General features: G+C 39.1%; 1 protein-coding gene across 3 annotated transcripts; it reads right to left on the bottom strand.

Annotated features, from left to right (window-relative positions):
• Positions 1–15,565: 15,565 nt before the first annotated feature.
• Positions 15,566–38,633, bottom strand: ZKSCAN2 (zinc finger with KRAB and SCAN domains 2). 3 transcript variants are annotated; one of them, XM_043994394.1, is made up of 8 exons: positions 38,537–38,633; positions 36,853–37,332; positions 36,169–36,355; positions 30,368–30,465; positions 29,871–29,997; positions 28,311–28,988; positions 23,138–23,626; positions 15,566–16,983 (listed from the first exon to the last, which is right to left on the bottom strand). In XM_043994394.1, the coding sequence occupies exons 2-8, from the start codon at positions 37,246–37,248 to the stop codon at positions 16,067–16,069; spliced, it is 2,892 nt and encodes a 963-aa protein (XP_043850329.1). In that variant the 5' UTR covers positions 37,249–37,332; positions 38,537–38,633; the 3' UTR covers positions 15,566–16,066. The 3 variants fall into 3 exon arrangements, with proteins under 3 accessions (XP_043850329.1, XP_043850243.1, XP_043850416.1); XM_043994308.1 differs by lacking the exon at positions 38,537–38,633 and adding an exon at positions 37,956–38,311; XM_043994481.1 differs by lacking the exons at positions 36,169–36,355; positions 36,853–37,332; positions 38,537–38,633 and adding an exon at positions 35,019–35,258.
• Positions 38,634–72,089: the final 33,456 nt, after the last annotated feature.

Below are 72,089 nucleotides of genomic sequence, written 5' to 3'. Positions count from 1 at the left end.
ATTTTTTAAATAAACTTTCCCCATGGGATTCTGTCTCTTATTTTATAACTCATTTATCTTTTTTTTTTTTTTTTGCAGGGCAATGGGGGTTAAGTGACTTGCCCAGGGTCACACAGCTAGTAAGTGTCAAGTGTCTGAGGCCGGATTTGAACTCAGGTACTCCTGAATCCAGGGCCGGTGCTTTATCCACTGCGCCACCTAGATGCCCCTATAACTCACTTATAATGAATTTTATAAATTATTTTTATAACCCATTTATAATAGAAGTCATTGGAAAATGATTTAATGGACAGAATTTACTTTGTAGTAAAACTTTCAGGAGCACAATGTTTCAGTGAAGTGAGATATAGTTATAATAGGATAAAGAAAGAGAGCTTGGAAAAGAAGAAGAGAGCATGATTATGCTCCCATGGATTTGGAGTCAGGAGATTTGACTTTGTGTTCCAGATGTACTACTTAATAATTGTAGTCTTGCCTAAGTCCCTTCACCTCCTTGGGTCTCAGTTTTCTTATAGTACAAATTATGAGAGTTTAGATCAGAGGTATCAAACTCATGTCCACAGCTGCATGTAGCTTCAGAGTGCAGCCCAAACCAGATTAAAATGTAATTAGGAAATGTCTAATAAAATAAATAAAAATAGAACATAAATAATGTTAGTTTGTGGTTTTTTAAGTCAACATGTGACTCACTGGGAACTGTTTCTATTTAAGTTTGACATCACTTGACGAGATGGTCACTAACATCTCTTCCAGCGCTAAATGCTGTGTTACAAGGATAAGATTATAAGATTTTTGAGAAAATGGGCCAAGAACAAGGTCATACAGTTAGGTGGTAGACTTCTGAGTCAGGTACTCTGACTACAAGTCCAGTGGCTCCTCCACCCCCCCCCCCCATTTTGGTGAACTTGAAAGTGGACATATGCAAAATAATGAATTTATGTAAAAATAATCCAAACTGTACTTAAAATAACATTTTTTCAACCTAATGGAAGAAACAAACAAAAAAATAAGTTAGACAAGCAGATCAGGCCTGTGTTTTCGAATGAATACATCATAATGAACCCCTCCCCCCAGTGTTGTCTGTTATATGATTTAATGTCTTTGTTAATCAAGATTATGGAAATTGTTTTTATTTTAAAATAACCAGGCCCCATGTTTGGTTTAGGAGAAAGGGAGCTGGTTGGTTCTAGAGCAAGGAGTTCTGGGTTCAATTACTATCTCTAACAGCTACTGGTTGTATGAGCCTGAGCAAGTCACTTCATCTTTCTGAGCCTCAGTTTCTTCATCTGTAAAATGGAGAGAATAACTTATTTCCTTTTATGCTGTGTTGTTGTGAAGAAAGTGCTTATCAACCTTAATATGCTATAGAAATGGGAGTTATTAGAGATTTGGAGTTGGAGTCAGAGCATCTTTGATGTAAGCTTAGTGCTAATAGTGGAGCCTTTGAACAAACCCCTTTCTTTCTCTGGGCCTCAGTTTCCTTATCTATAGAGTAAAGGAATTGGCCTAGAGACATCTTCCTATGCTCTCAAAAGTCCTCAGTGGGAAGACTGCTTGCTTTAGTTTGAGGATATGGTTTGACACTTCTAACTCCATGACCTGAGATGGTCACTTCCTCCCTCTGGGTGGTCATTTCCTTCCTCTGGGCCTCAGTTTCCTCATTTGTAAAATGAGGTAGTTGGACCTCATAGGTCCTGTCTAACACTAAATCTATGAACCTATAAATCCTATAATGATGGTATTTTAGAGCTGCTCAAGACGTATGCTGCTCTATTGCCACCTGGTGGAAACTGCCAATGTTACATGGTTTAATCCTCAGAAGGGAAATTCCTCTTTCCAAGGTACTGAAATCAAGGGTGCAGTGGAAGACTATGTAGTGACAAATCATGATTGATAATGGCAATAATAACTACTGTTGACACACATGAAGATATCTAAATTATGATGGCAAAGTCCTTTATTTATGTAATTTCATTTGATCCTCATGACAACCCTGTGCTGTATGCAGTACAAGTTGTTGTTTTGTCATTTCTCAGGGATGTCTGACTCTTTGTGACCCCATTTTGGGTTTTCTTGGCAAAAATCCTAGAGTGGTTTGCCATTTCCTTCTCCAGCTCACTTTACAGATAAGGAACTGAGGAAAACTGTGTGACTTGCCCAGGGTCACACAGCTAGTGAGTGCCTAAGGATGGATTTGGATACAGGATGATAAATCTTCCTGAGTCTAGGCCTGGCACTCTATCAACTGTGCTACCTAGCTGCTCCATGTAATACAAATTCATCTTTGTAATGACCTTACAACACAATGGAAATGGGAATTACTATTATTTTGGTAGATTTATGATCTCATCAGTACAGATTCCAACTTACAAAACCTTCCTATCCTATATAATCCTTATTTATGTCTTCCTATAGAAGAACTACCCCATGTTCTTAAGTGGAGATCTTCTTTTTGATTATTCTAACATTTCATGGATATCAGTACAGTCTCTATTCCTGCCAAATTTCATCCTTCATTCTCTCTGAATGAGTAGCCTACCTCCATTTTTGGTCATATAGAACTTGCAGTCATTATTGGCAATATGCTACTTGCTTTAAGCAACCATATGTCACTCGTTGCCCTTTGTGTCACCTGAAATTTTGATTCTCCATAAAGAATAAAAGGAGAGGCATAGTAATGTGTGGGGTGGGGTGGGAAGGTTATTATAAGCAGTTATTGTAGAAGGGGAATATTCACCATGTAGAAGTTGGAATTTAAGCCGAATCTTGAACAAAGTCAGAAATTGTCACAGCCACCACAACTTTCAGCAACTAATGCCCTGAGCAGTCAGCAGCCATCAACATCGAGACAAGACCATATACCAGCAAAAGGATTATGACTCCCTAAAGGCCCAGATGGTAGAATCTCAATTTCTCAACTGTGGGGAGGATCGAATGAAAATTGGAAACCAGAAATAAAGAGACCAACAAGAGGTTGATGTAATAGTTCAGATAAGAATGAAATGAATTAGATTCTGGAATCTAGAAATTCAGTGAGATGGATTGGACGTGAAAATAGGAAGTGGAAGATTTCCTGATGGCACAGGGGGATGGATGATGGGGAAATCTCTCCCTAATTTGGGGTTTGGTAGAATTTTATCATTGATTTTTTTTTCCAGGGCAATGGGGGTTAAGTGACTTGCCCAAGGTCACACAGCTAGTAAGTTTATATAAAGTGTCTGAAGCCGGATTTGAACTCAGGTACTCCTGAATCCAGGACTGGTGCTTTATCCACTGTGCCACCTAGCTGCCCCCTGTTTGGTAGAATTTTGCTCTCTTAGCAGGGCTACTTCCTTCTCATGGTGAATGTACATCATGTATAGCACAAAACAAGTGAGGAGCAAATGGGATCTCACAAAGGAGAATTCTTGGAGGTTTGGATGTTTGTCATTGGAAGGTGGGTGTGGACTTCCTGGATAGTAAAAGTGGAATACCGGTTCCAGGAGGAAGAGCATCAGTGCTCTGTGCCTTTTGGTTCATCCTCCCTCAGAGAGTTAGATTTCAGTAGAAGGAGATGTTAACTGGAGGGCTTCTTCCTCTCTCAGAAGAAATGGGAGGGGCAGCTAGGTGGCGCAGTGGATAGAGCACTGGCCCTGGATTCAGGAGGATCTGAGTTCAAATCCGGCCTCAGACACTTAACACTTAGTAGCTGTGTGACCTTGGGCAAGTTACTTAACCCCAATTGCCTCACCAAAAAGAAGAAACTGGGAGGGTGCATTATATACTGGGTTACATGTGACATTAAAAAGCTGTTTATTAAATAGTAAGTAAGCCAAAATATTCATACATATTAATGCTTGGAAACAAAATATAGTCTTTCTTTGCAGTGATAGTTATCTAAACCCTGTGACCTATAAACCCAGTAACATTTGCCCCATTCTTTTAGAGGTAGCATGGTGTGATAGGGAGCTGGACTAGGACTCAGGAAGAGCTGGTTTCAAATTCTGCCCCAGAAACTTGCTAGCTGGGCTAGTCATTTAAGTGTACTTCAGTTTTTTTTTTTAATAAAATGAGAGAATTTGGAGTCTATGACTTCTAAGATCCTCTCCAGATTAAAATCTATGCTTTTAACGAGTCATCTGAGCTTGCAAAAGGCCAAAGGATCATAGTTAAGAGCTAGACAGGACCTTGGAGATCACCTACTCTAACTCTTTCATTTCACAGAGGAGGGAAACTGTATCCCAGATGGGTAAATAACTTGTCCAAGGTTATGGAGGACCACCGGACAGCCTAAGAAGGAACAAAATGACTAAAGATAAATACAGCAGATTAAAGCTTTCAGGTGGGTCAGTATTGAGATCAGGATCTCCCTAAGTGAGATAGACCTAGCCTAAAATAAATAAATAGATAGATAAAACAAACGAATGAATGAATGAACGAATGAATGAACAAACCAACAAATAAATAATAGCTGAATAAATAAACAGATGAATGAATAAATAAATACATAAACAATAAATGAATGAATTAATGAATAAATAAGCAAGTAAATTATAATAATAACACCTCCAGGAGCATGGTCCAAACTAAATTGCATTCATAAAACACTTTTAATTTTTAATATAAAAATGTTAGAGTATTAGAAAATGGAGAAATGTACGAGAATTTTTTTTTGTAAATTATAATTAATCCCTAAATATATAATTAGAAATCCTGTAACAGGAAGTAGTATTGTCACTATTAGTCATCATCTTGTAAGAAAACTGATAATATTGCATATTTCTATATATTTTTCTATAGTATTTTTAGAAACTTGGAAAAAATAAATTCAAGGAGACAAATCGAAATTGATCACCTTGCTCAGGAAATTCATGGAACTTTTTAGTATCCAAAGAAGTGTTGGACAAAATGGAAAGTAAAATTTGAGCACAAATAAAACAATATTTGCCAGTTTCATTTTTAAGTGAAATGCAGGCATTAGTTTTAAAACTGGGTGAACTTCATATAAAAGGAATGATGTCAGGAATACTTATAAAAGCTACTTATTTGTATTGATATTGTCTCTAAAACCCTTATTCCTCTAAAATGAAACTTCTTATCCCAGTTAATGGAATTAACATTTTTATTGGGTTCCATTTAAACAATCATTTATTTAGTGCCTACTGTGTGCAGACCACTGTGCTAAGTATTAGGGTTGCAATAATGTATACATGAAACAATCTTTGCACTACTGACACATACCCAAAAGAGCGTAATTTTAAAAATACATGGTAAGTGTATTAAAGTAAAAATATTAGGTAAGGTCAAATAAAGAAAGATCATTTTTCTTTTAAGAACTAGGAAATTTTTCCCAGAGACTTTGATCTGAGTGGGCTTGAAAGGAGGATAGAGACAAATTCCAGTACAGGATGTTACCTGAGAGGTATAATTTGGAATTAAGAAGAAGAGAGACTTGTGGTAGAGAAAGGTACTAGAAGAACATTGTGCTAATTTTAGGTGAGGGGTGCTGAGGGTCTAACTAAAGTGGTGGTTGTATAATGGGTGAAAGAGAAGATATGGAAGTAGAATGGACAAAATTAATATTTGATTGGTAATTGGTAATTGATTTGGGTTGGAGGAGGCACGACTGGCATCCAGGTTGTCTGGTTACAAGTCCAGTGTGTTGCGTGGACCCCTTGTCATGAACTTTTTTTTAAAAATTTTTTTTAGTGAGGCAAATGGGGTTAAGTGACTTGCCCAGGGTCACACAACTAGTAAGTGTTAAGTGTCTGAGGCCGGATTTGAACTCAGGTACTCCTGATTCCAGGGCCGGTGCTCTATCCACTGTTGCCACCTAGCTGCCCCCTGTCATGAACTTTTGGGAGCCTCACGATCATGGAGCATTAATATCATGCAACTCCAGTAAAAAAATCCATTATAATATAACTTAGTTTCACCTAACATGAGGGACTAGATAATCCAAGTTCCCATCCAGCTCAAACATTCTATGATTCTAGGTTCATAAACAAATAATAAACAAATTCACAAGCTAAACAAGTAATTCAGTTAAATAAGTTTTTACCTTAAATGAAAACAAGCTTCAGTTAGAGATTTAGAGGGAAGAGGTTAGGGATGTTACCATGTGAGTGGGACCTTGTTTTTTCACCTTCTTTGTGAAGACTTCATGGAGGAGGTTGTATTTTAAGAGCAGGTTGAGGAGTATAAATAAGCTTTTACCAACAGCAGGGATTTGAGTTTTTTCTTAAAAAAAGAAAAGACTAGAGGGCACTCCCCTGACATTTTGTCACCTGCTTCTGTATCCTTTATCCTATACTTCTGGCATTCCTTCCCACTGTTGAAGTCAGTCAACAACTATTGTTGGTACAATGGAAAGAAGACTAAATTTGGAGGGTGGGGAGGGGTTTGCAGTGGATTAGAATCCTAGCTCTGCTACTTAGTTAAGTAACATTAAAGAACCTAACTTCCCAGGGCTTGAGTTTTCTTATCTGTGCAATGAAAAGTGGTGATGATAGGAGAGATGATTTTCAAGGTTGCTTCAAGCTCTCAATTTATGATTCTGTGAGCATGTTGAGTTAAAAGCTACTGTTTACAGAGATTTATAAGGATCATTGTGTGGTAGGAGGGATTATCAGTCTAATGGAAGCAAATAAATACATTCTTTGTGAATTCCATCATGGGATTGTCAATTTAGAGTTAGAAAAGATCTCAGTGACTATATAATCCCTCATTTTACAGATGAGGATATTGAGACCCAAAGGGATTAGTGGACTTGCCCAAGGTTACTCAGAAGAGTACACAGAAGCAGCTCTTTTTGTGGTGGTTAAGAACTGGAAATCAAAGGAATGCCCATCAATTGGAGAATGGCTAACAAAGCTGTGGTATATGATTGTGAAGGAATATCATTGTGCTATAAGAAACGACAAGCAGGATGGTTTCAGAAAAAACCTGTAATGACTTATATGAGCTGATGCAAAGTGAATTGAATACAACCAGGAGAATGTTATACACAGAGCAGCATTGTTCAGTGAAGAACTGTGAATGATTTATCTATTCTCACTAATTGAAAGATCCAAGACAATCCCCAAAGGATTAATGATGAAGCATACTATTTACTCCAGAGGAAGAACTGATATTGTTTGAATACAGACTAAAGCATGCCATTTTCACTTTCATTCTTTTTCTTTTATTCAAGTTTTCTTATATAGAATGACTAATATGGTAATGTTTTACATGATTGTACATCTATAATCTACATCTGATTACTTATGAGCTCAGGGAGGGGAAAATGGAAGGAGGAACAAAATTTAGAACTCAAAACTTTAAAAAACATTAAAATTGTTTTAACATGTAATTTGGGAAAATAAAGTATATTAAACATTTTTTAAAAGAATAGTGAGCTATGATTTGCAATCCTCTAGAACCATTGGGTTTTTGTGGCAAAAAGTGCAGTGCTCTGCACATAGTAGAGTTAAATGTCTGCCAGACTGAACTGGAACGATAGTGATAACAATGACAGTACTTGACATTTACAGAGTGCTTGCTTTAATACATTTTATTTGAGCCTCACAATGACTCTGTGGAGTACAGGGTTTATAATACAAGCATTGCTATCTCCGTTTTGCAAATGTGAAGACAGAAATTCAAAGAGGTTAAGAGACTTGTCTATTAGTAAGTATCAGTAATATTATTTGAATCCAGGTCTTGGCTCCAAGTCCAGTTCTCTATCCATGATATGAAAAGATGAGTAATGAACTTGGCTTGGAATCAAATGAGAAGATACTTGGCACCACTAGCACTTTCAATGGGTCACAACTCCATTTTATTCAAATAATCACATTAATCTGCGATTTTCTTGATTTGGATATTATCTCCAATAGTATGGATCACAATATATCCGTGCCTGTCCATCCCATATGAATCTTGTCCAAGTCCTCCCATAAACTTATCACAAAGGGGTCTATCCAGAATTCTGGAAGCCTGCCTTCCTCAAATTTTCCTGATATCATGAGGATGACTTCAGAGTATTCAGGCTATCTGTCTTTCCTTACCCTTGCCATATGACTAGTCCAGCTTTTCCTATTATATATTTCTCTGATGACATTTTATTTATTTTTAATTTTTTAAAATAATAAACATCTTTATTTAAAGTTTTGAGTCCAAAATTCTATCCCTCTCTCCCATCACCCCTCCCTGAGGCAGCAAGCAATCAAATATAGTTTATACATATGCAATTATGTAAAATACTACCATATTAGTCATTTGCATAATAAAAATCAAATAAAAGAAAAAAAGAAATAAAGTGAAAAATAGCATGCTTCAGTTTGTACTCAATCAATATCAGTTCTTTCTTTGGAGGTGGATAGTATGCTTCATCATTAGTCCATTGGGATTTTCTCGGATCACTGTATTGCTGAGAATAGCTAAGTCATTCACAGTTCTTCATCAAATAATATTGCTATCACTGCATAATGTTCTGGTTCTGCTCACTTCAATATACATGAGTTCATGTAAGTCTTTCCAGGCCTTTCTGAAGTAATCCTGCTTGTCATTTCTTATAGCACAATAATATTCCAACATCATCATATACCACAGCTTATTTAGCTATTTCCCAATTGATGGGCATTCCTTTGATTTTCAATTCTCAGCCACCACAAAAAAGGCCTTTTTCTCTTTTTTGGGATGTCTGATGACATTTAAAATTCCAGTTGTTTGAACTTCAGCTTGGAATCATTAGGGGAACATAAACATTTCCTAAAGGCAATTCAGTCCACTCTTCTAGAGGCCTAGGGTGAGTAGCATAGACCCCGACAAGAGTGAGTTCAGGACTATGGATGACTTCCAAAGTCTCACAATGTATCTTTTGGCTTAAGGCTCAAGCTCTGAGGACTGCTATCCTGTTCCCTTCTCAACTTTGGGAAGGAATGTAACAACATTTCAAGCTTTGATTATCTGAGATTTAGGTGAACTAGTGTGATAAAGGAAAGCAAAAGAGGCCTCAGGAAGAAAAGGCTGATAATGAAAAATGGTCAGAGAAGCAGCATGGCATGGCAAATAAAGAGTTGGCCTTGGATTCAATAAGAGCTGGGTTCAAATCCTGCCTTGGACACAATAGCTAGGTGACCTTGGAAAGTCACTTTACCTCTGCATGACCTAAGCAACTAAGACTAGGTTATAGACAGGTGGCCATCTGCATTGGGTGGAGGGAGTTTTCACACCAGGAATTTCCCACACCAATGAAGTCACAGACATGGATCAAAAAATTCTTAGAGCTACTACTAAGAAAAAAAAGAAAAAAAATGGAAATTTGGAGCAAGGGGGTCTGACCAAAAATATTATAGTAACATTAAGGTTTAATGTATATGTGTGCTAAGAGGGATCACCCTGCCTTTGTGTTGTGGTAGGAGGCTTAAGGGTTTGGGAGACAAACTTGAGGGTTGAAACAGGAAGGAGATTGATGGGATGCTGCTTGTTCCACAGGAAAGAAGTGATTTAAGAGAAACTAAAATTTCCCCTTGTTTTTGTTTGAATGATGGTGTTGCTTCAGTTGATGCTGCATCTGGGTAGACAGTTGTATGTATAGCCCCTGTGGAGTGACCAATGAGGTCATGAACTTACTACAGGGGTCTGGTCATCTTTCTTTGCTTCTATGGCTGTGGCATTCTAGGCCAATGTTTATCAAATTCAAATAAAAACAGTAGCCACTAATAAGTACATAAGGATCTCTCCAACTATATATTGACTTAGTTATAAAATGTAATGTTATCTTTTATTTTCTTTAATTTTGTTAAATATTTTCCTTTTTTTTTTTTTTGTGGGGCAATGAGGATTAAGTGACTTGCCCAGGGTCGCACAGCTAGTAAGTGTCAAATGTCTGAGGCTGGATTTGAACTCTGGTCCTCCTGAATCCAGGGCCGGTGCTTTATCCACTGTGCCACCTAGCTGCCCCCTCCCAATTGCTTTTCAGACTAGTTTGGGGTCATACTCAGTTTTAGATACTGGTAGTGATGGAGGGTCCTTGTTTTCCCTTTCCCTACCCTCCAAATGTTTTTGGAGGTAAATTAATCATAACATGAGTCTGAAATTTACTTAAAATTATATATTATCTTAGTTCTGCATCAACCAGTCCATTACTCTTTATTTTTTGGTGAGGCAATTGGGGTTAAGTGACTTGCCCAGGGTCACACAGCTAGTAAGTGTTAAGTGTCTGAGGTCACTCATCCGTCCATCCATCCATTCATTTATTTATCTATCTATTCATTTATTTGCTTATTTGTTTATTTATTTTTGTGGGGCAATGAGGGTTAAGTGACTTGCCCAGGGTCACACAGCTAGTAAGTGTCAAGTGTCTGAACTCAGGTCCTCCTGAATCCAGGGCCAGTGCTTTATCCACTGCGCCACCTAGTTGCCCCCTATGTTAAGCTATTTTTCTTTTTTTTTGGTGAGGCAATTGGGGTTAAGTGACTTGCCCAGGGTCACATAATTAGTAAGTGTCAAGTGTCTGAGGCCGAATTTGAACTCAGGTACTCCTGACTCCAGGGCCGGTGCTCTATCCACTGAGCCACCTAGCTGCCCCGTATGTTAAGCTATTTTAATGATATACTTGCCTTTATCCTTAAGTTCCTTGCCCTCTTGATTTTCTGCTGTTCTTGCCAAACTAATTCTCAATCCTGGGTTACTCCTATCATCTACTTTATTTTCTTACTCTTAAGACAACATAATAGTCTAGAAGAAGTTAGCAAAACCATGCTAGTCTATCCATGGTAAATTTATGCTACCTAATGTCAACTGGGCCATCACTGCTGCACAGTAATCTCTTTATTCATTACTGATGAGACTACCTATCACATTCTCCATAGCTGCTGTTATAAACATTCCATTTCCTCAATTTACCAAATTCTTCTTTCTCCACTTTGCTCTCCCATTGTTCTAAGCAAATGACTTCATCTGCTTTATTTAGAAAATTGAGGTCACTGGACATGAACATCTTTATGCCTCCTTTTCTATATTCCAATTTTTGTCTTCAATCCATTCCTTTTACCTTGTCTTAGATGATAAAATGGCCCTTTACCTTGGTCACAATAATTCTGCTCTCTCTCCCCTGGGACTTTATTCCACTGATAATACACATTTAATAATTAAAAAAATTTTTTAAAAATGATGACCTTAACATACTGTTGGTCAGGTATTGTGGTATATTGTCTATAATCCCTGCTATGGGGGAGGCTAAGGCTGGTAGATTTCTTGAATTCAGGAATTTTGAGATGCAGAGGTTTGATGTAAGTCTGATACCAATGTAGGGAATCCCCAAGAGCAGAGAGAGGGTCATTGGGCTGCTTGAAGGGTGAATTGGTTCAGGTTGGAAATGGAGCATGTTAAAGTTCTTATGTCAATCAGAAATGGGATTTGGGCCCATAAGTAGCCCCTTCACTTTCTTTTCTTTTCTTTTCTTTTGAGAGGCAATCAGGGTTAAGTGACTTCCCCAGGGTCATATAGCTAGAAAGTATCTGAGACTGGATTTGAACTCAGGTCCTCCTGACTCCAGGGCTCTATCCATTGCACCACCTAGATGCCCCAGCCCCTGCACTGTCATCCTGGGTGAGATAGGGAAAATCAATCTCAAAATAACAACAAAAACACCACCACCTCTACCACCACAAACATATTGTTGGATTTTGGATTTTGCTTTCTAATCCACATTGCTATTCCCCTCCAATTAATGGTGTGAATTCAACTCATTTATATTCATGGTTATGACTGTCAATTCAATCTTATATTCAGTCTTTCTATTGGCTTTTCTACCCTCTGATTATCAACATTATTAGGCATCTCCCACTTAAAAAAGTAATCTTTCTCTGATTTTGCTAATTCCTCAAGTTATAGTCACTGCCAAATTTAAAAAAGAGTAATATACACTCCTTTACCACCCACTCCATATTCCTTTACAATTTTTCTTTTGACTTTACTACCACTGAAACTCCTCTCTCAAAGTCAAGATCCAAATGTTAAATATATTCTCCTTTATTTCTCATGATGTTTGACATTATTACCAACCACTTCATTGTTGATATTTATTCTAACTTGGACTTCAGGGATGCTGTTCTCTTCTAATTATCTAACATCTCTTGCTAGTCCTTCCAATCTCCTTTGCTGATTCATTTTGTTCCTCCCATTGCTTAATTTTGGGCATTCCCCAAAACTCTGTCATTGGTTCATTATGGCTTTAATGATTAACAGCAGAGATGGTTCTCAAATCTAAATCACCAGCTTTGACATCTTCCCTCAACTTCATTAACTTTTCTTTTTAGTTAATGTGAGATATGTTAATTAATTAGTAACGATATAATTTTTCCTCTATAGAGTTTTAGCTACACTCCCCTTCCCCCAATTTTGTATGTTGCCTTATTACTTTTTTTATTCTTTTTATTTATTTTTAATAGAATTTTATTTTCCAAAATATATGTAAAAACAAAATATTAACATCAATTTTTGTGTTCCAACTTCTCTTCCCCCATCCATTCCCACCCCACCCCCCACAAGAACTCAAGCAATTCAAAATAAGTTATACATGAGTAGTCATGGATACTATCAGAAAAACCTGGAAAGGCCTTATTACTTTTTCACATTGTTGCCAATTGTTTCTATGATTTGTTCTTTGACACACAAGATGTCCTTATTTAGTCTCCATTTAGGTCTGTATCTTTTGTTTGTGTTCCCTATATTAATTACTATTTTTGATATGTTCTGGTCTTTAATGTTTAGTATTTCTACCTGTGTCTTAGTATGCATTCTATTTTTGTAAGAATTTCCTTACAAATTTAGATGTTATGCCACTTGGTGACTATGTTCAATTATATATTTCATTATATAAACACGTTTAAGCATAATGTTGCTTCTCCTTTTATCTTTGGCAGTATTCTGAATTTTTATAACAGCATTTTTACAACTTTTGTTTTTCTGAAATCACCTGAAACAGTCAATTTTGTTCTAGTCCCTTATTTTCATTTTGCATCTTTCCTTTTAGATAAGTCTTCACATGCAGAAAATTGTTACATTTTATCCATTCTTTCATTTTATTTGCATGTTTAATTCATTCATGTTTGATCCATTCACTGTCGGAGTAGTTGTCGTCAAGTAAATTTCCTAATTTTCCTAGTAACAGATCTATATATATCATCTTCCTGTTCCAGAACGTTTTGTAGAGCCACACTGCCCACTAAATAAAAGTGACACTGACTGCATTGTGATGGGATATGGAATAGAGGCTCTGGCTTTGGATTTTAGTTGTTACTTTATCACTTTGTGGCCTTGGATAAATCCCTTAACTTCATCTGTAAAATGAAAGGATTGGACTAGATGACCTCTCAGTTAACTTTTAGCTCAAAATCCTATGTTAGCACCTACTATAGCCCTTTGCACATAAGGTACTTGACATTATTTTTCTTTTACTTAGCATTTATATAATGCTTTAAGGCTTGCAAAGTGCTTAACAAATATCTCAGTTTATCTTCCCCACAACCCTGGGAGATAGGTGCTACTAAGATTATTCCTCATCAACATCCCCAGATGAGGAAACTGAGGCAGAGTTTGAGTGACTTTCTCCAGGGTTACACAGCTAGTAAAGGATCTGAGGCCACATTTGAACTCACATCTACCTGACTCCAGGTTAATAGCTCTAACCACTGTACAACATAGTTGCCTCTAGGTGTTGAATGAATGTTATTCCTCCATTTAAAAGCATCCAGTAGCTCTACATTGCTTACCAAATAACAATTCAAACTCCTGAACTTGACAAAGTTCCCTAGGATTTGGTCCCAACAAATATTCCCCCCTCTAACATGTTACTACTGCTCTCATTGTAGCCTGTATTCCAGTCAAACTGTACTACTCACTATTCCCGAAACCCATACTGAACTTTCCTACTTCCTTGCCTTTGCCCAGTGTTCTGTCTAGAATGTCCACCCACTCAATCTTCAGTTATTGAAATTCTATTCACCTTCCAAAGTCCAGCTTGTATTCTTTATGTGATCTTTCTAGATTGAAACACTATTCCACTTCTGAACTCACTCCATTTTTGTGGCACTTAGCAATCTTATGTTGTATTATAATTATTTATGCACAGAGTCAGACTCAGAAAGGCCCTTAAAGGCCATACAGTTTACCTGAAGATAGAGTGCTATTGGGGGACTACTACTGAATTTGTAGTTCTAAGTTCTGCATCTGTCATTGTCACTGGTCATGGGGCAGGCAGCCTCTCACAATGGTTTCATAATCAGAGAATCATTAAGTACAATCTTGTTAAGATGTAGGACTGCTGGACTTTACAATTTGCATAAGCACTGTAAGGCTCACCAGACCTTAACTACCCCACTACTATACTCCTGTGATGCCCAGATATGGCCATCTGCCCTGCCACTGCACCCTAAAGCCCACTGGATTTTCCCATTTGCTTTGCAGCCAAACCCTCCTATATATGTTGTCTTCATCAATTAGAATGTGAACTCTTTGAGAAGAGGGACTGTGTTGACTTGCCCTTAGTCACATAGTTAGCAATTGATGGAGTGTGGACTTGAACTGAGATTTCTAAGTCTAGGACTCTTCAAAGAAGTCCAAAAGGGAGCTTCCTCATTTATACCCAGGGCATGCTTTCACCACAATCAGGATCACCTCCAGTCCCAAATAAAATCACTCTTACCTGATTTTCTTGGCTGTAAATTCTACCACTCCCATTCAAATAATTTTTTCCCTAAAATTTTCCCAAAATCAGAGAATCTGGATTCCTAGATTCTATATTTTATCCATGGGGACTCAATGTTCTGACTCCTATAGTTTTCCTTCAACCCCTCTCCAGTGGATAGTACAGGGCTACCAATCAAATCCCTAGGGTGTTGATTTGATGTTCTCTTAGAGCCTTTTTAGCTCTGGCATCCTATGACGAGGTAGGAAGAAATCAGGAAATTTGGGTTTTAGTTCTGACAGGAAACTCCTGGATTGTAATCTGAGAACTCAGTTGTGTAGAGACTTGGAAATTTTTCAATGTTTCATAAGCAGGTTAATGTCTTAAGAAATATAATCTCACTCAACTATTCAGATATACTATTGTACAGGCATAGGCTAAAGGAAGGTGCCACTTAAGGTCTGTGGATATTAGCACTGAGGATTCAAGACCTTATTTTGGATCAAATGTTCACTAACAAACCAGCCATTATTTTGATGAGAAACATTAGAAGGTAGAACTGTTAGACACATGAAATTGTACTTTATTCTGATGATAATAAACATTAGAAACATGCATTATATTTAGTCCAAGATAGATATGAGAATTCAGAAGTTTTAAACAAGAGTAAAAACTTAAAAGAATAAGACCTACAAGAAGAGGTAAAAGGCCAGAGGAATTTAATTTTCAATTACATATTACACAAGGAAGGTGACTAGTCTCTTTAGTTCTACAAGGGGCAGGATTGGAACAATGACCTAAAAGTACAGTACAGGGGGTCTTAAACAAGAAGAAACAACTTCTTGATAGTGAAGAATGTCAAAACCTTTCAAAAGGCTGCTGAGGGAAGCTGTATGATCTCCAACTGAAAAACAGTTAATCATCTGTTTAAGATGGTTTAGATATAATTCTGGGGAGAGGTTCCTGAAAATCCTTTCAGACCCAGGATTCTGGTATACCAATTAGCCCAAGTTCTTTTGGGGATTGTAAGCAATACTTTCAGCATTTCCCATTTCCCTGAAGAAACATTTTCCAACTTGTATTGTTTGAATCAATAATCCAATAGAAATAGCCATAAGATACAGAACAGATTTACATCTTGAAGTCAGACCCCATGTTTTCACTATTTTTTTGAAGGAGAGATCAAGTCATATAGAAGAATCAGGAGAAGATTTATCAAGTTAGAAGCACAAATAGGAATTTGAGCCATGCCACCTGAACATCAACATTTCCTGGCTGTCTTAAGAGTTATTTTTTATAATAAATACAAAATTGGTTCCAGGACTGTGACTAACTATTTTACGAATGAGGATGAAGTTCTGCAAACTACTTTTTAAAGCCAAAGGGACATTTAGTTAGGGGATGGGACCTCTGTCAAAAAGTTTTTCCAAACTCTTCAGCCCTGTCTAAATTTTCTGGAGTATAATCAGATTTAAGTTGTGATGGAAGCTTTTCTCTCATGTGGATTCCTCGGTGTTTAGTAAGGGCTGAGCTTTTGCTGAAACTTTTACCACACTGAGAACACTCATAGGGTTTTTCTCCTGTGTGAGTTCTCTGATGTTCTCTAAATCGGGTACAGTTACTAAAACTTTTCCCACAATCCACACATTTGTAGGGATTCTCTCCTGTGTGTATTCGACGATGGGCACTAAAGTGAGAGCTGTTGGTGAAGCTTTTCCCACACTCACCACACTGATAAGGCTTCTCTCCTGTGTGGGTTCTCTGATGTATTATAAGGCTTGAGCTCTGACTGAAACATTTTTCACACACATTACATTTATAGGGTTTCTCTCCTGTGTGGATTCTCTGGTGAGCAACAAAGTTTGAGGAGTCATTGAAGCTTTTCCCACACTCAAGACATTTAAAGGGTTTCTCTCCTGTGTGGATTCTTTGGTGTCTAATAAGGCTCCTGCTTCTACTAAAGCACTTTCCACACACATTACATTTGTACGGGTTTTCTTTCTGATGAGTTGCCTGACACATAAGTTGTGAGCTCTGAAGAAAACTTCTCCCATATCTGAAAAATCTGTAAGGTCTCCGTCCCATGAAAGGTCTCCGATGACCTAATACCTTTCCTAAATCTCTCTGCTGGGTAATGAATTTTCCTTGTCTATCTCCTGGGAAGCAGTTTCTCCACTGTCTTTCAGACTTGCACTCCCTCTTGTGGCTGTTTTTTGGATCAAGATCATGGGGAATGCCATCTTTGTACTTTCCTGGTAATGCTGAATGTAGTTCTTCTTTCTCATAAATTTGTGTTGGATCCTTCTTATTTCTACTACTCATCTCAAAGCCTGAAAAAAGGAAAACAGATATGTGATTCTATGCCAAAGCAGAAGGAGGAAGTATGAAATACTATGCTATGTTCTGGAGAATATAAATGAAAAAACAAGTCTCTGCCCTAAAGGAACATATAATCTATTAGGGGTAATATCATATACATCTAATAAAATACAAAATAAATAAAAAGTTGAATGTGGTACAGGAAAGGGAAGATCCAAAATCTGAGGAAGGAAAGAAAACTTTCAGGAGGGTGAAGTGGGAAAAGAATTAAGGAAGCATTCATGGAAGAACTGGTACTTGAGTTGAGTTTTGAAAGAAGATGATTTCTGTAGGTAAAGATGAGGAGGGGATGTGTTTCAGGCTTGGCAGTTTGGGGCAGCTTGCAGGAATGCAAAGAGGCAGGAGAGTGCAGGACAAGACCAAGTAACAAGTAACAACCAGTTGTCCAGTTTGGCTTACACATGGATGAAGGGGAATCATGTGGATAAATCTGGAAAAGTGGGTTGGAGACAGATTGTGGATGGTCTTAAATGTCATGGTGAGGAGTTTGTATTTTGTCCTACATACAGGGTACCATTGAAGGTTTTTAAGTAGGGTAGTCAAATGGTGAGAATTGTATATTAGGAAGATTATTGTAGCAGGTGTGAGAAGGGCTGAATTGAAGAGAAAGCAGAAACTTAAAATATAATTAATAAAATATAATTAATAAATATATTATATTTATATAATATAAATATATTATATTTATATAATATATAATATTTATATTATATAAATATATTATATTTATATAATATAAATATATTATAATTAATAAAATATAATTAATAAAAAGGCCAAAGTAGAACAAATGTAATACTAATTTTCAAAAAGAAAAGTCTGCAAACTGTAGTCCAGTTAACTTGATTCTGATGCCTGGGAAAATTTCAGAGCCAATCATTCAGATTTGGTTAGGAAACAACTAGAAAAAGCAGTGATTAGCTAGAAGCAGAAGGGGCCATGTAATAGATGATAATATAAATTGATGGATCAGGAATTAGTTGAATGGTCTATCTTAAAGAATTTTTAATGGTTCAGTGATATCTTGGCAAGGGGTCTTCAGTAAGGTCCCCCAGGTATCTGTGCTTGGCTCTGTGCTATTTAGCATTTCTATTAATGATTTAAAGGCATAGTTGGTATACTCATTACATTGACACAAAACACTAGGTGACAAAGAAAGGATCTTAAAAGATCTTGACAGACTAGTGCATGTGATGTAATCTAATCATATGAAATTTTAAAAGGGACAAATGTAAAGTCTTAAAATTGATCCCAAATTAAAACTGGGTTAAAAAATCAGTTTTACAAGTATAAAATAGGGTAGGTGTGGCCAGGAACAATTCATCTGGAAAGATCCAGGGGTTTTAGTGGACGGCAAGCTCCATATGAGTTAGTGGTAAGATGCAGAAGCCTAAATAACTGAGATCATAAGCTACGTTGAGAGGCTTAGCTTCCAAGAAAAGGGAGGTGATAACCTCATTGTACTTTGTCCTTGTCAGACCACATCTGGAGTATTGTACTGAGTTCTAGGCACCACAGTTTAAGAAGGACATTGATAATTTGGAGAGTGTTCAGTGGAGAACAGGATGGTGAAGGGCCTCGAGTTGATGTTGTGAAAGAATTGAAGCAACCAGGGATATTTAGTTGGGGGAAGGAAGGGGACTGATATTAGTATTCAAGTATGTGAAGCATTGTCATATGGAAGAGAGGTTCAATTTGTTCTCTTTAGCTCCAAACAGCAGGAGTTCTGTGTGGAAGTTGCAAATTTAGGCTTGATGTTAAGAAAAACCTAACAATTGGAGCTGTCATTAAGTGAAATGGGCTGCCTTGAGTTTAGCAGATTCCTAATCAATGGAGGTCTTTGAAGCAGAGGCTAGATGACCACTTGTCAGATGAATGCTATTGTGCAGATTCCTTTCCAATATGGGCTGAATCAGAAGGCTGTTAAGGTTTCTTCCAACTCTAAAATCTTATGATTCCAATAGTTAATTCAATTCAGTAAACATTCGTTCAGTGCCTATGATGTACAGATCATTGCGCTAGACATTAGGGACTGAAAAACAATGGTGATCTTACTCTCATGGCATTTATAATCTAATAGAGGAGATAAAACAGATACAGAAACAATTATAGGAAAAGTGGGCCTAAGTGTAAGGGATCAAAGAAAGTCACATAGGACATCTGAAGAGAATGCTGTTAGGTAGAGGAAAAAGGAAAGGCTTCAATTGAGGAGGTTGCAACTGAGTTTTAAGGAAAAGTGGGTTCTTAAGAGGCAGAGATGTGGGAGTTCCAGGCATAGGGAAAGGCAGATAGGCAAGAAAGGAAGGAAGAAATAAAGGAGTAGTGAGTATAGAGTATAGAGTTGTTAAATGTAGGAAATAGAGCTGGTAAAGTAGGCTCAAGGCAGATTACAGGGAACCTTGAAATCGGCTTAATTCAATTGATGATGTGGGGTCACTGAAGAATTTTTTAAAAGGGTGATGTGACATGTCTGACAGAAAGTTTACTTCTGAAGAAATGTGAAGGACCAATTTGAGAAGGATAAAAATGGAGGCTGATCAGTTAAGAAACCATTGCAAATGTTCAAGTTAAGGTTTAAAAGGATGATTGTGAAATATATTTTGGAGGTAGAACTGACAAGATTTGGTAACTGTTTGAATATGGGCACTGTGGAGGGAAGAGAGATGACTCCAAGATTGAATGGTTGGAAGAATGGTGGTGCCATCATGAGAAATAGGGAAGGAGATATTAGGAAGGAGGTTGGCGGAAGATGATTAATTTCAGATATGCTGAATTTATATTAGTAGGACATCCAGTTGAGAATATATTATAGGTAACTGGAAATGTGAGCTTGGGGCTCAGGGGAAAAATTGGGAGTAGAGATCTAGATATGAGGATCATTTGCCGTAAAATTATTCAAATCATGAATGTGGTTGAGGTCACCAAGGAGGAGCCAACAGGAGGAGAAACAGGCTGATCCTTGGGAAATACAAACTTTGGCAATGGGAGGAGGAAGAGGAACCAAATAAAGAGACTGAATGGCTAGACAAATAGGAGCAGGAGAGAACAATGTTGCAGACAGATGAAGGATGAGGATTAAGGGAAGGTCACTGGATTTGACAATTAGATCATAAATGACCTTAGAGACAGAAGTTTGAGTGCTGATAATAGATAGGGAGGAAGTAGAGTCAGACCATAAAGACCACTCTTTTTTTTTTAGGCTGTGGGGGTTAAGTGACTTGCCCAGAGTCACACAGCTAGTAAGTGTCAAGTGTCTGAGGCTGGATTTGAACTCAGGTCCTCCTGAATCCAGAGCTGGTGCTTTATCCACTGTACCACCTAGCTGCCCCCAAGACCACTCTTTCTAATGCTAGCACCAAAGAAAAGGATGATAGCTCACAGGGACAACAAGGTCAATGGAAATTTAAAAATAAATATAGGGAAGGCTTGATCATTAATTTGGAAACAATATCTCACTCTCAACTCCTACACATTCTTTTTAGTAAGTAGACCTCTTTGGAGTAGGCCAAATAATCTTTGTGGTGCTAGATCATGAGAAGTAATAAGAAATGGTTTCGAGATTCTCTATTTTAATAAAGAAAATGTAAATAAATACATGTTAAAGTGTTACATGTAGTCTAGAATATGCAGTATTTCCTGTGTTAATGACAATGGATCTTAACGACTTCATTTCTTCTCATTTTTTTTACACTCCTCAGTCTGTTTTTCTAATATTAGACAATATAGCTATATATTATTCCCAGCACTGCCAATAGCTAGCTGTGTGACTCTGAGGAAGTCATATATCCTCTCTGGGCTCTACTTTTCTCATCTGTAAAATAAGAGGTTGGACCAGAAGCTCTTTAAAGTTACTTCCTGCTCTAATATTCTATGACTCTGAATATTAATATTGTACATCACACACACCTGAAGGTGTGTAAAACTCTTTCCTTCTAACCACTCTGTGAGGTAGGTGATTTAATTATGATCCTCATTTTGGAAATAAAAAATCTGAAATATTAAATAACTTGCCCAGGGTCACCTAGCTAATGTTCAATGAGTAAGCATTGGAAGGTACTTTATTCAGTTCAATTAAACAAACATTTATTAAGCACTTAGCTGCTGGATATACAAATAAAATAGTCCCTACTATCAAAGAGCTTATATAATACACAAGCATCCCCCATATCAGCAAACTTAGAATAATAAGCTAACAGCTAACATTTATACAGTACTCGCAATGTGTCAAGCCCTGTGCTAAGAGCTGCACAGAAGGCACTAACTGCACTGGCAGCGGGAGTTTCCTCATCTGGCAGTTCCCTATATCAACAAAGTCACAGATCCAGTCCCAGTCCCTCTCCCTATCTTCAGTGAATGTGGCATGAAGATATCTGGCTACTGCATTGAGTACTAAATATGTTTCTTCATCTATTTGTTAACACTGGCATTTTATCTGCCCTATGTGGCAGAATGGCCCCATACCCCTGCTCACTCTACAGGTGAGGCACCCTCAAGTAGAAGCTGGCTATGAAAGATGAAGCCTCCTATAGGACTACTGTAATTACAGAGCATAGAGTTAGAGTTCACACCAGTTCTGAGTTAGTGGAATGAGGCCAGATGGATGCTCAGGACCTAGAATAGAAAAGTGCCCATTTATTCTCTGTTTCCCAATTCGAACCCATTTTCTATATCTGACAATTTAGAACTCCAGGCTTCCAATAAATAATACACCCCTGCTTCAACCAAATCCCAACAAAAATCATCCTTAGTGTGATTCTTTGTTTAACATTTCTTGCTTAGTGGTAAGAACAGTGGTTTGAGAACCAGAGTTGGATTCTAATCCTAACTCTGCCTTTAACTTGCTATGTGAACAGGGGCACATTACTTCCCCTCTATGGGCTTCAGTTTCCACATGTGGAAAATGAACTGAGCGAGACCAGATGTCTCTTAGCACTAAGGTCATATGATTATGTCCACTGCTTTCTCTTTGTTTGGCTTATTTGTACCCCACAAAGCACTATATTAGTGCAATTTGATTTCCCTTATAATGAGGCTGCCTTTCTCCCAACTTTCTTTTGTGTTCAATGATTCTCCCTTGTATTTCTCCTAGCACTTTATCTCCTTTCTTTGGCATTCTTGGCCTCCTCCACATTCTCTCTCATATCATACTTATTTGTGACTTATTTGTGACATTACTTATGTGTGACCCCTCCATTATATTGTGAGCTTCTTGAAAAGAAAGGACTGAGTCATTTTTCATCTTTATCACAGTAGATGCTTAATAAATATTTGTTGAATTAAACAGAGTATTGATATTGCATGAGTTTACCCAGTATGGAAGTGAAAGTCCCTCACCTGCATTTCTAAGGGTCTCCTCTGGAACACTTTATAGGATTGGAGTCATGCTGGCAATATACCAGCTTTCTGGCATGGTAACTATTTTTAACTTCAGGTTAGTTTTTTTAGTCAATATTCCCACAATTTCACTTGTTTTCCTTTAGAGTTCTTTTATTTAATAACAAAATCATTAAGTGCTTATTATATATGTGCACTCAGCATCATGTGGATAGCAGTTTCAGTGATTTAATCTCAATACACACATTTGATTTTTGTTCAGGACTCTCTCATCTTAAAAATACCTTCTTTTTATTACCAAACCTCTTGAAAAAAACAATTTAGGTTTATTTCTCAACATTTGCCCACTGTTTAACTCCCTACAACTGGTCTTCTGCTCCTACCACTCTATTGAAATTGTTCTTTCTTGAGGTTACTAAATCAAATGATCTTTTCTCCATCTTAATCCTTGCTGACCTCCCTGAAGCTTTTGATCCCTCTCACATGTTGTACCCTTGCTCGCCTGCCTTGGCTTCTGTGACATTGCACTATTCCAGTTCTCCTACTACTTGTCTATCTGTCCTGTTTGTCTCCACTGGCTCTGCTGCTTGTCCTCTAAGTGTGGTTGTCTTTGACCTCAGGCCCTTCACTTTCCTCTCTAGATATGGTCTCCCTTGGAGGTTTCTCATCTACTTCAGTTGTCACTGGTCTCTCAACTTGGAAACCAGTGCTTTTTGACTATGTCCTACTTTCTCCCTTTTAGGGTAGGACCTCAATGAGGAAGGTTCTTACCAATCAGGCTTTGACTCAAAGTAGGAGCTCCTTGAGACTCAAGTTCCTCTTTTAGATCCTTGGTACAAATTCTTTGACTGTCAGAGTCTTCCATCACAGCCACTTGTAAGGACTCCTCATGTTCCCAGCCTCCTGGCTCTTGGGGTTCAATTTCAACACCATTTTCTCCTTGCATCAGAGGTTTTACTTGTTTCAGGGTATCAATGGAGGAGGCAGAAGCCTGGGTATTCATCAGTGCATCCAACTCCTCATAGAATGCACATGATTCTAACACATTGCCATTCCTTACTTTGCGATAACTCTTTTGAAGGCTTTTGAACTTGGTCCGGCACTGTTCTGCTGTCCGAAGGAAGCCACATTCTCGAAGCTGCTCAGCCACTGCCCCGTACACTTTGCTCTTTCGATGACAGGCTTGAAGGGCTTCATAAAACTGAGACTCACTAAGAATGTCAAGGAAAGTCTTAGTTTCCTCATAGCCCCAGTGCACACCTGCCATCAGAACACAAAGTTGAAAGATAAGACTAGAAGCATGCAGCACCAGATGAGCTGTTGATTTTTTGTAATAATTTTTCTGAGGAATCACCAGAAATTCTCCTTTCATCAGTCTACCATAAAAAATATTCAATCAAGTTACTTAAACTCTGACCCAGAAATACTACTCCAGAGTAGTTTATACTCCAACAGATTAAAGAAAGAGAAAAATTTCAGACCCACATGTATAAAAATGTTTACAGTACTTTGTGGTGGCAAAAAATAGAAACTAAGCAAGTATCAATCAACTGAGGAACTGAGGCTGAACAAATTATGGTATTTCAGTGTGATAGAATACATTAGTGCTATAAAAAATGGTGAAAGGGGACCATTTCAAAGAAGACCTGTATGAAATGATGCAGAATGAAGTGAGCAGAATAAGAATAATTTATACGATGACAACAATATTGTAAAAACAAACATCTGAAAGACTTAAGTACTATAATCAATGCAATGACCAATGACAATTTCAGATGTCTTATGAGGAAACATGCTACTCACCTCCTGACAGAGAAGTGATAAGGTGCAGACTGAGGATATGTATTTTTTTTGGACATAGCCAAATTTGTTTTGCATGATTTTATATGTATATATATATATTTGTTACAAGGGTTTTGGTTTTCTTTTTCAATGGGAAGGGAAGGGAGGAAAAAGAGTGGATTTTCATTAATTTAAAAAATAAAATTTAAAAAATTCAACAAAAATATTTTAATACTTTAAAAAGTTTAACATTAAGAGCTAAAATATTTTAAAATTCATCAAGAGAGGGGCAGCTAGATGGCGCAGTGGATAAAGCACTCGGCCCTGGATTCAGGAGTATCTGAGTTCAAATCCAGCCTCAGACACTTAACACTTACTAGCTGTGTGACCCTGGGCAAGTCACTTAACCCCAATTGCCTCACAAAAAAAAAAAAAATTCATCAAGAGACCTTCATATCTACTGGTATCTATCTGAATTTCACAGAACATTAGAACTGGAATGGATTTTATAGATCATATAGTCAAACTCCCTCATGTAAAAATTTGGAGGCTGTGAGTGAAAAGAATTGATTAAGAATGGGTTTTAAAGCTCTACATTCTCGGCCTTGACTCAGGAGAAGCATGAATAGTCACAGAATCAGGAAAGCAAATTCTTTTTTTTTATCACTGTGTAGACCATGGTGTCACACTTGAACAGAAATGGATCCTTGCTGCTGTATTTTTATTTATTTTGTTAAATATTTTCCAATTACATTTAAATCTGATTTGACACATTTAGTGTAGATCATACATCTGTGTGAAACAGAGAATCAATGAAGTATAGTAATTAAGAAATGTAACAACAACTTACATGGTTCTTAAAATGCTTACAAAATGCTTTCTTTACAACAACCTTATAAGGCAGGTGGTGATACAAAAGTTATTACCCCCATTTTACAGATGAGGAAACAGGTTGAAAGAGCTGAAGTAAATAGAAGTTGAGAAGAGGTAAGTTTAGATTTTAGGCCCCAGAATTTCCCAGATGCCACAATCAGTCAGCAAAGTAAAGAAGGGCTGGTTGTTATCTGCACTGGTAAAGGAGTACCCACGCTGATGAAAAGCCAGTTTTATAGAAATATCAAATTAATTCATTCCTAGGACCTTATGTCATTTATACATCATTCATTCCTCTTTAGTGACCTGCAGTGAAGTCCTTTTTAAATTCACATCACAGTTCTAAGCTTGAACACTGCACTCTCATGAAAGAGATCATATCACAGAGGAGTCTCACTGGGTTAGGAACTAAGAAATACAGTATGTACCAAGGATACTGTACAAAGGAGTCAGAAATTTTTATTATCCATATGGAATTGAAACCCGCTACTGAATTAGACACTTCCACAGGTAGTTAGACATTTGTTCTTGTTCCCACCCCATCCTTAGGGATTTTTAGTGTACTGCTTACCAAAGGGTCACATGAATGCTCCCCAAAGGATCATTTAGATGTCTACTAAAACAGCAGGAGTCTGCCTTTTACTTCTCTGCTTATTCCTATAGAACGTTTTTCAGAAGACTGACATTTAAGCCCTCCATTGACTGACTATAGATCCATATGGATGTGCCCTAGGTTCCTGATATCTTTCTGCATGTTCCAATCCTGGAACAAGTAATTTCCTGCCAAGAATTTAGTTACCACCCTAACTTAAGCTACTTTATACCCATTTAAAAACTCTTTTTCTGTTTTGCTTAAGTATTTTTAAATGGTCTGTTTATTTTAAAGGGATAAGATCCCTTGAAAATAATTAAGTTTTTGAGTTATCAATAGTTGATGAGAGGACTATTGTATGTACATACGAAACTGAGGGGAGGGAGTAAGTCTTCTTAAAAAGAAAAAAACAGAGGGATAAATCTTTTTCTGATCAGATAAATGTGAGATGGGAAAAACTAGGAGCAGGGAAGATGAAAGGACATGCTTTCCCTATAGAATATTTGATGACTGGCTGTATAAGAAGGAGAGCTGCAAGGTTCTGACAACTGGAAAAGATGCTGAAACACTCCCACAAACCTGTAACCAAGGCTGTTCACCTGCAGGAAGTATGTCCTAATTACAAGCAAAGTGGTCAAGAGGAACCAAATATCATCTTTATGGCATAAAGTAACAGTATCTGTATGCAGCTAATACATGTTTACTTATTTCTGAATTCCTTCATTTAATTATGCCTAAAGAATACTCAACTGCAGGATACCTTTGACAGATATTTCACTGCTGACTCAAAAGAAACATGATGATGAATCTAGAGCTGTTCAGCTTTCTGTTAGCCTTCTGCTGGACCCAACTTCCTCTTCACAACGGGTAATGTCATTGTTTTCCAACATTTCGAGCAACCAACTTGTATGTCATTGGCAACTCATTCTTATTCACCTTTAACTGTTATAAACATTTTACTGCCAAATCTTGCTGTGTCTTCCCTGACTGTGCCCACTGCTGCCAGAAACTTCGTCTACAGAATGACTGTAACTAAGACAAAGGGGTCAAACACAAAGCCCCATGTAGTCTACAACACTCCTGAATGTGGCCTGAACCAGATTAAATGTAATTGGGAATATTTAACAAAATAAATAAAATGAGAATAACATGTAGATAATATCACCTTTTAAAACTAAGTCCATATGCTGCTGCAGGGATGCTTTTGTATGGATTTATGGCCTTACTGCTTCTTGAGTTGAACACCACTGCCCTAAATCACTACAAGCAGCTCCTCCTTGTTAATGACCTTGCTGCTCTCAGTGCTGTAACACTCCCCCACAATCTTTCCACTCGTGTCAACATTTTCTTCTTTTCCTGTCACCTTGTCTATGCTGTTCCCTCTTTCTCCCAAGAGTTCTTTTATAACTGTAGAAACAGATGCACAGAGCTGGGAAACAACGTGGCAGCAATACAATTAATATAACTGGTGCCATAGTCTGTACTGGTTGTACAGTTTAGTAAATACTCTAATGAAAGGAATGTAAATAAAGAGTATCATTGGTTTGTCCTTGAGGTGTATGGATCAAGACCAAGTTTAACCACTCAGATTGGCCCTGAATGTCTAGACTAGACAGACAAGACTGATGTACAATGTACCTCTTATAACGGAGTGGGTGGGAGTACAAAGTCATTTAGGATTCCCTGTTACTTCCTTAATGCACCAGAGCTGCTGGAACCAGTCTCATTATTTAAATCTTCAGGTTTAGAAGTTAGTTCAGATTAACTCTTTGGGAAAGGGATAGGGAAAGGAACCCTTTGGGGAGAGCTACATAGATCCATTTGGTCTGAACCAATTAAGGTCAAGGTCCTCAAAAGGTCCAAATCCATCTTGGGTTCCCCTCTTTTTTGTGGGGCAACAATGGGGGCTAAGTGACTTGCCCAGGGTCACACAGCTAGTAAGTGTCAAGTGTCTGAGGCTGGATTTGAATTCAGGCCCTCCTGACTCCAGGGCTGGTGCTCTATCCACTGTGCCACCTACCTGCCACCCCATCTTGCATTTTAAGCTGAAGGAAGTTTCTCCATGATAATGTGATATGAACTAGATTCACCCTGTTATTAGGAACACCAAATGTCCCTTTACTTTTGGTTGTGACTGATGTCACTGTGAAGAGATAGGGTGTAACAACAATCAATTAATAAATCAAAAAGTATATATAGACTTGCTATGTGTCAGACATCATGCTAGGTGAGAGGGATACAAGGACAAAAATGAAATAGTTACTGTCCTGAAGGGGCTTGCATTTTACTGGGAGGAACAATACATACATATAAAAATAGAAACAAAATATAAAATATACATCAAGTAAACATAAAGAATTCATAAAAGTAACAATGTAAGGAATGCATTTAAGTTATTTTCAAAAACTTTGCAATAAACGCCTAATATGATTTTATTATGGAATTTACAAAGTAAAGATAAAGTAATTTCAGAAGGGAGGTACCAGTAGCTGGGAGGATAAGGAATGGCCTCATGGAGAAGATAGCAATTGAGTTTTGAGGGAAGTTAGGGATTCTATAGGAAGGGGAGGGCAGCTTTGGGATGTATAATTATGTTGTAATCTTGATTTGGTCACTTCCAATCCAATGATTTTTTCCCCCCCACATCAGGCAACAAGACATTTACTTTCCCACCAAAATAAGGAAAAAAACCCTTACCACTTAAGTTTTGGAGGAAGGCTGGAGCCCCAGCGATCTCAGGCTTTTGGGGGAACTCAATGCCTATTTCATCACCATCAGATTCTTCTGCAGCTTCTTCCTGTTCCCATCTGTCCTGTTCTTCAGCTTCAGGAGTGACATCCCCTTGCCTTGGGGGAGAGTCGGCCTCTTTTGGGATGTCCGTGGTTGTGGTATTGGGTCCAGGATTCAACAGGGCATCCATTTCTTCATAGAAAGCACAGGACTCCAGCACGTGGCCATTCCTCACTTTTCGGTAGCTCTTCTGGAGACTTTTGAACTTGGTTCTACATTGCTCTGGTGTCCGGAGAAAGCCACACTCTCGTAACCACTCAGCCACAGCTCCATACACCTGGCTATTTCGAGGACAAGCCCGAAGTGTTTCATAAAACCGAGACTCTCTGAGAATTGCAAGGAAGGTCTTCGTTTCCTCGTAGCTCCAATGTACCCCGGCAATCTTTTCATCTTCCGAGCCCCATGGCTGCTGGTCTCTCCAGGTTTTCCCATTCCTTTTTGCCAGTGCCTGGATAGGGCTTCGCTTTTCCCCTGTGTGGATGCCTCTAAGGACCTGTCTCTTATTGGGGCCTTGGAATGCTAAGACCCATGGCTTTTTCCCTCGAGGCAGCTGGGACACCTTCTTAGCGGCTGAAATTGGAATTCCTATAGGAAGAGGAATATATTTCATGTCTGTCACAGGAAGGGCCTCAAAATCATTGTTCCATTAATGCATTTCCCACCCAGATTACTTCTTCCAGCATGGAATGCTTCTATGTGTATTCCAAATCTCCCCTTCAAAGTTCAGTTAAAGCCTACCTCCTGTTATGCTAGCTCCTTTCACACATAGCCTCCTCTACAATCCTATGGCATGTATGTATTAGCTATAGTTATCTGGCATGAAGATATAATGCCTTGTATTGTTATTTAACTTTTCATTCCTTGCTTTACCAAATAGACTGGAAGCACCGAGAGGGAAGGCATCAGGCTTTATGCTCCTTTAAAAAATTTCTCACATCACCTAGTACTGCAATAAATAAATAATAGGCACTCAATGAAAGCATTCAAATATTTATGCCTACTATATGCAAGGGAAAATGCTATGGGAGTTAGGAGGTGAGAAACTGTGATGAATAAATGAGTTTAGAATATATTTATCTTTTAAGGGTATGATGGATCATAAGTAAAGAATTCTGGGAGATGTTTTGGCTGTGTTAGACAGGAGAAGGAGGGAATACAAAAAATGGAAATAAACACTTAAGTACAGAATGAGAATTAGTTCACTTATAGCTCTGCAGAGAAGTGTGTACTCTGAGGAGAAAGTCTTTGCCTAGAAACCAGGACTAAAAGCCTCTTGTTTCTATAGCCTTGGGGATGTAACATTAATTAAAGTTCCTTTTAGAAGGCCTATGAGGATGAGTATTTGTTTTCTCCCATGGGAGAAGTGGAAGTAGGCATTGCTTTATCTTGAAGTGCAAAGGAAAGTGATAATTTTATTATTAGAACTGACCATAGATCACACAAACCTGAATAGGAAAGAAGTCTTACCCAGAGAAACCATGTTCCTATAATTCTCCTTCATGACACCCCTGCAGAAGTTTTTGTGAGCAGGATTTAGATGGCCCAACTTCTTGTGGGAGAGATTTCTGGACATTCCTGAACATATCACAGGTTCCTGTAACAACACTGACACCTAGTACCACCAAGAAAACATCATTGCTCTTTCCTGAGATGAATGGCTGGGAATGAAACACAGAAGGACCTTGAGGTGAGAAATGTGATCAAGGGCCCTGGGATGGGCTATATGCTGGTCAAGGGGAAAACCTCTGCAGGACAGTCTTAGGCATGGGAGATTTGACAGCATTGTTTATAAAAAAGTTGCGTCCAATCTTCTCCAGAAAATAAACACAAGAACCCTCCCAACTATCCCAATCATCCCAATGGGGTACAAAATCTGGGAAAGAACAGAAGGAAGCAGTTAGAAATTTAGATGGCAGAGAGATCCTATGACTTCTGGGAAGCCAGAGAAAAGAGCTAGAATGTACCTGGGACCCAGTTGTAAGAAGTGGCATAGACATCATTTCCTGATCTCTAATATTCCTCTTTTCAGGAAGGTCAGGAATCCATGAAGGAGGAGGCAGAGCTGAGGGAAGAGAAAGAAGCTATTAGAATACTGGGCTTTTAGTCTTTTAATTATTGCCTCTCACTTTTTAAAAGAACTTTAAGGACTTTAATTTTTGTCTTTATATTCCCAGTGATTTGTACACAGTGGGCTTTTAATGTATTTTTAATATGTGTTAAATATAAACAGAAGGAATAGAAAGATAAAACCTAGCATTGTAATTATTATAACCAAAGCTTTGCCCTAGGAAAGGTTGAGAAAATGCATTTCCCTCCTTTCTTGGCAGAGGCAAGGGAAATACAGGTGTGAGATATTGATATATCATTAAACATGGTTTCTGTGTTGGTTAGTTTTGCTAGGCTGATTTTTTTCTTTTTTCTTTTAAGGGATGGTTTGCTGGAAGGGGGAGTGATATTTATGAAAATAAAGATGATGCAAAACCAAAAGATATTAAAAATTTTTTTAAATATTCTTGTTGAACTGAATTAGCATATATAATATGGTGGTTACCATTACTATAAGGTGATGAATAGATAAAAGTAAGAGATACTCTATTTTAGACATTGCTCAAGCTATGATCCACTTCTACCCTGGAACCCACCATCTAGGGATGAACTTTATAGCATGGGCCAAAAGTCACAAAGGGGTTTCAATATTTAAAACTCCTTTATTTTTTGTTTTTAATTTACAATACTGGGGCAGCTAGGTGGCGAAGTGGATAAAGCACTGGTCCTGGAGTCAGGAGTACCTGAGTTCAAATCCGGCCTCAGACACTTAACACTTAGTAGCTGTGTGACCCTGGGCAAGTCACTTAACCCCAACTGCCTCACTAAAAAAAAAAAGGAAGAAGAAGAAGAATTTATAATACCATAGCATCATACACAGTATGTAGGAAATAAATCTACCTATAGGAAATAAAGAAAAAATAATTTTCAAAAAGATATCAAAACATCAGACCCTTCTGTGACTTTTGGCCCACCCTGTATAATGAAAAAGCTTACTTGGGTCTTTAGACCTTTTAGTTTGTTCCACTTTTATTTTTTTTAAACATTATCTATGTTGTATTTTTATTTATTAATTAATTATTTTATTCATTCGTTTATTTATTTATCCATCCATTTATCTATCTCTATCTATCATCAAAAACATTTCCTCATTACATTTTAACCTGATTCAGTTCACCCTCTAGAGTTTTACAAGCTGCAGTGGTCTCAAGTTTGGCACCAGTGGACTAGATGACTTCTAAGGCCCCTTCTAGTTCTAAATTTATGTCCCATAATCCTATAAAACAGGTTCCAGAGTTAATTAAAATCAGACTCATCTATCAGATAGGGAAGGTGAAACTTAATGTACTTAAATATAAGGTAAATATAATTATAAATTTAAAAACTCTAATTTGAATATTTAGTAGGAAATTGAAATATCTAGAAGGTCTCCTTTAGAAAGTTATCTATAACAGGTTCCTCCAGTGCTTGTTCATTTCTCCTACTTTTAAATCCCCTTTGTTGAAACATATCTCCTTTCTCGGGTGAACAATCATGCAGCTGTATTTCTCCCTTTGGAACAAACTTTCCTTTATAGACATCCTTTAGCCAATCAATGTACCAAAAGAGTACAAACATTTTAAGACCAGGAATTCCTTCTCATTGTGGGGACAGCACCATTCTGAGACAATTCCAAATGAATAGTGAATACAAAAGGAGGTAAAGTCACTCCATGTTAGAAGCACCAATCCATGTTAGTTAAGGATAGCAATCAATCACAAACTGGTTCATTCAGAATAATATTAGTCACATTTGTTTATGAAATAAATATGGTGTTTTTGGGGGGTAGCCATAGATTTCTTTTCTTTCTTTTCTTTTCCTTTTTTTTCTTTTGTGTGGGGCAATGGGGGTTAAGTGACTTGCCTAGGGTCACACAGCTAGTAAGTGTCAAGTGTCTGAGGTCAGATTTGAACTCAGGTCCTCCTAAATCCAGGGCCTATGCTTTATCCATTGCACCACCTAGTTGCCCCCTCACGGATTCATTTTCTTAACAGTTTCTTGTTAGAATTAGTTGATAGTCTTTGAGTGGTCATCAATTACTATAGTGAAGGTGGGTGGGGCTAGCCAGAGGCTTAAAAACTGGGAAAAAACCCTACTAAATGATTAATTTGCGTACAAATGAACAAGTCGCACCTAAAATTATTATCAGGTAACCAAGGATTATATATCATCTTTCCTCCTTAAGAGTCACTAGGAATAAAGACTTCAAGAAATGAATAGCTGAGAAGAAAAGATCCAGGTTCTGGCTAACAAATTTCAGTGACCCTCTTCCTCAGAGAGCCTATAAGATTCAGTAGTGTGGGTTGTAAACTGAAATATGAAAGGCTTGGCTAGGCTAACTGGTTAGACCAACCTACTGAGATAGTCATGCATGGGTGAGACTGTACTATATACCCTGGGATACTTTACCTTTTAGAAACTTCCCAGAAGATTTTCTTGGTGGGGTGATGCAAAGGTGGCCATTCTTTCCTCCTCCTTATTCTTGAGGGAAATGGGCAAGGATTTGTGGTATAAACATTAAGTTGTATTTACAATCATGAGAAACCTTAGAGTGAATAAATGAGGACTTTGCATAATCCTTTTGGGAGGGTGCTGCTCCCAGATTATTCAATTTGCTCAATGGGGTGGGACACATTTATGCAACAGAACCTGATGGTGGATTGAAATTTTTGAAGAATCATTATATTTTACCTTTATATAACACATTAGGGCTAAAAAGTGATTAAATACATTATTTCCTTTGGTACAACAATCCTGTGAAGTTGGTATTTTAAATATTATCATTCCCATTTTACAAAGAGGGGACTGAGATTTGGAGAGGCTGATACACTTGGCTTGTTGTCAAATCTAGGATTAGAACAGAGCTGGGGTCAAAAAATCAACTTCATATATATATATGTATATACATATGTATATTTATAGTTAAATGAAAGGTATTTCAACCACTAATTCCCCTCCACAAGCCCACTCAATTTCATCTTCAATCCCAGGGATTCAGGTCCTAAGGGACAGCTGATCCATTGAATCTGGATCAACTCAAATGCAATTAAATTAAATCCAAATCATTCTGCTCCAAAGGAGCTCCAGAAATTTGTAAATTCAGAGAGACATAGTTAGAGAGCAATTTTTATGAAAAAGATCCAGGAGATGTGACAGTCAAAAAAACTAATGAGATGTTGGGCTGCATTAAGCTGGATGGTCTCCGGAGGTGAAAGCTATGCTGTACTCTGTTCTAGACAGACCACCTCTGGAATACTGTGTTCAGCTTGAGATGCCACATTTTTGGAAGGACAGCGATAAAGGGAGACTATCCAGAGGAGGGTAGTCAGAATGGTGAAAAGCCTTGAGGTCATGTCATCCCAGGAAGGAAACTGGGCCAATCTGCCTAGAGAAGAGATTTGGAAGAAACATTATGCTTAAAGTATCTGAAGAATTATAACGAAGAAGAGGGATTAGATTTGTTCTCAGCCCCATGACGCAGAACTAGGAGCCACAGGTTGTTGGGAGTTGCAGAGAGACAGATTTTAGGTTGATGTAAAGGAAAAACTTCCTAACAAATTGAGCTATATAAAACTGAAATAATCCAAACAAAAGCTGGGTGACTACTTGTCAGAGACAAATGTCCAGGGCCAGGGAGCTGATGGATTCTGTCCTGTTTAAGATCACATATGGAATGCTGTGTTCACTTAGAGGCCTCACACTTTAGAAAGGGCATTGGTAAGCTGGAGCATCTATTGGGGAGCAAGGATACTGAAGAGCTTGGAGATCATGACATGAGGACAGGTTGAAAGATCTGGAGATGTTTGGAGAAGACTGAGGGAGAACAGGATAGCTGCCTTCATTCATCGAAAGGCTATTCTGTAGAACAGGGATTAGCCTTGTTCCACTTGGCATCAGAGGGCAGAAGAAAAAGAGTGAGTAAAAACTGCATTTAGGCTTGAGGTATTCAAAAGTAGAATGGGCTGCCCTGGGAAGTGTGCTTTCCTTCCCCAGAGATCTATCAAGCAAAAGGAGGAATGCTCACCACTTATCCACTATGTTGAAGAGGAGATTCTTGCTTATGCATGGTTTAGACTAGATGGCCTCTAATGTCTCTTCCTACTTTGAGATTCTGCAAGTTGTTAAGAAATCTGATAAAATGCCTCCATTGTCAGAGTATGTATTACTTTTGGAGGCAGTCCATTTGGTTTCTGGACAGCTTTTTACAAAACAAATTGCGCAAATGTTTCAATTTCTCCCAAACCCATCTTCTCATGCTTATGTATTCCCCCTCTCCCCAAAAGAATCCCACTCCTAAGTTTCTTTTAAAAGAGAGTTGGTTAAGTTCTAATGAGAGTACTGTTTCCAGTGCTGAACTCCTAAAAGGCAGAAGGATGGGAAAAAACTTGGAGAAGGTCCAGAAAAGAAGTAAAAAGACTGGAGTTAGAAAGAAGGCATATGCAAAAGGAAATTGGAATAATTTAGTTTGAGGGCAGTCTTTAAGTTTATAAGTTGCAACTATGAAATAATACGACCAGTTAACAAACCTACCAGAACTCATACATCCAAATGAGTGCTGTCCCCTTGGGAGGCTATATACTTATTCCAACGATGCTGCTACTGCTTCAAATGTTTTTGGAATTCCACTTTAGGAATTGCCTTCAGAGCTTTCGACACACTGCTTTCAATTTCCTCAATGATGGCATATCTTCATTCTCTGAAGGTGGATTTGATATTTGGAAAGAGACAAAAGTCATCCTGAGCCATATCTGATGCATAAGGTGTGTCATAGCTTTTTATTACTATTAACTACTTCTGAATAGTTTTTCCCCTAAAATCAAAATGATACCTATTTGAACGCAAGTCATTGTGCAATTCCAAAAGAGAAATTACAAATATGTTTTGGGCAATGAAAAGACTTCTAGAATAAGAATATATTCTACCAAAGCGATATCTGAAGGACAACATTCATTGGGATGTATGTGCTCTGGAATGTATGTTAGGAAATGAAAAAAAAAATAACGTCTACCGAGGATAGAACAAAAAGGAAATCTGCAGTGGACAACAGATAATATACCACTTCACACTTGTACTTTTAACTTTTCAGAACACTTTCATGTATAGGATCTCAGGTATTAGACACTAAAACTTGTTGCTCAGGTAGGTTAGGAAGTCTTATCTGGAGAGCTTTAACAAGGATAACTCCCTCTCTGTTCTTCTTTGTATAGATACTGAATTTAGTGCAGTTCTGTCCAGGGGCCTCGAGGCAAGAGAATGGTCTGGATCACTGTTTTTCAACCTGTGGGGTTAGAAATGAGGTGCAAAGAGCTTTATAATCTGTAGCAAGAATTTATCAAATGATGGTGATAGGACTTTGCCAACGCAGTAGAACTGGGTGAGGAATACTTCATAAATAAATTTTCTACTGTCCAGGGAGACAGATAAAATCTGATCCCTTAAGCCTTTTCATCAGCTAGCTGAGTAGTTGATCTACACTATTAGCCATCATCATGATGAACAATGAATGTACAGTCAACTGTACAAATGCTATCCCATAAAGCAAAATACATATATGATGACTAAAAAGTGGGAAATGATATTAAACATTAGTCTGGATGACTTCTGGAGGCCTTGACAAGTCTAAGACTTCAAGCCTGGTCAAGACTTCCTCATCTATCCAAGATAGACATTTGCTTCTTACCATTCTTTTGTAAGGGTTGGGGCTCCCCTTTATGGTTTAGTTGTCCCTGAAGTCCTAAGCGTAGGTTCCCAGCCTTCTCCTGTGTTACCATCTTAGGCTGGCCCTCTACTTGTTCCATTTGAAAGCTTGGTACTTCCCATGCTGCTCCAAGGGATACTGTCTTCTCTAAGTGCAGGTGATTTGTAACCTGGTAAATAATATCCATCATCACAAATGAAGATGGGGGAAAAGAAGGGCAGGAGTCAGGGTTAAAATCCCTAAAGAAAATATTCTTTAGGGATACAGGAAATGGAGAGAAGGAACCAGAATTTTACTGTTCTTTACTGGGGCAATGAAAAGCAGTCTGGAATGCTAAATCCAGGAATAACACATCTCAAAGTATCTGTGTGCTTAATTCTCTTAAAAAGGAAGAGTTGGCCAAATCTTCCTCACTGCCACAACAGAAGAAAAAAACATATTCAGACATAAATTTTACATGATCCCCAGAGGAAGACTTCAGACAGCTGGATAAAGAGGTCTCCTGCCACATGGCCACAGCACAAGCACTACCCAGGGAAGTAAACATTTAGATGCTAATAGGGAAGTAATATGCACTAATTTATCCCTACTCTTCTCTAACTATGTCTTTCTGTTCCTTATTCCCACTCTTTTCTAATTACATAGATCTGCATTTCCTCTTCTCACCTGCTGCCTCAGTCTTCCAGGCTCTTTCTCCAAATCTGCAATTAGGGCTACAGCTTCCTCACCACTCTCTGGACACTGCTTCCATGCCCAAGTCTGAATCTCCTTGGGCAAGATGGTCAGGAACTGCTCAAGTACCAATAATTCCAGCATCTGTTCTTTGGAATGCACTTCTGGCTTCAGCCACTGGCAGCAAAGCCCCCAGAGTTTGCTGAAGGCTTCGTGGGGTCCAGATACATCCTCATAACGGAACTGCCTAAAGCTCTTGCGAAAGATCTCAGAATTAGAGCCTTCCCCTTGAAAAGCTGTTTCAGAAGTCCATGAAGTGTCCTTTTCCACCTTCATCATCAGGTGTCCCTCTGGAGGCTTCACTGGAGGGCAAAGAGATGTAGCCATCATCTATGTCAGGGACCACCTCACTCTGGCTAGAAGTTGGGTCACAAATCTTGGTCTCCCTGATAAGTATGCTTGGGAGGAGCTTCTCTGGGGAGGCAAAAAGAAAAAAAAGTCAACAGAAACAGCACATGGCAGACATATTAACCTGATTCAACTTCTTGTCTCTAATTCAAAAGACAAAGAGCATTTACACATCCACTCATCTATAAATTCTGCTCTGTATCTCACAGAAGTTAGAGGAAATTGGTTTTTCTGAAAAATTTCCTCTCAGTGTAAGCACTAGATCATGAGTCTCTGAGAAAGAGGAAGAAGCTAGTGTGATATGATAACAACAGGCCAAAAGGAACTAAGTTCTAGGCCTACATTTGCAACTAACTTGCTGGGTGAGCTTGGTTGGGAAAGTTGATCACCTCTGCTGTGCGTCTGTTTTCACTCCTGTAAAATGGGGTTAGCCTCTGTAATTTAAGGTCTCTTCTAAGTTTTAAGATCCCTTTCCAGCTCTGACATTTTAGGTTCTAAGGCCCTGCCCACCTCTATCACACTAGGTTCAAGGTCCCTTCCACTTGCAATATTCTAGGTTCCAAGGTCCTTTAAGCTCTTAAATTCTAGGTTCTAAAGTCTCTCTCAGTTCTGTCATCTACCACATGTTCTAAAGTCCTTCCAGCCCCCACATGCGGGTGTTCTAAAGTTTCTTTCAGCCCTGCCATCACCTGTTCTAAGGTCTCTTCCAGCTCTGCCATTGAGTCCCTTCCAACCCTGACACCTCACGGTCTAAGGTCTCTTCCAGCCCCGCCACTGTGTCCCTTCCAACCCTGACACCTCACGGTCTAAGGTCTCTTACGGCCCTGCCATCCCATGTTCTAAAGTGTTTCTGGGCCTGACAGGTTGTGTTCTTGCCCCAAAGCCCTGCAGGGCCCTGGCCGAACAATCCCGGGTCCCCTACACGGGTGGGCAGGCTCCTCTCCTTTGTCTCAGAACGCCGGCCTCCCCAAGGAGGGTGGTGGGAGGGGGTCCCTGGACCGTGCCTCCGGCTGGGGGAGAAAGGAGCGAAGTCTACCGCCCGGGTCGATTTTCTGCCCCCTGCCTCCCGATATTAACACCCTCCTCCCGCCTCCCGTCCCGCCCCCCCCCCCATCGCAGCCATGGAAACCATGGCCCCGCCCCGTCCGGCCCCGCCCCACCTCGCCTGCTCCACCAGCCTCTCCGCCACAGGCCCATCGACCAAGCACCCCAGACCTCCCGCAGCCGGGGTCGCTCCCCGGCCCCGGTAGGCATTATCACAGTGACTCACCCGCTCCCCGCCGGTCGGGGCCCTGCCTCAGATGCTGGCCTGCAGGGCGGGTGGCCTGGGCGATGAACACTGGGAACCGTGCCGGCGCCGCCTGCAGTGCGCATGTGCGAACTCGGAGTGTTTGGTCCCTGAGTCCCTCCTCCCGCCTGCCCAGCTTGTCCCTGACTAAAGGGCTGGGCGCGGGAGGGGGAGGAGGGGAGGGGGGGATTCTCAGGGGCTCCCTCACCTGGGATCCGTCAAGTTTTAAAAGAATTGCTTCTTTTAAAGAATAGTTGATAACTATATCGTTATAATTGGTTTCTTCTGTCATCTTGCGTATCATTTGTTCTGAGAAGGGGTCCACCAGATGGCCAGAGAGTTCCACGACACAAAAAAAGGGGAGCCCCTGTCCCAGGAGGATGGACGCTTAGATTGGGAGGGGAGGTTTTTCCTTGACCAGCACAGTATTCTGCTCCCTTCTTGCTCTGTGATCTTGGACAAGTCGCTTTCCCTCACTGGGCTTCAGTTTGCTTAAGGAGGAATGAGCTTCAAATGTCTATGAGCTTAATCCCTCTCAGCTCATAGAACCCCTTACAATTCTCAAGGCTCTTTCACACCCATGATCTCATGCATGACCCTCCTAACAGTCCTCTTAGGGAAGATCATGGAATCCCAGAGGTGGAAGAAATCTCAGAGGCCAACTAGGTCAACCCACATCTGGACAGAAACACAACGTTCAGCAGTCAACCTGGCTCTGCCTGAAGAACTATATATGTAACAAGGAGGAGCCCTTATTAGGGAAGGATCAGTGATTCCTCATCTTTCTGTACACTGGGATAGTCCAGGACAACAAAAGACAAATCCTAGGGAATTATCTCAGAAGATTAAGTGCCTTTTCCCCAGTACCCATCAGAGGTGGTATTTAAACCCAGACCTTCCAGGTTTTAAGGCCTCCATGTTGTCTCTAAGAAAAAGTAAATGGATAAAAATGCTTATTGTGGAGACTATGACACACAATTGGAAGACCAGACCATGAAGTAGATCTGTTTGTCCGTCCATCTATCCATCCATCCATCCATCCATCCATCCATCCATCCATCCATCCATCCATCCATCCATCCATCCATCCATCTATCTCTAGAAAATAACCTGTCCACAAGAACAAATTGGGCTAAGATTTAAAGAGGAGGAGAAGGGGAGATTGTACTGAAGTTAGGAAAATGCAGTTTTAAAAAAAATCAGTGCCAAGTTGTTCCCTGTCCCCCAAAACCCACGTTTTAATTAAAACACACATGCTGATGGTTAAGACACACAATCTGGCACAAGCTCTGAAGAATTGAAAATTGAAGTTGCAGATCAATGGAGAGATCTATAGTAAAGTATAAGTTGGTGGAAGAACATTTTCCCAATGATAAATTATTTATGATAGATGACATAAGGGATATCATTCAGGAAACATGATCAGAAAAGGAGATCAGTCTAGTCATGTACTTTCTTTGAACATACTTAATTTGAGTATTAACCTTCCTATATATGTCCACTGTTATCTGGGGGCCAGAGCAATCTGTTTGCCTAGATCCAGTTTTTACCCTTTACTTAGATGTACAAAAGGGCTTTATAGCCAAGCAAAGGGCTTTGGGCAGTACGAATTACTCTTGTACATTGGATATAAAATCTAAATGCTTTATAATATTCCATTAAATGCTCCAACTTCTGTCACTCCTGTAACATTATTTTGGCTTCAGGTGAGTTCAGTTCAATTCTTTGATGATTGTCTCTTCCTTTTGGTCACTCTTCTATTTCATCCTCTCCTAATTATACCCAATTGGCTTAAAGATATACAATTTAAGTCTATTGATAGTATACTTTCTGTGGGAAATATGAGATTTCCTGTCACACTTTGCTATGCTAGATGCCCTGTTCCCTTTGAGTCACAGAATGCTTTCACCTCCTCTGTAGAAAGCATTATAGTTTTTGATTCATGAGGCAGATAAAATAGACCAACTCTAACCAAATTGCTCTTTCTTGAATTATATTAAACATTATATTGTATTGTAGATAATAATAATAGCTTACATTTTTATAGTGCTTGCTAGATGTAAGGCACTGTGCTAAGCATTTTATAGTTATTATCTCCTTTGATCCTTACAACCCTGGGAGGCAGGTGCTATTATTATTCCCATTTTACAGATGAGGTAACTGAGGTAAAAAAAAAGAGGTTTAGTGACTTGCCCAGGGTTACACAGATATAGTAAGTGTCTGAGGCTGGATTTGAACTCAGGTCCTCCTGACTCCAGGTCTGATGCTCTACCTACTGCACCACCTAGGGACCTATCTAACTTTGGCCAGTAGTGATGATTTTGGCAGTTATTGGCATGTACGGCGATTGGTTGTCCATCTATCCTAAAGTGGTTAAAGTCTGTGAGATTCAGTAGTGATGGCATTAACTAGTAGCGCTATCAGGTGGTTTTTTAGGTACTCTATTCCCACCCCCACACCACTGTCAGTTTTTTTCTAGATCATTTTGGAAAGGTAGAGGTCAGAGAAACAAATAGTATATGCATTTCATGCTGAGAATGGCTTTCATCCATCTATGTTGTGAAAACACTACAAGACTAGTCTTGATTTTTTGACTTATAGGATTATCGTATTCCTTGGACACCAGGAAGTCATTTCTGGATCCATCAAAGATCACAGATTAAGAGCTACAAGGGAAATTTAGAAGTCATGTGGTCAAATCCCTCATATAACAGATGAAGTAACTGAGGCCCAAGAAGCTTAAGTGACATACAGGTTATACAGGTAGTAAGGCACTGGTGGGATCTGAACTCAAGGAGATCTCAAATCTTTAACTGCCTGTCAGACATCTAAACTGAATGTCCAGTGGACATCTTAAACTCAACATGTCCAAGATGACTTATTATCTTTCCTTCTAAACCCTCCTCTCCTTCTACCTTCCTTATTATTGTAGAGGGTAACATCCTTCTCCCAGTCCCTTGGGCATGAAACCTAGAAGTCATTCTCAATTCTGATTATCTTTTACTGCCCATATCCAATCTGGGACCAGCATCTGTCAATCTCACCTTTGCAACATGTCTCAAATACCCCTGCCCCTTCTCTTCTCTGACACTGCTACTGCTCTAGTGCAGGTCCTCATCACCTCACACCTAGACTATTTTTGTTTTTGTTTTTGTTTTGGGGGGCAATGAGGGTTAAGTGACTTGCCCAGGGTCACACAGCTAGTAAGTGTCAAGTGTCTGAGGCTGGATTTGAACTCAGGTCCTTCTGAATCCAAGGCTGATGCTTTATCCACTGCGCCACCTAGCTGCCCACACCTAGACTATTATAACAGCCTGCTGGTGGGTCTGCCTGTCTTAAGTCTTTCCCTACTCCAAACCATTCTCCACTCAGCCAACAAAGTGATTTTTCTAAAGCACAGATCTAGCCATGCCACCTTCCTATTTATTAAACTCCAGTGGTTCCCTATTGTCTTCATAATCAATTAAAAAAATCTTTTACTTGGTGTTCAAAGCCATTCATAATGTAATTCCCACCTATTTTTCCAGTCTTCTTACAATCTACTCCTTGCCATGTACTCTTTGATCAAATGATACTGGCCTCTTTGCTGTTCCACCAATAGGACACTCAGCTCTGGGCGTTTTCTCTGGCTGTTCCCCATCTTGGAATGTTCTCCCTACTCAATTCTGCCTACTATCTTCCCTCTAAAATCCAATCTAAAAATCCCATCTTCTGCAGGAGGTCTTTCCCAACTTCTCTTAATTCCATTACCTTCCTTCTCTTAATTATTTACTGTGTATCTTGTAATATAGCTTGTTTGTACATCTTTGCTTGTTGTCTTTCCCATTAGATTGTGAGCTCCTTGAGGGTAAGGACTGTCTTGACTCTTTTTGTATATTCAGAGCTTAGCACAGTGCCTGGCACATAGTGCTTAATTAATGTTTATTGACTGACTTACTCAAAGGCTGATGGTTAAGGGAGAAGCTTCTGTAAAGGAGCCATGAATGGTCAGGTATTCAGGTACTAGGCTACTGCCTAGTATTCAGTGGGTGCTCTGAAATGGTTGGAATTTATTCCAATTAAAGCAGAAGGTGTATTAATTTATCTACCAATGCCCATGATTTCCCCCAGGAAATTCCAGATGTGCTGTGACTTACTCCTGATATGAGTAGTCCTTGTTTCTAATGCCACAGAGTCCTAGACCTCTCAAAAGCCATAATGGTCTCCTAAAACACCCTGTTTAGCATAACTAAACATGCTATCTCCTTAATCTTTATAATTACTTCAACTTATACTACAGGATGTCCTGGAGGAATGGATTCAGTAAGAATCACTGGCTGAAGTAGCTCCTGTCTTTTCCCCTTTTACCAATTCTTGACACTCATCCACTAGAATTTAGTTTCTAGCATACGGAGTGTTAGTTAATTCTTTTCTTGGACACACTTGGTCCACAGATGTTCTTCCTGTTCACTTTGATTTTTAAAAAAGGACTAAGTACTTGAGTTATTCTGGTGGACTTCCTTAATACAGTTCCAATGGGGCAGCTAGATGGCGCAGTGGTTAAAGCACCGGCCCTGGAGTCAGGAATACCTGAGTTCAAATCCGGCCTCAGACACTTAACACTTACTAGCTGTGTGACGTGGGCAAGTCACTTAACCCCAATTGCCTCACTAAAAAAAAGAAAAAATACAGTTCCAGTGACTGACCTCATTTGATCCCTGAGCTTGAGGTTTTCCAGTTTCTTTTTTTTTTAGTGAGGCAATTGGGTTAAGTGACTTGCCCAGGGTCACACATCTAGTAGGTGTTAAGTGTCTGAGGCTGGATTTGAACTCAGGTACTCCTGACTCCAGGACCGGTGCTCCATCCACTGCGCCATCTAGCTGCCCCAGTTTCTTAAGTAGGAAATTGAATGACATCTTGGAATGCAACTTTCAAGGGAGGAACTTATTTGGTAAGAAATTTCTTCATAGTGTTCTTCACAGAACATGGTAGACTAACTTCAGTTTCTTTCTACAAGTCTCTTCAATGGCTTCTTTTTCTTCTTTTTTTCTTGATCCATTTTTATCAGCTGCAAAGAACTTTGAGTTAGTTGTTGAGAGGCTACTCCTGCTTCTTAGAGAGCTGTAGTCACCACAATAACGATTCACTAAGCCTCCCTCTAGTTCTTTTTTTTTTTTTTTTGCGGGGCAATGGGGGTTAAGTGACTTGCCCAGGGTCACACAGCTAGTGTCAAGTGTCTGAGGCCGGATTTGAACTCAGGTACTCCTGAATCCAGGGCCAGTGCTTTATCCACTGCGCCACCTAGCCGCCCCCTCCCTCCAGTTCTAACCTGAGATAGTCCAACCTGGTTCAGGCACTCTAAGGTTTCTGGCCTTTTTATCAGTTTTCTTTGATCCCTTTTCTAACCTCTGACTGTGGCTGGAAAACTTTTTACCCTCTTCTTGGGTTGTGATCAGGAACCAGATGAGTAAGGTACTCAGTGTACAGTCCTCTCAAAGTAATTAGTAGCCTGGGGCATTCATGCTCTCTAACATATGGGTTTTCCATTTTTAAAGTAAGTTACTTATCAAATGCAGATGCTCTGAGACCCTCTAGTAATTGTTCTCACTTTTAGTGTCTGACACCTGCCATTCTTTTTGTTTTTTCTGCCTGCCACTCATAGCATTTCTGCAGCACAAGCCTGCCAAAGTTCAAATTTCTCCAGCATTTCCTTAGAATAATGGTATTTATTATAGCAGTTGCATTCATGGTCCAGCTGTAATATCTGTCTCAGAGTCTGTCCAAAGACCTATGCTCTGACTTCTGGTGACACAGCCATGTTTGAAGCTGTAATGTTTTGCCCCATCTGAAATAGTTCCTACTTCCTCGGGAGGAAGCGAATCTCTTCAACAACAACAGCTAGCATTCATATGGCCATTTAAGGTTTGCAAAGGACTTTATGTATATTACTTGATTTTCTGACAAACTTGTGTGGTAGATCCAATTATGATCCTCATTTCATAGATGAGGAAACTGTGGCAGACAGAGATTAAGTGGAACACAGTAGGCATTTAATAAATGCTCATTGACTGAGGCTGAAAAAGGTTAAATGACTTGTCCAGGTTTACATGGGGAGTGTTTCTGAGGCAAGATTTGAGGAATTCATTGTTTGAGGAATTCATTGTGAGGCATCTTTATGAACACTTTTCACATGCCTCTCCTCCTAAGGTTTTGGTCTAGGAAATCTGGAAGGCTTTATCACCTCAAAAAACTTTCACAAGGGCAACATTTTCATTGCCTTCTTTTCTGAACATTTTACTCGGTAGTCTATGCTGCCCAGAGACTCCAAAGCAGCTTGTAGGGTCTTTTCAATACTACATTCATCACAGTTTAGTGCCTTTTATGAGTCTATATAACTAATATTCCAATTAGCTCCTGGGTTCCTGGAAGAATGCTCCCCTGCTTCCAAATTCTTTAATGGTTTTTTACTCCCAGATACTTAGATGCGGAGCTCACGTTCTCTCCCTTCCTCTCTCTCTCTCTCTCTCTCTCTCTCTCTCTCTCTCTCTCTCTCTCTCTCTCTCTCTCTCTCTCTCCTCTGTCACACACACACACACACACACACACACACACACACACACACACACACATCTTATTCCCAGTGGGGGACTTCATTCACTGTGTATTGTCTGGAATATTCTAAGCTGTATAACTTCTTTGATTTGTGATTGTTATCTGCTTCTATAAATGGGTTCATTTTCTATTCTCTATTTGTGATGGTATAGTTGTATAATTAGTATTTGATGGGAAAGAACCAAGCCTTTAGATATAGCTTGGGGTATTCCTTCCTATGTTAAAATTGTATCTTGTATCCCCTGACCACCCCATTCCCCACTCTAGTTAGCATAGTAAGTTTATAAGTAGCTAGTATAAAGTAACAATAGAGGAAGTAAGATTGCCAAGGAAAATGCAGAAATCACATACAGATAGTCCTATAAATTATGGGATCAGGTTACTTGCAAAGTATCTCAAATTAGGGGAGCATAGAAACCACTGGAAACTATCTTATAAATGAAATGAAAAAAACACATTGTGAGATTAGGTGCTACATCAGAGGAAGCCAGTTAGGCCTTACTGTAAGGGTCCCTCGGTCCTGCTAACTGCTTGTGATTTTGTAAGCCTCAGATAAGCTCCAAACAACCTCAGTAAGACCAACAGAACACCAGTAAATTTTATGCTAATGAAATATGCCTAAGGTGTTGTTAACTTTGAAATGATATAAACTTGTTAATGAACTAACAACACTAAGGTGTGTCAGACAACAGTTAGTCTGTAGCCCTCCCCCCCAACCCTATAAAAACAACACCCTAAATTCCTGTCTTCCAGCACTCCTCTATCTACTGTGGGTTCATGCTGCCCTAGTGCTCCCCACCCTGATCCATGATTACACGACTCTCTGTGTCTTTCCCTCTCTCCATTTTTTCTCTCATGCTGACTGCCTCCCTCTACCACTGCATTCCTGACTCCATGATGTCTACTTCTGTATCTTCTCCCTCCAGCTGTTTATCCCTGTGCTTTTTGTGCTGTTTGCTTTTGTACTCTCTATGCCTTGTTGTTATTCAGTCATTTTCCAACTCTTTGTGACCCCATTTGGGATTTTCTTGGCAAAGATAATGGAGTGGTTTGCCATTTCCTTTTCCAGATCATTTTACAGATGAGGAAACTGAGGCAAACAGGGTTAAGTGACTTGCCCAGGGTCACACAGCCAGTAAGTGTCTGAGACTAGATTTGATTCTTCTTGACTCCAGGCCTGGCGCTCTATCCACTGTGCCACCTAGTTGCCCTACATTTCCCCTATTCTAACAATATTTAGGGGTGAGGAAGGCAGATATAATTCTAGACTGGTTCCTTCTCTCTAAGAAAAGCATTGTAGTTAGCTTTCTTCTTTATCCACTATTGCAGGCTACCTTTTTGAATAAGGCTTTGGACTAGATGATCTCCATGGACTCATTTTAGTTTATCCTTAAAAATAATGTTTGCCAATGTTTTTAGATAGATACTACTTATTATTTCAAGGAAAGTGCCACCTATTTCTATGCTTTCTGAAGTTTTTATTAAGAATGGGTGTTATATTTTGTCAATAGCTTTTTTCTGCATCTATTGAGATAATCATACACTTTGCTTTGTCTTTGTTATTGATATAGTTAATTATGCTGATAGTTTTCCTATTATTGAACCAGCCCTGCATTCCAAGTATAAATCCAACCTTGTATGTTCTTTGTGATACATTGCTGTAATCTCCGTGATAGTATTTTATTTAAAAATTTTACATTAATATTCATTAGGGAAATTGGTCTATAGTTTTCTTTGTTTTGGCTCTTCCTCATTTAAATATTGTACCATATTTGTTTTAAAAAAGAAATTTGGTAGGACTCCTTTGTTTATTTTCCCAAACAATTTGTATAGTATTTGAATTAATAGTTCTTTAAATGTTTGGTAGAATTCACTTATGAATCCATCTAGTCCTAGGGATTTTTTCTTAGGGAGCTCATTTATGGTTTATTCAATTTCATTTTCCTAAAATAGGATTATTTAAGTATTCTATTTCCTTTTCTGTTAATCTGGGAAATTCATATTTTTGTAAATATTCATCCATTTTACTTAGATTTCAGATTTATTGGCATATAATTGGTCAAAAGAACTCTTAATAATTGCTTTAATTTCATCTTCATTGGTGATGCATTCATCCTTTTCATTTTTTCATACTGGTAATTTGATTTTCTTCTTTCCTTTTTAAATCAAATCAGCCAATGGTTTATCTATTTTATTGCTTCCCCCTCCCGAAAACCATCTCCTAGTTTATTAGTTCAATGTTTTTAATTTTAATTTTATTAACTACTCCTTTGATTTTCAGGATTTCCAACTGGGTGTTTAATTTGGGATTTAAAATTTGTTCTTTATCTAGTTTTTAAAATTGCATGCTCAATTCATTGATTTCCTCTTTCTCTATTTTATTGATGTAAGAGTTCAAAGCACTGCTTTGACTGCATCCCACAAATTTTGGTATGTTGTCTCATTGTTATTCTCTTTGATGAAATTATTGATTGTTTCTGATTTGTTATTTGACCCACTCGTTCTTTAGGATAAGATTATTTAGTTACCAATTAATTTTTAATCTTTATTTGCAGACCCTTTATTGAATGTAATTTTTATTGCATTATGGTCTGAAAAGGAGGCACTTAATGTTTCTGCTTTCCTGCATTTATTTATGAGGTTTTACTACCCTGATACTTGGTCAATATTTTTGTGAAGGTGACATATACAGCTGAGAAAAAGGTCTTCTCTGTTCCCATTCAGTTTTCATCAAATGCCTATCATATCTAACTTTTCTAAAATTCTATCAACTTAATTAAATTAAAACTCCTTAATTTATTTCTTATTTATCTTATGGTTAGATTTATCTAGTTCTGAGAGGGAAAAGTTTAGATTCCCCCATCTGTATAGTTGTACTGTCTATTTCTTACTGTCACTGAGCATTTCCTTTAAGAATCTGGTATTCTTGGGGCAGCTAGGTGGCACAGTGGATAAAGAACTGGCCCTGGATTCAGGAGGACTTAAGTTCAAATCCGGCCTCAGAAACTTGATACTTAACTAACTGTGTGACCCTGGGCAAGTCACTTAATCCCCATTGCCCTGCCAAAAAAACAAACAAACAAAAAACCAAGAATCTGGTATTCTGCCATTTGGTCCATACGTATTTAGTATAAATATTACTTCAATGTCTATGGTACCTTTTAGCAAGATGTAGTTTCCCCAATGATCTCTTTTAATTAGGTCTATTTTCCCTTCTATAATGAAAGAAGGTAGGGGTATTTTCTTTACCCTTTTCCCGGGCCAGCCTTGGTAACTGTGTTGAGTTTTGTTTTATTGATGAATGCACTTTTAAAAATTTAATTTAATTTTTTTGTGGGGCAATGAGGGTTAAGTGACTTGTCCAGGGTCACACAGCTAGTAAGTGTCAAGTGTTTGAGGCTGGATTTGAACTTGGTTCTTCCTGAATCCAGGGCTGGTGCTTTATCCATTGCACCATCTAGCTACCCTGATGAATGTACTTTTTTTTTTTTTTGGCAATGAGGGTTAAGTGACTTGCCCAGGGTCACACAGCTAGTACCCATTAAGTGTCTGAGGGTGGATTTGAACTCAGGTCCTCCTGAATCCAAGGCCAGTGCTTTATCCACTGCGCCACCTAGCTGCCCCTGATGAATGTACTTTTAAAAAGAAAATAAACCCCTCTCAATAACTGAAAATTTTACTTTACTATTTTATAATATTCTGACTTACTATGGTGATAAAAGCTGTTTTGAAGAAGTTCACCTTAAAAAGATTTATCTGTGAATTAATTATATCTGAATTTGAATTCCACTCATACCTACTTAACAGAGCCCCTTGCTTCTATTTTCTTTGGATTAATTTCTGAAGGTTTTCTCTTAAGCAAAAAAAAAAAAAAATGACACAAACCCAGTCGAGCCCCTAATGTGAAGTGGTGTGTTATCATGGAAGATGTTCTAATGTACAATTATAAGACCTGAGTTTTAGTTGCAACTCCAACACTTGTTTGATGTGTGACAGTGGATAAGTGAATCTCTTTGGATATTATTAATTCCTTTCACGGCACTCTTTTTTTTTTTTTTTCCTCTGAGGCAATTGGGGTTAAGTGACTTGCCCAGGGTCACACAGCTAATAAGTGTTAAGTGTCTGGGGTCAGATTTGAACTCAGGTCCTCCTGACTCCAGGGCCAGTGCTCTATCCACTGCACCACCTAGCTGCCCAGGATATTATTAATTCCTAAACCTGTAAGACAGAGTGGGACTAGATGGCCTCTGAGGTTCTTTCCACATCTAGACCTATGATTCTATGATTACCTCTTTCAGTCTCAGTTTACTTCTTTTTGTTTTTTTGTTTTTTTATTGAATAGAATTTTATTTTCCAAAATATATGTAAAACCAAATTTTAACATCAATTCTCAAAAAATTTGTGTTCCAACTTCTCTTCCTCCTCCATTCCCACCCCCCACCCACTAGAGCTCAAGCATTTCAAAACAAGTTACACATGAGTAGTCATGGAAAACATTCCCACATCAGCCAGGTTGTGAGAGAAAAGTCAAAAACCCCCCAAAACTTCATATTGAGGAATTATCAAAGAGGAAAAAAAAATTAAAAAAAAATGTGTTTCCAGGGGCAGCTAGGTGACACAGCCGACAGAGCACTGGCCCTGGAACCAGGAGCATCTGATTTCAAATGCGGTCCCAGACACCCAACACCCACCAGCTGTGTGACCCTGGGCAAGCCACTCAACCCCAACTGCCTCACCAAAAAAAAAAAAAAAAAAAGGAAAAAAATGTGTTCCCATCTATTTTCAGATACTATCATTTCTTCCTCTGTAGATGGGTTGCCATTTTCATAAGTCCTTCAGGGTTATATTGGATCATTGCCTTGCTGAAAATAACCACATGCTTCCCAGCAGATCATCTTACACTATTGCTGTTATTTTGTATACAGTACATTTCACTCTGCTTCAGTTCATGTAAGTCTTTCCAGGTTTTTCTGATAGTATCCTGTTCATCATAACCTAAATAAAGTACTTTAAACTTGACAAAGAATTTTCTTCACATTAGCCCAGCAAAGTAGGTACCATACATTTTGCCATTATATTCAATCATCATAACTATTTCCCTCCCTCCTATTCCCTTCCCATGATATTTACTCTATTTTCTATCTTCTTTTAAACTATTCCTCCTCAAAAGTGTTTTACTTATGACTGTCCCCTCCTCTACTCTGCACTCCCTTTTTTTTCACCCTTCCTTCCTTATCCTCTTCCCTTTATACTTTCCTGTAGGGTTAAATAGATTACTCCTCCCAACTGGGTGTGAATGTTATTCCCTCCATGAGCCAACTCTGATGAGTTTAAGGTCTTCTTCCTCCCTCTCTCCTCAACCCTCCCTATGAAATCAAGCAATTCAATATGTCATACTTGTGCAGTTATGCAGAACATCTTTACCTTCCTCGAAAGTATTTTGCTTTTTACTGCTCTCTCCCCCAATCTGCCCTTCCCTCCTTCCCCTCTCCCCAGTCCCTTATCTCCCTCCCCTCCCTCAGGGCAAAAATATATTACTATACCCTATACACTTGAGTATGTATGTTAGTCCTTCTTTGAGTTGATTCTGATGATATTAAGGTTCACTCACTCCCCAATTCCTTCCCCCTCTTCCCATCCCCTCCATAAGCTTTTTTCTTGTTTCCTTCATGTGAACAACCTCTCCCCAGACCATCTTTCCCCTTCCCCCTCTCCCAGTCTATTTCTCTTACACCTCAACCCTATTTTAAAGATGTCATTATGGGTTAGTTAGGTGGCACAGTGGACAATGCACCAGCCCTGGACCCAGGAGGCCCCAAGCCCAAATCCGGCTCCAGACATGACACCCCACAAAGAACAAAACATAAATGCTTTACAGATATCATACCTTCATATTCAGTTCAGACCTGTGTCCTCTGTTAATTCCTTACTGAGATAGTTCTTATGAGTTTGAAGTATTATCTTCCCATGTAGGAATATAAACAGTTTGATCTTTTAATATCCCTCATGAAGTCTTTTTCCTGTTTACCTTTTATGCTTCTCCAGGGTCTTGTATTTGAAAGTCAAATTTTCTATTCAGTTCAGGTCTTTTCATAACAAATGCCTGAAAGTCTTCTTTCTCATTGAAATTCCATGTTTGCCTCTGAAAGATGATGCTTAGTTTTGCTGGGTACTTGATTTTTGGCTATAGTCCCAGTTCCTTTGCCCTCTGGAATATCATATTCCATGTCCTCTGGTCCTTTAATGTAGAAGCTGTTAGATCTTGCTTTATCCTTACTGGAGCTCCACAGTATTTAAATTCCTTTTTTTCTAGCTGCTTGCAATATTTTCTCCTTGACCTGGGAGTTCTGGAATTTGGCTATAATATTCCTGGAGGTTTTCCTTTTGGGATCTCTTTCAGGAGGTGATCGGTGGATTCTTTCAATTTCTATTTTAGCTTCTGCTTCTAGAATATCAGGGCAATTTTCCCTCACAATCTCTTGGAGGATGGTGTCTAAGCTCTTGTTTTGGTCATGGTTTTCAGGTAGTCCGGTGATTTTAAAATTATCTCTCCTAGATTTATTTTCCAGGTCAGCTATTTTTCCAAGGAGATATTTCACATTGCCCTCTATTTTTTCATTCAGTTGGATTTGCTTTACTGTGTATTGGTTTCTCATAAGGTTACTAGCTTCCATTTGTTCAATCCTAATTCTTAGGCAATTATTTTCAGCAGACAGTTTTTTAATCTCCTTTTCCATTTGGCTTTTCAAACTGTTGACTTTTTTCTCATGACTCTCCTGCATTGCTCTCATTTCTCTTTCCATTCTTTCCTCTCTTTCTCTACATCTTTGTTCTATCTCTCCTACTTTCTCTTCAAAGTCCCTTTTGAGAACTTCCATGGCCTGAGACCAGTTCATATTTTTCTTGGAAGCTTTGGATGTTGGAGCTTTGACCCTGTTATTATCTTCTTCTTCTGGGGATGTATTGTGGTCTACCTTTCCCCCAAAGAACTTTTCGATGGTCTTCTGCTTTCTCTGCCTACTCATCCTGGCTTACTATTTCTTGACTTTTTACTCCTCCTTAAAGTGTAGCGCTGCTTCCAGGACACACTGTTCATGCTACAGGGTGGCCCAGGGGGTGATTAGGCTTCTTCTCAGCCTTCCTGACTTGTGAGTAATCACAGCAGCTTTCTCTTTGACCCAGAAACAGAAGTCTGATTGAACTCTGATTCTCTATGGTCAGAAGCTTGGCGTGCTTTTGCCCCTCCCCCACTGGGCCACCACCACTCGATTCAGCCTACTGGTTCAGACCTAGGGTGCTTTGCCCCAATTCCAGTAGATACTGCCTCCACTTCATCCTGGCCTACCACTAAACTCCCTCATCAGTCCGTGATTGGAGCCTCAGAAGCTGCTGGTGCTGAAGACTCTGACATGCGCTGGAAGCAGTGTCCCTGGCTGGGTCCGGACTGTGCGCTGAGCTGTTCAGCCTGATCAGTAGGTTATCAGAATTGCCCTCTTTTGTGGAGAAATAGTCTCACTCTGTTCTTATGTGCATTAGGCTGTTCTGGGTTTTGATTTTTTACCGCATTATTTGGGCGTGAATGGACAGGTTTACCTGGAACTTGTGGGAGTTCACAGCCTCTCCTCTGCCATCTTGGCTCCGCCCCACCTCAGTTTACTTCTTTGTAAAATGGAGATCACAATATTTATATTACTGGCATCACCAGGTTGTTCTGTGGAAAGTGCTATGTAAATGTAAATTGTTTTCTGGATGATCACATTATGGAGAATGTGTCCCAGGGCTGTAAGCAGTCCAGTGGAACTTCCAAACTACACTGAAGCATTTTCCCACTTCTCATTTTTCCAAAATTTGATTAAAAATTAATAGGAATTATGAAATATCTGAGTCCTGCTATTATCAAAAGCAAATGCCATATAAACCAAAATTTCTCCCTTTTAACAATCAAATGGAATAGAGCTCATTTAGGATCATTTCAAATTTGATGACACAAGTTGATTCTGCAAGGATTTATTGAGGACCTCCTATGCCCTGGGATTCCTGCTGTCCTTATTGGTGACAATTGTCATTCTTCTGCTATCTTGAGGCTGGCTCCAGCCTTGCTTTATTTTACTGTCCCTGCATCTTCCTCCCAGCTACTCCACCTTCCTTCCCTCATTTACCTTCTCTCTTTTCCCCCATCTCAACCCTTGCTTTCCAGTACTGGAACTGTTAGAATCAACATGGCCATTGCTTTAAGAAAGATCATGTCAATCTATTCTCCTAAGGCTCTATTCACTGTCCAAAACCAAAATATCCACTTCTGGTCAGCAATCTGATATATTTGTTGTCCCCTCCTTTAAGATGGAAGCTTCTTGAAATCAGGGACCATTTTTACTTTTACATTTTTATCCCTGGTGCTTAGCACATAGTAAGTGCTTAATAAATGCTTTTTCATTAATTCATACAAAGAGTATCCAATCACAAACACATTAAGCATCTACTTACTATGAGAAGGGCACTATTCTAGGTACCCTAGGGAGTACAGTAATGTATCATTAGAAAAGTTCAACAAAGCATTTATTAGATCCTATTATGCACAAGACACCATGCTCGAAAACTGGGATACCAATATGAAAGAAAATATTGTGCCCTCAGGGAGAATCCAGTAGGTGGGCTACATAGATGAGGGTAACACAAATCAGAATATCATTAAGTGCATGGGACGTGTTAATATGAGAAAAATGAGAGATTTTATGAAGAAGGGATTACTTCTTGCTGGTGGGATCAGAGAAGGCTTCATGGAGGAGGTAGCAACTGAGCTGGTCCTTGAAGGAAGAAAAGGTTAACAAAAGGTGAAGATATTGGGGAAGGGGGTGGGGTAAGTTGAGGAGAGTTATCAATTCCAAGCATGGAGAATGGCTCAGTGTAAAGGCAGGGAATAAGAGAGTAGCATTGGACAGTTGTATTAGAGCAGTGACATCAAACAAATAGAATTTGACTTATTGATGCATATTGACTTAGAAAACGACAATTTAACATGATCTACATTTTATTGTCTTTTTATTTATTTTGTTAAATATTTTCCAATTTTAATCTGGTTTGGCATGTGGTCTAAGGGCTGTGTTTGACACCTCTATATTAGAGCATAGGAGGATTAGTATCAAGTAAGACTGGAAAAGTAGAACCAAATTGGGGAGGGTCTTTTAAGCCAGAATATGGAGTTTTTATCTTATTTGGTAGGTAGTAGAAATCTATTGAAGGTTTTTGAGCAGGAGTGCAACTTAATTAGATCTGTGCAATGGGAGGATTACTTTGTCAGCTATGTGAGGGATGGATTAGGAAGGGAGAGAAATTAGAATCAGGCTGATCAATCAGGAACCAGTTGAAATAGTCCAGGCCAGAGAGAATGAGGTCCTAAACTGGAGTGTTGGAAGTGGGAGTGGAAAAGAGGAGACAGGTTATTGCAGAATTGCATTTGGCCTAACTTGGAGACTGATTAAATATTGGGAAGGTGGTGAAAGAGGAGAGCGTCAACCATCAAGAGAAATAGAGAAGCCACATTTTTGGGGGGTCGGTGATGGGAAAGATGATGAGTTTAGTTTTGGATATATTGGATTTGATGAGTCAATAGAATAATCAGGTAAATAATTCTATGTCAGTTGGAAATGTGGTGATGAAATTCAGGGGAGAGAGTAAGTCTGGACATCAATGTTTTAGGTAATGTTGTACAGTTGTTTCAGTCATGTCCTAATCTTTGTGATCCTATTTGGAGTTTTCTTGGCAAAGATACTAGAGTAGTTTGCCATTTTCTCTTCCAGTTCATTTAACGGATGAGGAAATTAAAGCAAACAGGGTAGAGTGACATCCAGGGCACACAGCTAGTTAAGTGTCTCAGGCCATATTTGAAATCAGGTCCTCCTGACTCCAGGACTGACTATCCACTGAGTCACCTGGCTACCCTTATTTTAACTATACACTAAGGTAAATGATCATTAAAGTTGTGGGAGTAGATGGAATTGTCTGGGGAGAGAGTGCAGAGAGAAAAGGGAACAGAGTCTTAGTGCTATTTAAATTTGGGGGTGGGTGGAGGAAGAGAAGGAAGAGGGATTGAACAAGGGGATTAAAGAGGACTGGTCAGAGAATTGGGGGAAGAACCACGGGAGAGTAGGGTCTTGGAAGTCATGGGAAGATAGAACTGTAGGAACATGGGAGTGGTCAAAAGTGCCAAATGCATCAGAAAGGTCAATGAGAAGAGGCCAAAGGATTTGATGCTTTAGTGCATTGGTTACCTGGTGAGAGTAGTAGGGATGAAAACAAAACTTCAAGTGATGAAAAAGTGAAGGGATAAGGAAGTGGAGTTAGTGATGGTTGAGCTTTAAACTTTTTAAAAAAGAAGTTTAACAGTGAAGGGAAGGAGAGAAATAGGATGATTGTTTGAGGGAGTACAATGGCTAAGGGGTATATAGGGTATTCACGGAGGACTAGCACCTCTGGTGTGAAGGCTTGCCAAGCCCTTTTCAGGGCTGCCCATCCACATTTGGTGTCCACCAGTGGCTTCAAGAAGCTGTAGCACATGAAACAGCCTCACTCCAGTAAAATGATCTTGGTAGACAGGCTATAAACCAGGCTAAGGGTAAGTGACAGGCCTCAAACTTGTTGGTGGTTTAGAGGGATGTCTGTTTCAAGCATGTGAAGTCTTCCCATGGTGGAATGGGCAGGATAACAATTTATTTCAGGGGCTGAAGCAGATGCTGTGGAACGCTTAGAGCTTGGTCAGACATCAAAGACCCCATGGTCATCCATGGCATTCTGAGCCATTGCCAGTCCCTGAGTCATCACTAGTGGTCTTGACTTTTGTTCTGCCACTGGACTTTAATGACTTTGGAAGAGAGAGTGAGGCTGACAACTCTGTGCAACTCTGACTCATTTAAATACAACTCAGAGCAAGTGAAGACATCACCCATGATGTCATTGGTCCTCTAAAAATGAAGGACAAACAATAACAAGAATGGCTAAAGAAAGGTTTTTTATTAGAATAGGGGGAGATTTGAGTATGTTGGAAGACAGAAGGGGGAGGTAGGGATGATTGATGCAAATACATTGTATAATATCCCTGAGAGGAGCCCCTCCAGCTTTTGCTTGAACACCCTCAGTGACAAGGAGTTCATCAGCTCTTAAGACAGCTGGTTCCATTGTTGGGCAGCTCTATTTGTTAGAAAGTTTTCCTTATATTTGTCTGAGATCAGCTCTCTTGATCAGCCCCTTTGGAACCATAAAAAAAAAATCTCTTCCCTCTAGTACAAGATAGCCATTTAGACATTTGAAAGTACTTATCTCTGTAGTTTTCTCTTCTCAGGGCTAACCATTCCCTATTCCTTCAATTCGTATGATTGAGGGGTTGCAGTTTCCTAACCATCCTGGTCAGCCTCCTCTGGACGTATGCCAGTCTGCCTTTGTCGTTGGTCACAGGGCTAGTGTGTTTCAGTAGTGCATTGGTAGAATATTGAGAGAATACTTTGGGGTCAATGGCAAAATCTATCCCATCGGATTTCCTCATGCATATTGCTGGTTCAGCTCATTTTACAACCACAATATCTGTCCAAGATAAACATACGCATATACCTACACACACAATCTGGGCAATATGCATTTTTATCCATTCTGTTTTCCCAGTGTGGATTATGGTATTCATAATATAAAGGATTTCACTGAGGAGAGTTTGTAATATTCTTGGACTCAAATGTCATTAGTAATAATACTAACTCACATTTTTATAATGCATTTTAAGGCTTACAAAATTTTTTCCTCACAACCATCCTATGAGGTAGGTAGTGGAAGGATTACCACCCCAACTTTACAGAAGAGGAAACAAAGGCATAGAAAGACAAAATGATTTGCCACAGTCACAAAGTTGAAAGTGTCAGAATTGGTAATTGAACTTAAATCTTCTGGCCTTGAGTCTTCTGTTAACTGTGTTCTGCCTTGATGGATGATGTAATCTAGGAATAGGAGCATTTAGGGAACCTTGTCATGGACATCCTTCTTCTATATAGATTCAATGCAGGGCATTTTCTGAGACTGGCCAACATTCCAGATGAGGGTTTATGTCTTTTTTACATCTTGCTCCATGGCATCATTACTCAACATATCTTCAAACAAAGTCATTTCCATGGTCATATGTTAGTGTCCCTTTTAAATGTGGTGCCTGGAATTGAATGCATACTCCAGATGTGTCCTGACTGGGGTAGAGAACAGCCTGACAGTCACCTCCTTCATTCTGAATGTTCTGTTTCCATTAAATCAGATCAAGGTTGCATCAGCTTCCTTGGCTGCCATTTCACATATTAAGTTTTACATATTTTCTGGCTTGGAGTTCTTTAATTAGGAAAGCACATTAACACCAATTAGTAGCAGCTTTCTTATAATTTGAAAGTATAGTACGTGAGCTATAATGGATAACTTTTCTCCATTGCTAATGAGGAAAGGTCAGCCTTGAATTACCACAAAGGGAGTGAAATTATTTAGGAAACACTCAATATCTGTGATAACATCTATTGTAGGTGGTACCAAAATAACCAGCTGAAAAGTGAAAAATTCAGTCCATTTGTAGTTATGAGAACACTGTCCCTAAATCATGAAACCTTGTATGGGTGCATGCTAAATAAGGTCCTTTTATTTTTTTTTGGGGGGGGGGAAAGACCTTTGATAGTCAATTAATATAGAAAGCCACTGGAAACAAGTCCTTATTTTCCCTTTCCCAGTCCCTGTGATGCCCCACTCCCCTTTTCCTACATAATATACTCTTGTCTGTTCACTGTCTTTTGCCTTTCTTTGTATCCCCAGTGCCTAGCAGACTGTCTAGCACACAGTAAGTCCTTAATTAATGCTTGTTGACTGACTGATCAACTATTTTTGAATAAAGGTGAATTCTTGGATAGCTTTGTCTCTAGTCTTATCACATACCACTAAACTTCCAGTGGTTGGATTCAGAAAGAAGCACCTCCTGAGGACTACTGAATCCCAGCAGTACACAGTATAGTCCTGTAATGGGGTCTCCTTCTTTGGAAAATGACTAGGGTTGATCAGACTATCTTCCTAGGGTTGATCAGACTATCCTGTCCCTAGGTAGGCATGTAACATGCACCATGGGAAAAAGATGGCTTCCCTTCAACTGTCAGACCCTGGAGATTCCTTGGGTCCTATGTTATTTTTGTTGAGTCATTTCAGTTGGGTTCAACTCTTTGTGACACCATTTGGGATTTTATTGGCAAAGATACTGGAACGGTTTGCCATTTCCTTCTCCAGCTCATTTTACAGGTGAGTAAATTGTCCAGAGTCACACAGCTAGTAAGTGTCTAAGGCCACATTTGAGCTCAGGAAGACCTCACAACTGCCAGGCCTGGCACTCTATCCACTGTGCCATGTAGATGCCCCTTGGGTCCTACGAGTCTTACCAAATGGTTACACTGCAAACACAATCCTGACATAGCTCCAGGGCACTGAGCAACCTCAGCAAACTGAGGTAGCTAGATAGAGCTAGCGATTCATTAAGAAACAATCATCCAATTTTTTTTTTTTGCTGGGCAATGGGGGTTAAGTGACTTGCCCAGGGTCACACAGCTAGTAAGTCAAGTGTCTGAGGCCGGATTTGAACTCAGGTCCTCCTGAATCCAAGGCCGGTGCTCTATCCACTGCGCCACCTAGCCGCCCTGATCATCCAATTTTTAAAGCACCAAGTCTGTGTAAAACACTTATGCTCGGTGCTAGAGGTTAGGAAAGTTCAGCTAAGACACAGTTCCCTGTCCTTGTGGAACTGATAGGTTAGTAGTAGGTCAAAGCACACACATATATAAGTCCATTATATGTGCCTTTGAGAGGTGCAGAACAAAGTGCCATATTATGCCTGAGGGAAAGGTTCAGGATCTTAGATTTAGAGCTGGAAGAGACCTTACATGTTATCTAGTCCAATCCCCTCATTTGACAGATGGAGAAATTGATAGATCAAGGAAGCTTTCACGGAGCAGGGGGCATTTGAGCTGAGCTTTAAGAATTTGTAGGAATTTAGCAGGTTAAAAAGGGGTATGTCAGGTGTTTAGTGTTCTGGTGTGAGGACGTACCAAGCCATAGGGATAACTAGAAATGGGTGGGAATCTATCTGGTGGTTCAGTCAGTGAACATAGTAGGTATCAAGCACCTACTATGTGCCCGACTGGTGAATGTTCCAGTTGTCATGATGGGGGCAGAAGCAGGCTCTGTGGAACACCTAGAGTTTGGTCAGACATTGAAGATTCCAAGGCCATCCACTGCATCCTGGGCCATTGTCAGTTGTCTTAGCTCTTGTCCTTCCACTGGACTTCAAAGTCTCTGGAAGAGAGTGAGGCTGACGACTTTGCGCAACTCTGCCTCACTTAAATCCAATTCATGCGTGATGTCACTGTCCTTTTCTAAAACAAAGGATGAATGACAACAACATGTGTCAAACACTGTGCCTTATAAAAAACTGGGGGTAAAAAGAAAAGCAAGAAATAGCCCCCACACTCAAAGAATGAATATTTTGAAAGGGGGAGACAATAGGCACGTACAAGATATATACAGAATAGATGGAAGGTTTATATAGTTCCTGGCCTGAGTGAATGGGCAGAGGCCATCCCCTTGTGCTTTGCTCATAGATGGAAACCTGTTGCCAATATGCCTTCTTTTGGGGGGCAGTTATTGCCATCACTAGGAGTCATGGCAGTCATAGTAGTTAATCTCTGCTCTAGGGGGAACCAAAGGAAACCTTAAGAGGGAGTGGTTCCTTTTGCCAATACCTGATGATGGTATGGTCTTCACATCATCAATGCCTGAGACCTAGGGACAGCTAGCAACAATTGGAGGACCGTCATGAAGAATGTAAACTCTATGAGGACAGTTAATGTTTCATTTTTATCTTTGTACCCCCAGTGTCTACCGTGGTACTTGACACGTAGTAGATACTTAATAAATACTTTTTGATTGATTGATTGAAGGATAGCCATAAATCAGGACTCAACAAAAATAACATAGGACCCAAGGAATCTCCAGGGTCTGACAGTTGAAGGGAAGCCATCTTTTTCCCATGGTGCATGTTACATGCCTACCTAGGGACAGGATAGTCTGATCAACCCTAGGAAGATAGTCTGATCAACCCTAGTCATTTTCCAAAGAAGGAGACCCCATTACAGGACTATACTGTGTACTGCTGGGATTCAGTAGTCCTCAGGAGGTGCTTCTTTCTGAATCCAACCACTGGAAGTTTAGTGGTATGTGATAAGACTAGAGACAAAGCTATCCAAGAATTCACCTTTATTCAAAAATAGTTGATCAGTAAGTCACCTAGCTCAGCTATAGACTATAGGACCTCTGAGGCCCCTTCCAACTCTGAGGCTATGATCCTCTGAGTCCACAAAACAACGATTACAAATTATGCAAGCCCTGTCATTGTGATAACAAATGACATCTGATCGGTCACTAACTTCTTCAAGTACTAAACCTACAGATGCTGAAAACTGAAACAAAATCCTTAAAAAAAACATAACCAAAAGAAACCTCTTCTGTTTGGTGTTTGCCAACAGACTAATTTGGTGTCAGTGGAAGGGCATGGGATTTGGAATAAGAAAACCTGGATTTCTATAATAGATGTGTGACCTTGGGCAAATCACTTCTCCTCTAGTTTTTTTTTTTAATTTCTTTTCTATAAATGAAGGGATTGGGGTATATGATCTCTGAGATCCCTCCCCATTCTAAAATATGATGATTCCATATGCTTTTGTTCCTGAGAAGGTGCCCTGCTTCTGCTTGGCATCTGTATGAGTTAGTGAGTTGACAGCCTCGCTTGAGGTGCTGTTTATATATTCTGGGCACATGTCGTTTATGGTATTTTATCATTTTGTTTCTCCTGTTTTTTTTTTTTTTACAAATGTAGTTTTGTGGTCAAACATTGACTATGACTGAGATGATGAGAAATACTCACAAGTGTTTTCATCCAGACACTTTCCCATATGTGAAACACTTAAATACTGCTTGCACAATCCGTTTAGTGTATATTCATATGGAAAGACACACACAATGACTCCCCTACAGACACATGCAAACTCTTAAACACAAACACTTTTTGATGTTTATTTTTAATTTTTCTCAATTACATGTAAAGATATTTTTTGAATTCCAAATTTTTCTTCCACCCTCCCTTCCCTCCCCACTCCCAAGGCCAGCAGGCAATTTGATATGCTATACATTACTCTTTTTTTTTTTTTTAGTGAAACAATTGGGGTTAAGTGATTTGCCCAGGGTCACACAGCTAATAAGTGTTAAGTGTCTGAGGCCAGATTTGAACTCAGGTACTCCTGACTCCAGGGCCAGTGCTCTATCCACTGTGCCACCTAGCTGCCCCCATACATTACTCTTATATTAAACATATTTCCATATTAATCAGAACAAAAGGGAAACAATGCAAGAAAGAATAAACAAGAACAATAATGAAAAAAGCAACCACAAAAGTGAAAACAATATGCTTCAGTCTGCATTCAGACTCCATAGTTCTTTTTTTCTGAATGTGGAGATCATTTTCCACCATAAGTCTTTTGGCATTGTCTTGGATCATTGTATTGCTGAGAAGAGTTAAGTCTATCACAGTTAATCATCACAAAATGTTATTGATACTGAAACACAAACACTTTCACCATATTCTCTCACCTACACAAGCACACCAACATTCTTGTGAGAACATGTCCTTGTATACAAATTCACATATATAGCAATATATTATCACTCTCATTCTTTTACTGAAATATACATTCTTATACATGCCCAGTCTCACATACACATTCACATACATATCAACACACTAACTCTCTCTGTCACTTTTCTCTTACCCACAGAAACACAACCACATTCTTACATGTGCCTATTCTCACAGACACATTCACACGTATAGGACTATATTAACTTGTCTATCTGTCTGTGTCTCTGTGTTTATGTCCTTGTCTGTCACATACACATACGCTCACACATATCTTCACTCCAGAAGAGTAGTACCACAGCTCTGAGTTTGTCACACACATACCATTAGAATGTTTACAAAAAACCCCCAAACATTGTTGTTCAATTGTGTTCTACTCTTTGTGTCCATGGGGTTTTCTTGGCAAGGATATTGAAATGGTTTGCTATTTCCTTCTCCAGTGAATTAAGGCAAACAGAGGTTAAGTGACTTGCCTAGGGTGACACAGCTAGTGTCTGAGGTTGGATTTGAACTCAGGTCTTCCTGACTCTAGGCCCAGCTCTCTTCACTGAGCCATCTAGCTGCCTTTACCCAAAATGATCAGGTGACAATTAACATCATGGAAACTATCTTGGGAACACAGTTGGATCTATCCTTTAGGCTAGAGAAGTGGTAATTAAGTAAGTCACCTAGCTCAGCTGGCTGTGTTGGTAATGAGTATGAATGTAACAGGAAGCTGTTGCCCTCCTGTCCTCTGGTTTGGGGCAGCAGATGCAGATCCCAAGCTGTGTACAATCTCTTCCCTTTCCTTGTAGGGTTTAAGCAGTGTTCTTTACACAGAGGCATGAAAACCGCTCAGAGAATCTGGGAGCTAGGATGTCGGATGGAAAACTTTCTTAAGCAGATTGAGGATCAAAGCAGCTCTGCTGGCGTCTGAGAACATTCCTTTCTGGCAGCTGACTTATGATGACAGGGTTGGGGTGGGGGTGGGGAGCAGGGCAAGGAACAACCTCACTGTCCAAATTAGGTTTGTGGCTATTTGCTGTCATTGCTTTCTAAGTTTTGGTTTGCAGAGTGAACGTTTGAGATGGAAGACTTGACACTGAAAGTAGTGTCTGGTGCCACCAGCTGGTCACAGATGTCCTGGTCTTGTGGTCTGAGATGTTGCCTTGTAGATGTGATTAACTGTTTGTTAGTACCAATAGCAAAACCCCTACTACCAGTTTATTAATAAATAGTTTTAAAAATAATCTAAGTTGAAAAGAATGCTATATATTTATTTTATCTTCATAAAGATTCAGTGATTTGTCAATGGCTATTCTACCAGTAAGCTTCAGACTCAGGATCTGAACTGAGGTCTCCTAATTCCAAGTCCCGTGATCTCTTCCCTACATCCAATAACTCCTCCTGCTCCCCCATTCCCACTGAGCCACGTGGAGTCTTTTCCTCTGCTTGGCTGCTAGGAGGACTTTATTCATGAGGGAAGACTTTCATTTTTGTCTTTGTAGTCTCAGCCCCTGGCACTAGTGGGCACATACATGTTCCCTGAATTGAATTGAGTTCTGAGAGATCTTCAAGGACCCTCTGAGGAAGGGGCTGATGACTGGCAGCTGTGGAGATTCCATGTGATGCTTGACTTTGTCACCTCCTTAAGACCAAATACAAAGCAACCCCATTTGGATTAATTATAGCATTTTTTAAATGCATATTTCTATAACACTTTAAGTTTTACCGAGTGCTTTCCTCATGGCTTTCCTGCAAGGTAGTACTGCAAGCATCTTATCCATGTACAGATGAGAATACCGAGGCTAAGAGAAATCAAATGAGGTCCACAGTCACATAGGTAGGGAGAGTGAGATGCAGAATTTAAATTGCATTTCTCCTGATGTCAAGTCCAATGTTCTTTCTACTACACCAAGATTAATCTTCCAGTGTTTTCAGTGATTGAAATCTGACTCAAATCTTGGTCTGGACTCCTCCTACTTCTCTTTCAGTTTAATACTGCCCTCCCTTTCTATTCTCCTCACTCCCCTCTCCCAGGAATACTTTCAAGTCTCAGCTAAAATATCACATTTTGCAAGAAGCCTTTCTCTATCCCCTCAAACCCCTACTTCTATTGATTTTCCTCTGAGATGACTTCTCATTTACTGTTTATCTATTTCAGACATACATATTTATTTATGTGTTGTCTCCCCAATTAGATTTTTTTTGTGTGTGAGGCAATTGGGGTTAAGTGACTTGCCCAGGGTCACATAGCTAGTAAGTGTTAAGTGTCTGAGTCCAGATTTGAACTTAGGCACTCCTGAATCCAGGGCCAGTGCTTTATCCACTGAGCCATCTAGCTGTCCCTCCCAATTAGATTCTAAGTTCCTTGAGGGCAAGGGCTGTTATTGAATTTCTTTGTAGGTTCTTTATAGCCACTATGTCTGTGTGTGTGTGTGTGTGTGTGTGTGTGTGTGTGTAAATGTTCACTGGTATTAATGTAATTAGGGAAGTCCATTGGACCAGTGGAAAGGAAAGGAGTAAGTTATACTGCTTCTTGAAGGATTACATTGGCATTTCTGTTTTTTGTTTGTTTGTTTTTTTGTTTTTGGGGCAATGAGAGTTAAGTGACTTGCCCATGGTCACACAGCTAGTAAGTGTCAAGTGTCTGAGCCTAGATTTGAACTCAGGTCCTCCTGAATCCAGGGCCAGTGCTTTATCCATTGCGCCACCTAGCTGCCTCCCAACATTGACATTTCTAACTTAAGTAGGCAATGTTTAGCTAAGGTTTTAAGGAGAAGAGAAAGCAATTATTTTCTTGGAATATGTTAGACTGGGTACAACATTTTTGCTTTTGGGTATGCTTGTATTATCAGTGAAAGAGAAACTGACCCAGGCCAAACTTCATGTGGGAAAAAATATTTAAAGGATCAACAGAACTGGAAGATTGCCTAGATTGGACCAATCCCTTTATATCATAGATGAGGAAACTCAGGACCAGAGAGGGGAAATGACATTCCAGAGCACTCAGTAAAAAAGTGACAGAAATAATGTAAGTGAGGTTGATGAGGGGAGGCCAAGATCAGATTGAAGAGGTTACAGGAATGAACCGTTGTCTGGAGTCAGAAACATATTTCCTCATGGAATGAGTGTGCTTGCCAGTTGGCACCTTGTTTGAACCAAAGTGTGGTTCCTGTCAAGTCAACAAAAATTTATGAAGTACTTATCATATGCCAGGTGCTATGTCAAATGCTAGGGATACAAAGAGAAAGATTTCTTGAAGAATGTGAGGTTTTAGTTGATATTTGAAGGAAGTCAAAGAAATTGGGAAGCAGAGTTGAGGAGAAAGAGCATTGTAGGCTTGGCAGATAGCCAATGCATGAGAATACTGAGGCTCTAAGCAATGGGGATCTGGGAATCTCTCAGTTGGGAGATGGAGGGTCTTGTTCAAGGAGCAGCAAGGAGGCCAGTGATGATGGACCATGGAGTCTGAGAAAAGGACTAGATTATAAGAAGCCTGGAAGGGTAGGAAGCGGTTGGGTTCTGAAGAGCTTTAAAAGCCAAACGGAGGATTTTATATTTTATTACTCCCAAGGTGACTGGCTGTCTGGAATTCAGATCTGATGACCCATCTACCTTTTTGTTCTGTTGTAAAAAAGATACTAATACATATTTAATACAGACGCTCATTCCTTTCCCATCTGGGCCCCAGCTTAAAAGAAGGCCAGGAGAAACAGACTCTGGGGGAGGTATGACAACTTCTCTAGGTCATGGGGATTTCCCTAACTGATAATAGGTTGAGGGGCAGCTAGGTGGTGCAGTGGATAGAGCATCAGCCCTGGATTCAGGAGGACCTGAATTCAGATCCAGCCTCAGACCCTTGATACTTACTAGCTGTGTTACCCTAGGTAAGTCACTTAACCCTCAATTGCCTCACAAAAAAGAGAGATAATAGGTTGTACATAGCACAATCTTCAAGGCTTCCTGGAAGACTAAACATGGGAAAGCTTTTTTATATTGTGAAGAAATCAGCCATTCTTAGAAGTCCCATCATCCCCAACATGGCAGTTATGAATGGCTGCCTTGGGGCAGAAGCACATAGATGCTGCATATGCTTTTTCAGCATAGGAGGTCAGACACTGGAGACTAGAGAGTGCAATTTGCCAGCCCAAGAGATAAAAGCAGCTGGAGCAATAAAAGCGTCCCTATAGAAGCACATGGGAGAAGCAGATGCTTGCTCATGTAGCCTGAGAGGGGAGTTCATGGATAGTAAGTAAATAAAGGGGAGTATTTGATTTCTTGGGCAGTATGATCCCAGAATCTAGTCTTCTAGGCAAAAATGAATGACTTTCTAGACAGTATCAGCCTTGGGGGTTACCCTATGAGTGAACCAAAGTTTGAGAGTTTTGTTTACAAGGGGAGTTCCTGAGCAATGCCCCTCTTGGAGATAGAAATCAATTAACTGCATGGTCCCTGAAGCTGGAGAACTAAACCATGAGGGTCAAGAGGCAAGAGAGCAGAACTTTATATTTCTCACTATTCCTCTGAATTTTTCCAGACAATATGGTTCTGATGGGTAGGGGATAACCTATCCAGCTTCCACAAAATGTGTTTGCTTTTTGTGGGAAAATCACAAGGGGCACTACCAGTCTTGAAAAGACTTTGTAAGGACCCTTTGGGAAAGCTAGGAACTGTACAATAGATGGCAATTTCAAATTCAGCTTTTCCTTTTTTTCTTTAGTATCTGTTTTTGGGCTCCTGTGAGTCTTTTGTGTCTATGCATTTTCTGTGTGGTGAAATCATAGTTTTTCCCATATGTGATTTATATTTCTTACCTTGAGTATTACATGGGAGCTGGTGAGCTTTTCTCTCTGCCGTCCTCTTCCTCCCTAGCTACATCCATGGAAATCCAGATAGGAGCTATGTTTGGATATATTCCCAAAGTAAACTCCAGGTTGGAGGAATATGAGCCAAAGAGAGAAATGACCCATTAGGGTAGTCCCCAGGTTTGGACTTGGTTTGTATAAGGAAAGAGTTTTTTCTGTGTGGGACACTGAACCCTTTTCAATCTGGCTTCTAGCCTCATTATTTAACTGAAACTGCCATCTCCAAAGTTACCAATTATTTTTTAGTTCAGCTTGTCAACAAGAATTTATTTTAAATTTAATTTATTTTCAATTAATGGAATAAAACAAGCATTTCCATAATAGTACAATAAAAAAGATGATTGCACATGAAACTTCAAATCTATTATGCCTTTAAAGGGGTAGGTAAAATAAGGAATAAGAGGATAAGGGGAGAAGATAAAGTAATAGGGATAGGGTAAAATGAGAAGATGAGAAGGAAAATAGTGAGTAAAAATAAGATGGAAGGAAATTCATAAATAGCAATTATAGCTTTGAATTTAAATGGGATGAACTCACCCATAAAATGGAAATGGATAGCATAATGGATTAAAAATCAGAATCCAATAATATGCTATTGACAAGAATTTATTAAATACTATGTGACTGCGCTAAGCACTAGGGATACAAAAGAAGATGAAAACATAGTTCCTACCTTCAGGGAGGTCATGTTAGTGTTGTCAAATCTAATGGCATTTTCTTAGTTCTAATCTTTCTTGACCTTTCTGCAGCATTTGACACTGTTGATCACTAGCTCTTCCTGGATACCCTCTCCTCTCTAGGTTTTTGTGACATTGCTCTCTCCTGGTTCTTCTCCTGTCTGTCTGACCCTTTCTGTGATTTCTTAATCCATGTCATATCCATTAACTATTGGCGCCTTCCCAAACTCTACCCTGAGCCTTCCTCTTCTATGTTTACAACAGAAGTGTCAAATGGATAGCATGGGGCCCAGAATGCTTAAGTGGCCAGAATGAGATTAAAATGTAATTGGGAAATATTCAGCAAAATAAACCAAAAATACAATAAAATATAGATGTTTATTTGTAGTTTTCTAAGTCAATATATAGCCCATGGAGATCCTTACCTATGGTTTAGTGACCCTAGTTTCTATCTGAGTTTGACACCACTGCCCTATACTAGCTTATTTGGTGATCTTATTAGCTCCTATGGGCTCAGTTATCATCTCTGTGTAGATGACTCCCAAATCTATATATCCAGCCCTAGTCTTTCACCTGAACTATATACATCAGCAAAACCTTGTTGGACATCTTGAATGGGCTGTACCATAGTCACCTCAAATTCAACATGCCCCAAACAGAATTCATTATATTCTACCCCCCCCCCCCCAATTCTTTCCTCTTTCCAACTTTCCTATTATTGTGGAGGGCACCACCATTCTCCTAGACTGCCAGGCACACAACCTTGATGTCATCCTAGAGTCTTTGCTGTTATTTACCCCAGATACCCAATCTGTTGTCAAATCTTAACATATATACCTTCAAAATATCTCTCGTATACATCTTCTTCTCTCAATTCACATAGCCACCACCCTAATATAGGCCTTCATAACCTCTCACCTGAACAGTTACAGTAGTCTTCTAATTGGCTTCCTGTCTCAAATCTTTCCCCACTACAACCCATCCTCCATTCATCTGCCAAAATGATTTTTCTAAAAAATTAGGCCTGATCTTGTCACTCTCCTATTCAGCAAACTCCAGTGGTTACCAGTTACCTTTAGGATCAGATATAAAGTTATATGTTTGGCATTTAAAACTCTTCATAATCTAGGATTTGAACAGGCAGTTTACAGACAAAAATCAAAGCTATCAATAATCATATGAAGAAATGCTCTAGATAATTTTTTTTTTGCAGGGCAATGAGGGTTAAGTGACTTGCCCAGGGTCACACAGCTAGTAAGTGTCAAGTGTCTGAGGCTGGCTTTGAACTCAGGTCCTCCTGACTCCAGGGACAGTGCTTTATCCACTGCGCCACCTAGCTGCCCCTAGATCATTATTGATCAGAGAAATTCAAATTAAAACAATTCTGAAGTATTACCTTATACCTCTCAGAATGGCAAATATAACAAAACTGGAAAATATTGGTTGTTGAAGGGGATGTGGGAAAGCTGGGATGCTAATCCACTGTTGGTGGAGTTGTGAAAAGATCCAACCATTCTGGAGAGCAATTTGGAATTATGCCCAAAGGGCTATAGAATTGTGTATACCCTTTGGTCCAGCAATACCACTACTAGGTTTATATCTCAAAGACATCCCCCAAAAGAGAAAAAGACCTATTTGTACAAAAATATTTATAGCAGCTCTTTTTGTGGTGGCTAAGAATTGGAAATCAAAGGAATGTCCATCAGTTGGGGAATGGCTAAACAAGCTGTGGTATATGATGGTGATCATATACCATAATCTGGATTCTTCCTCTTTTCCAGTCTTTTTTTCCCCCCAGGGCAATGAGAGTTAAGTGACTTGCCCAGGGTCACACAGCTAGTAAGTGTCAAGTGTCTGAGGCCAGATTTGAACTCAGGTTCTCCTGAATCCAGGGCCAGTGCTTTATCTACTGTACCACCTAGCTGCCCCTTTTCCCAGTCTTTTCAAATTTTAACTTCTTTTCATGCACTCTATGACTTAACTACACTGCGTACTTGCTGTTCCTTGCATATGACTCTCCATCTCCTTATTATATGCTTTTGTTTGTTTGTTTGTTTTTTGCGGGGCAATTGGGGTTAAGTGACTTGCCCAGGGTCACACAGCTAGTAAGTGTTAAGTGTCTGAGGTCAAATTTGAACTCAGGTCCTCCTGAATCCAGGGCTGGTGCTCTATCCACTGTGCCACCTAGCTGCCCCGATTATATGCTTTTGCAATTGGGTGTCCACATTCCTGGAATGATCCTTACCTCCTCCTTTTAGTTTCCATGGCTTCTTTTAAGACTCAGGTCAAATTTCACTTTCTGCAAAAGGCCTTTCCAAACATAAGCCTGTTGCTAGTGCTGTCCCTCTGAGATTACATTTCATTTATACTGTATATATCTTATATATACACAATATATTATATATATAGTTATATATTTGTATATATACATACATATACAAATACACACATATATATGTGTATATAAACATATATACATACATATACACACATACATACACACATGCACATACAAACACATGGTTATTTTCGTAGTTTCCTCCATTAGTGTGTGAGTTCCTTGAGGGCAGGGACTATCTTTTGTCTTGGGAGTGTTGTGGGCTGCACATTTCCTGCATGTCTGCCATGTCTGGTGTAAGGGGTAGGTCTAAACCTATTTTTTTTTTTTTAGCAGATTGTGTTTCAATTTTCCTAGAAATTATAATCAAATAAATAGATTTCATCAGGTTAATTTATAGTTTCCTTGTTCTCAAACACAGCATTATTGAGTTCTATTGTTTCTGATTTTCCCTTGTCTAGTCTGTTCTAATCTATCTAGTCTACTGATCTTTTTTTTTTTTTTTTTGGTGAGGCAATTGGGGTTAAGTGACTTGCCCAGGGTCACACAGCTAGTAAGTGTTAAGTGTCTGAGGTCGGATTTGAACTCAGGTACTCCTGAATCTATGGCCGGAGCTCTATCCACTACGCCATCTAGCTGCCCCGAGTCTACTGATCTTTAAAATTTTATTAGTGTTATTATTCTTTTTAGCTAGTACCAGAGGGTTTTGATGACTACTGCTTTATAATATAGTCTGAGGTCTTCCTTCATTCCTACCTTTTTTCATCATTTCCCTTAGTATTCTACATATTTTATTTTTCCAAATGAATTTTATTATTTTATTAAGGTCTATATGATATCCTCTTAGTAATTGGATTAGTATAACATTAAAAGTATAAATTAACTTTGGTAGTATTTTCATTTTTGTTATATTAGTGTAGCCTAGCCATGAACACTGAATTTTTTCTGGCTAAATTATTTCTTATTTCTTTAAGAAGCACTTTGTGATTGAATCAATACAAGTCTTTTGTGTGTTTTGGTATATGGGTCTAAAGATATTTTATTCATTTTATAGTTATTTGGAATGGAATTTCCCTATTTTTGCTTCTCGGATTTTGTTATTTTTATAATGTAGAAATGCAGTTGATTTTGGGGAGTTTATTTTGTAGCCTGCAACTTTGCTGGCGCCATTGTCTCAATTAGTATCTTTGTTAATTCCCTATGATTCTCTAAATATACCATCATATCATCCACAAATAGGAATGGTTTTAAATCTCTTCTTTGCCTAGCTTTATGTCTTTAATTTCTTTCTCTTGTATTATGGCTGTTGCTACAATTTCCAGAACCATATCAAATAGTAGTGAGGAGAGTAGGCATCTTTTCTTTATTCCTATATCTACTAGAAAAGGTTCTAGTGTATCCTCATTGTGTGTGATACTTGCTTTTGGTTTTAGATAGATACTTTTCAATGATGCTTTTAAAAAAAGTCCCTATATGCCTATACTTGGAGTTTTTCAGCATTAATAAGTGTTATATTTTGTTAAAGGCCTTTTCTGCACCTTTTAAAATAATCATGTGGCTTTGGGTATTTTAGTTTTTAATATGATTCATTATGTTGGTTATTTTCTTAATGTTGAATCATCCTTGCAACTCTGATATAAATTCTACTTGGTTATAAGGAATGCTTTCTTGGTTAAAATATGGTAGTCTGACAGGATTTTGTTTAAACTTTTTGAGTCAATATTCATTAGTGATATTGGCCCATAGTTTTCTTTCTATTTTATCCTTCCCTGAGTTAGATATTAGGACTATGCTAGTCTCATAAGATTGTAGTAAGGTGCTTTCTTTCTCTATTTTTGAGAATAATTTGTGAAGTATGGGTACCAATCATTCTTTAAAAGTCTGATAGAATTCTCCTGGGAATCTATTAGGTCCACGAGTTTTTCCTTTGGTAGTTCCTTTACTAATTCAATTTTCTTTTTCTGACATTGGTTATTTAAGATATGTATCTGGGCTTCTGATAGTCTGTCAAAGGCTTTTTATTTTTAAATACTTTACATTTTTGAAGGTATTCCTCTACTTTTTTGTGTTCTCTGTTTTGTTAGTATTTGACTATGCATAATATGTTAGGGTTATTCTTTTTGTTTTTTTCTGGTTTTGTTGTGATTTCACCCTGTTCATTTTATATTTTATTAATTTGATTTTCTGCCCTCTTTTAAATCAGATTAGTTAAGGGTTTTTTGTTTTCAATTTATTTCTCCTCTAATTTTTAATATCTTCTCTTTTGTAATTATTTTTGATTTGTTTATTTTTTGGCTTTCTAATTTTTAAAAATGTATTTCAATCTTGTCTTTTTATATTTTGT

The sequence above is a fragment of the Dromiciops gliroides genome, chromosome 1 (genome assembly GCF_019393635.1).
Source record: "Dromiciops gliroides isolate mDroGli1 chromosome 1, mDroGli1.pri, whole genome shotgun sequence".
In the NCBI taxonomy this organism is placed as follows: Eukaryota; Metazoa; Chordata; class Mammalia; order Microbiotheria; family Microbiotheriidae; genus Dromiciops; species Dromiciops gliroides.
Note: the sequence above shows the minus strand (reverse complement) of the source record. Positions and strands in the feature narration are given on the sequence as shown.

Coding starts and splice junctions, on each gene's coding strand:
- ZKSCAN2 (XM_043994394.1), bottom strand. CDS start 37,248: ATGATGGCTACATCTCTTTGCCCTCCAGTGAAGCCTCCAGAGGGACAC. Junction 36,356..36,852: donor CTGGAAGACTGAGGCAGCAG/GTGAGAAGAGGA, acceptor ATTATTTACCAG/GTTACAAATCACCTGCACTT. Junction 30,466..36,168: donor CCAACCCTTACAAAAGAATG/GTAAGAAGCAAA, acceptor CTCTTCCCTCAG/CTCTGCCTCCTCCTTCATGG.